The sequence below is a fragment of the Lagopus leucura genome, unplaced genomic scaffold (assembly GCF_019238085.1).
Source record: "Lagopus leucura isolate 7727_CA_CO unplaced genomic scaffold, USGS_WTPT01 Super-Scaffold_73, whole genome shotgun sequence".
In the NCBI taxonomy this organism is placed as follows: domain Eukaryota; kingdom Metazoa; phylum Chordata; class Aves; order Galliformes; family Phasianidae; genus Lagopus; species Lagopus leucura.
This window is the reverse complement of record NW_024962252.1, coordinates 2,174,632-2,246,720: the sequence shown is the minus strand read 5'-3', so window position 1 is coordinate 2,246,720 and position 72,089 is coordinate 2,174,632. Positions and strand designations below refer to the sequence as shown.

Here is a 72,089-nt window from a genome sequence, read left to right as displayed (position 1 = left end):
ATCACTGGACAATAACTTATAGGGTCATTTCATGATTACTAGTGAGTATAACACAATTCTTTTTTATGGAATGTGTTTAGGAGAAAGGTTATTTCTCAATTTTTTATTGCTCATTCAAGCCAAACATGTTTGTATTTATTGATACCACAATAAAAATAGTTGTTAAATGCAAAGAAAGCTTTTGAAGCAAGTAGAATTGTCCTACTAAAATTTGCCTTTGCGGATGGTAAGGAGCAATCTATGGCTTGTGACTTTCCTATGAAACATGATTTTTTCATTTACAAAGAATCAAGATCTACTTAGGGATCCATAATGAGAATTAATTAACTAGATGATAACAAAGCATGTTGAGCATTAATGTTCCAAAAAAAAGGACATTGCGTTTGGAAGGAAAGCAGGCTAAAGTAAAGAAGCCAACAACTTAAAGTGGGAAAGTAACATTTTGTGAATTCTCAGTTTCCACATTTTCTGCCCTTAAGTTACAAATCCCAGTGCTCTTCTACACAGAGAAGGTAGAAGTGGTGAGGGGTAGAACAGGTCAAAGCTGTGCTGTTTGGGTAATAAATGTGAAAATCTTTGGGCAAAACACTTCTTCCATTTTATTTTGATTACCTACAAAAATCTGAACATGAGAGGATGAATTCCCTTTTCCTATGATCATACACAATTTTCAGGAACTTCAGGAACTCCCTTGAGTCTGGAAAAAGTCTAATCCTGATGGTATTTCCTACGTGGTACTTCTGGAATTCAGGGGAGGAAGGAAGAATTTTGATAGCCACAACCTTTTCTGTGCTTGAGACCCTCAGTAACCTGCTGGGAGCAGAGAGGGTGTAAAGACCTGTTGCCTTCTTTGTATGGGCAACAACTGTAGTCACAGGAGGGACTGGCTATACAAACCTGTATACAAACTTGTGTGCCTTTCAAGAGGATGCTGATGTGTCTGAGCAGGACTGTGCACATGCAGCCTACTCTGGTGTACATTTTCAGAAGTTTCTAAGAATGACCTTACAGTAAGAGTGGCTTAAGGAAAGACATTGTGTTTCCAAGGTAGGTGTTGTATGAGAAGGGTATCTTTAAAATATACTTGTGCAACCAGAAAGAGAAATTTTACTGAATTTTACCAAGTTTTTATGAGTTAAAAGCACAAGATACTTCACATCAGATTAGTGACCTTAGGGAGCTGACAACAAGAGATAATCAAAGCATGCACAGCCAATATAGCTGTGGTGTGCTTCAGAAGCCCAGCTTGTTGCTCTTTTGGTACTCAGGATCCCTTAACACTGTCACACATTCCAGATGTGCATTCCAAACTGCTCCAGTTCTGAGAGTATGTTTGGCTTGACAAAACATGTGGGTTTTTGTATTCCAAGCTGAGATGTACTCGTTTGCAGTCATCAAAAATATATATTTCTGGAGGAAAGCTTGCGTGCAGCATGCCAGTACACTGATTATGAGTGTGTAAAGAAGTACTGTCAGGCTGCATATGTTTTAAATATCTAAATTCAGAAACCAAAATGCATAGGCAAATCAAATGGATTAGTGACACACTTGTAAAGCTATGACTACATGCATTCTACTAAATTAAATAGTGTCAGGGCATGGGTACATATGCTGAACGTACTCATCTGCTCTATTCAATTGCTAGAACAGTCCTTGGCGTTATTTTGACCCTGAGCCACTAACAATCTGCCAGACAATTTCTAGGTATGGTTTGTGAGTTAGTACAGGCCAGGGACCATTGCCAGTAGGCAACACAGGCAACACAGAGGTGGCTGTCCTTTTCTAGAGATTGAGAGTTTAATGTTATTGATGCAATCAGATTCTTTCAGATGGCTTGGTGGCCCTGACCCTGTTTAGTTTACTAACACAGATGTAAATTTTAGGTTTTTATACTCAGCCACTTGGACTCACATACACCAAACCAGCAGCTGTGGTGATTTAAGATGCTACTGCACCTGAGCTTTTTGTTATTGGCTCTTGCTGGAGGTTGCTGACCCCACTGTAGAGCTGCCAAAAGTCATGTGCTTCAAGTGTTTTAGACCAGTAAAGGTCAAGCCATGATATGAGGTCTGTGCATTTACTGAATACGGAGAACAGAGCAGTGTAAGAAAATTCTTTCTCCTCCCATTACATCCATACATTTACAAGGCCTTAGCTAAGGTCAGAGCTGTCACTGGAGCTGTTGCTGTCTCATTCTTTATCACAGAATGCTCTTAATTATGAGTCACCTTTTGGATAACATCCCTCAAAGCTACTATTTGGTTTCCATGGACAATGCTGCTTTGCCTTGAATCTGGTATTGCAAAACAGTTCTACACACTAAAAACTACATGGAAATGATATATGTATTTCTTCCCCAATTACAATCACACTTGCTTTTAGAGGCAAATGAGCTTTAAACAGTTTAGTGTATGCTCAGTTGTCCCATGCAGATTTGTTGTGAAAAGTCTTAAGGCTAAACACAGAACTGTTTCATGGCACATTTAGTTCTTTAGGTGCTTAAATACAAATATTAAACATCATAGAGATTAAAAATGTAAAATAATAATAAAAAAACTCTTTTAAGCTGTTCTTTAGTGACAGAAGGCATGAAGTCCTAGCAGTGTGACAGGCTGTAATGATAAACTCCCAACATGCCTAATATTAATATTTTAGAGGCATTACCAGTAGATCTTAGGTCACATAAGACTCTAAATTTATTAGCTTTCAATAGATTCCTAAGTCACTCCCTATTAATCCGATCATTTTAGCCAAACTGGATATTTATTTTGAAAAAATACGTATTTTTAAAATCCTCATTTGTTGCCATGAGAGAAGAAAGCTCAAAATGTCACAAATGTAGCTTTTCTTCCCGCCCTCTAGTGTATTGTTAGGGACTCTCCTAGAAAGCCATGCATGAATGCATGAATGCCTTTTTTGTGTGTTTTCTGTTTTGTTTTTCCTTTGAGGGCACATGCTTCACAGCCTGGTTTTGGAGAACAATCTCGGAGATAAAATTTACTGGACGTAGTCTGTTTGTCTTGCTCAATTTCCTTGCTTTCTTAGAGTGTCTGTTTTGTTGGAGAAACACAGAGCAGTAAGTGTAATTTAAAAGGCATCCTCAACACTTCTGACATCCTTAGCCTCATAGCACATGTCATTCTTGTCCTCCAAAGTATGTGGGGAAAGTGTGGTCATCTCACCCAGTGTATAAGGACAGCTGCTGTTTAGTGGTCCTGCTAATCACAAGTGTGTTCTCATAACAAATTCTACTACTTCTTATTTTAAGCCAAGTTCATGTGTTTATTTTAGGAACAAAGACTCAACTGCAAAAAGATTCGATGTTGCTCTAGCCAAAAAAATTGTGGACATCTCACTCCTCCTTTCCCAAAAGAAAAAAGATGCCTTATCTGGTTGACTGAAAAAGCAACATTCTTAGATTAATCTCAAAAAGGCATCTAATGAGTAAGAGGAATGCAATATGTCAAAACAAAATATCAGATTTATTGGCCTATCTTTTCCTGAAAACAGATTCTACATGTGTTGAAAATAAACAACAGCAGCAAATGAGGGTGTTGATGAACATAAAATGTCATCTAGAGCACTTTTCTGTGGTTTCCAATGTGAATGGGGAACATGTGAGGTTCCTTCACGTACACTGTATTAAATACATTAGAGAGCATAAAAAGTGCCAAAGTGAGGTTTAATACATATTTGTGTTCCATGATTGACCAGGAGTTCCGCAGAAAGACTTTCTTGTGGCTGGGGCAATCATAATTAAGCTTTACATTGGAGAATCTCTAGTATTAAACATGCATTAACTCAACAGCTGATCACTTCTTTGGGGTGCTTACAGTGTCCATGTCTTATCATGAAATTGATCAATTTGAGGTCAAAGACACAGCACCCTACACAAAGAAGAGGCAAATTTGTCGCTGAATTCAACCTTGAAGTCAGATGAAGCTGCTCTGAACTGTGTCCATTTCAGTTCTGAATATCTCCAAAGAAGGAGATTCCACAATCTCCTCTTGCAATGGGGACCCCTGAACTGGAAATAGCAATCCAGATGTGGTCTCACAAATTCCAAACATAGAACAATCTCTTCCCCTGACCCACTAACTACATCTGCCTGGTGTGCAGTTTTCCTTCTTGAACAAAAGACCATGTTATTGACTTGTATTTAACTTCTTGTCTATTGGCAGAATACAGACAGGTAGATATAATATATAAATATTACTAACTAGATACCCAGGGGGCAAAGAAGGCCAACAGTATCCTGGCCTGCATCAGAAATAGTGTGGCCAGCAGGACTAGAGGAGGGATTTTCCATTTGTAGATGTCATTGGTTAGACCATACCTTGAACACTGTGTTCAGTTTTGGGCCCTCACTACAAGGAATATGTTGAGTTGCTGAAGTGTGTGCAGAGAAGAGCAGTGAAGTTAGCGAAGGGACTAGAAAACAAGACACACAAGGAGGGACTGAAGTTGTTTAGTGTGGAGAAGAGGAGGCTGAGGGGAGGCCTCTTTGCTCTCCACAACTACTTGAAAAGAGGCTGCAGCAAGGAGTGTGGTGTTCTCTTTTCTCAGTGAAAGTGATAGGGCACAAAGAAATGGCCTCAACCTGTGCTAGGGGATATTTAGACTGGACATTATGGAGAATTTATTCACAAATTTCATCAGAGTTCTCAGAACTGAACTAGTTCATAACTTGAAGATAACCTGATAAATCGAATGGTAGTCAAGCATCAGAACAGGCTGCATGGGGAGGCGGTGGATTCACCATCCATGAAAGTGTTGAAGAGATGAGTGGATGTGACACAGTTCAGTGGTGGGACAAGGTAGGTCAGGTTGATGGTAGGACTCGATCTTGAACATCTTTTCCAACCTCAATGATTCAATGACTCTAAATGTGTATATTACACATTATGTATTATATACAATCAAATCTTTACCCTACGCACTAAAAAAAATGTTTTTGAAAAAGTTCTCTCGCAACCTTATCCACAGAGAAACAAATGGGCTATGTGCTAACTAAATCAGTAATCTCTATGGGAGTACTTACTTCAAAAATGGAGACTGGCTGCAACCAGATACAGAGCAGAAGTGGAGATGGTGTGAAGCAGCAGCTGAGTTAGCATCAGACTTTCCAGTATGTGCTGACTTTTTGGTATCAATCTTTGCAGGCTATGCTTTTCTACTTTGAACAAATTTTTGTTGCAATTATTTGTGTGGGGTTTTTTTTTAGTGGAAAAAAAGTAATGTAATTTTATTAAATAAATCATCTTCTCCCTTTAATATCTACTAGTATGCATGCCTTGCTAAACATTAAACCAGATGAAATGAGGCTTGGTTACATACGGTTAAGTGGCATACTTTTTGTGAATGGTAAACGAGATAACTGTTTGTTATTTTAAAAAGAAATGTTCACCATAAAAAGAAACATCTCAATTAGGCAGAAAAGTGACTTCACAAAGGTGCATTATGTGGCAGCCAAAAATTGAAACGGGTGGCAGATTATTTCCAAAGTTAAAAGTTTATGTCAAAACCACGATATAAATTAACTGCTAACAGCCGTTGAGTCCGTTCCTTGGATCATTTATCTGTGTGAGAGTGTTATATGCTTGATGCCTGGTACGTATGATGATTTTGGGGTGGACTGGAGTGTTTCTGAGATATTTAGCAATGAAATCAACTCCAAGTTTCTAAAACAATAAACATTATGATGGAAGAGAAAAGTCAATACATGCATCTTGATTTATTATTGCCATTACAATGTTCCTATCTACTTTATGGAATTGTTAGACTTATTAAATTATCTGCAAGTCATGAAATAGTTCTGTCCTGAGAACTCTGGTGAAAAACAGAGAGGTATAATTCCCATTTTACTACAGGGAAATTAACATATAAGAAAACAAGGTGACCAAATCACACAGTGAATCCAGAATTGGCCTAAGAACTGAACTCCAATCCAGAACATGACCTATTAAGACTTGATTCTGACTTTATAATGGGTAAAATGTTGTAAGGGTAATCAATCATGGAATATTTATTAAGATTTACAAAAAGCAGAAAGTTAGGAGCAGTCAATAAAAAGCTTAAGAGGGAGGACATAAAGATCAAAATGACATACACATGTCTATGGCCAAAGAGAAGTCACCAGCTGCTGAGATCATCTCCCACTGGTAAATATTGATACTAAATTTTGTTTCTAAAAAGATTTGAATAATTCATTTTGAATGTTTTGGGGAGGAACTGTGAAAGGTTGAATAAGATCAACTGTATCATTTAACAAAACTTTTCATTAGGGTGTTTAAGCTAAAAGGAGAGAAAGAATTGAGTAAAAATAACTCACTGAAACATTTTACGAACTTAGTTGTCTGATCCTTTGTTTTGTTTAAGCAAAAATTGAAGCTTTAGATGACAAACAGTGGAACACCATTGATGAAGCTGCTGAATTAATGGGAGCTGAGTGGGAAGGGTTACCTCAGCTAGCTGCTGACAGTCATCTTGGGAAGACTTGGCTGGCTCAATGTGTTGAAATGAAGGGGATGACCTAAGGATTAAGGATTAACTTCAGGCATTTAACTTGACAGTAATGCACATTGTACGTGTGTGCATGTTTGTATGGTTGTATGTGCCTATAGACAGATGTGTCTGAGAGAGAGACAAGGTGGTGTTTGTACTGCCACAATGCACTTGACTTCATAGCTTTGCATGGATGGGCTATGTGTGAGGGATGAGTGTTCCTTAGAGTTTGGCTGGTTTTCTGTTCTGCAACTTTTAAATTAAACGCTGCTGCGTAACTTTCTGTATTGTTTGTAAGTAGTCCTAAGCAAGTCATTACCATGGACAAAAACAAAGGCTTATTGAAGAAACAAATATAATAAGGACCAAGAACATTATGGTGAGGCAAATAGCCTGTTAATGTGAAATGCCTGCTTGTAGTGTCAGGGAAGACAAATGTGGTAGGTGCTTGGTGAGGTGTTTTTTTTATTGATGACTCTGGGAATATTTAAAGATAGTGATTCTGAAATAATTTAAATTAGGAGCAGAAACACAGTTAACACCTATGGAGAAAGTCAAAGTCAGTCATTCCAATTCTCCATTTTTCTTTCTTTATAACAGTGTGATGAAGGTTCAGTGGGAGTGGGAGGTGCATACACACAGAAAATGGGGATTTTCTGGCTAAATACAGAAGTCTGATTCAGTTGCCTTAGCGTAGAAGTCTGAATGCTGTTTTCAACTGGCTTTGGATCTTAACTGCCTTCCAGTCTGAAAATTTTAAGAATATTAAAAGCTTTAGAAGACAAAAAAGGAAAAAGAAAAATGAAAAAAGGAAAAAGAAAAAAGAAAAAAAGAAAAAAGAAAAAGAAAAAAGAAAAAAGAAAAAAAAAAGAAAAAAGAAAAAGGCATATCAGGTTCATTGTTATGTGCCAGGGTTGACTGTTTGTGACATTGCTGACAAAATAGCATTTTAACAGTGATTTCTGGGATTCCAGCATATAAAGCTTCTATACAATAAACCTATCAAAAGAATTATAATTGCCAGCACTTCCAGAACAATGGTAGCTGGATAGAAGGGCATCCATATATCACTTTTGAACAAAGTGATTCTGAATAAAAACAAAATCAAGCCTTACGGAAGTAATGACAAAGTGAGGAAAAGTATTTAGGTCACTCCAAAAGTAATGTCTTCTATTTATTTCCGTGGAAACTATAACAGACAGAAAGAACACAATATCATTATTTGATAGAGCAAAAAACACTGTTCTTCAGTATAATCACCATCATTAACTGTGCATTTTCACCATGGATGAACAGAAGCCTGCATGCTGCACTTATAAAAACTTGCACCAGCGGAGGTGAGTCACTGTTGTCACTGCTGAAATGTGCCACTCACTGCCTCACTGTGCTCACAGCCACTGTTTGGTCTCCAAGAATGTTCATCAAGTGTTGATGAACATCAACGGGTGCCATGGAGGAATTCACACCTTTGCTTTATCTGCACTTCCATGTCAGACACCATTCTGTCAGACTGCCTCTCTGCTGCCATCTGTCACATAGCAACACAACATATAACTGGATGTTGATGGGAAGGTTCAACCTCTGCTGCCATACCAGCATCATGTGCCTCTGACAGCGTGAGCTGACCTAACAAAATAGGAGGCATTACTTTCAGAGCCTTCGTATGTTCTGAAGACTAAGTACTTGTTTTCCATCCTTAACCAAGTCTGTGCACAAAAGAACAGTCTCTGTATATCACAGAGCAGAATATAACCTCTGTTTATAGCAAACATCTGACAAATTCTTCACAACACAAGTTAGGCCTAAGTGTCTTTTTTATCATTTGTTATGTCTCTAATTTGCTGGTGGAACTGCTTTTCTGTGTTTAATACAATGCCGGTTGTGTTTAGGCCAATGCCCAGGCTGGCAGATGAGCCATCTCCAGCAATTCTGAGAAGAATTAACAGTGTTTTTTCCAAACAGGTACCAAAATCACAATCAAAGTGTAGATGAATACAAATCATAGTGTAATTTTTGGTCGGTTTCTGCATGCTGGGGAGGCCTTTGGTCAGGCAGCTGTGCTTCTATCTAAAGTTGACACTTTAGAACAGGAGGAGGAACAACGAAGAGATGACTGGGCAAATTTAAACTGACAGAAGGCATCAGGGGGATTCAAGATGCTCTTATAGTGAATACAGGGCTGATAAAGATTATGGGGTGCAGCTGTGAGGATGGCATTAGCCATGAAAAATTTGTCATGCTATGTTACCTATACTATCCTTTTGATTTTGCAAACTTGTTCTTATGTAGGTATATTCCTAGTATTATAGGAATGACTGACTGGTTATGGACACATGTATCCAAACTCATGGCAAGCTTAAAGTGAATGCTTAAAGGAGGATAGTGCATGCTTTTGCCCATCCACACTGCAGAGTGATTCACATCAGTAAGAGAAACAGCAAGGCCTTGTTCTTGTGGAAGAGCAGGTTAAAGAAAAGGTTTCCAACATTATGGGTGAAAATGGGTTTGAAATCCTCTGGCTCACAAATTCTGCTGGGCCTGGAACCCAGAAATATAGAAGAGAAATTGAAAAAGACTTCTCCAGTAGGTGGTCCAGGTTGATAGAAGTCAGTTTCACAGGCACTGAACTGAAGGTTGAAAGAAATGATGGATTATACCAAAGAATAATATGTCAGATATTTGGCAGGTAATACCTTGGGAACTGTGTAGATTCCTAGGGCATGTGTTATGTGCAGTTCAGGACAAAGTTATTTTCTGGAGAGAAAACAATTTGAAGAGAAAGACGGTTGAAGAGCTGTTATGACATCCTACTATTAATCTAAAGATAGAAGTTCCAAACCTCTTATCAAGTTTGCTCTGATACCTTTTTCCCCTTAATACAGCTGTGATAGTGTATCAGATTGCTCAAACTAGAGATAGTGGATGGACAGACAAGAACCTGCTCACCTTGACTTTGCTAATTAAATTCCTGTTATTGAAACATGCCTTAATCATACCAGTTAACAGCATTCAAATCTTCCGGTACTCCAACAGAGTCATGGAATGATAAGACATAAAAGTTTTATCAGAAATATGCTGTTATCCATAATTATGTTGATAGATGCTGGCACAACAGTACTAGACTAGTGATAGAAAGTATTAAGCTTGGTGGTTGCACCTCAGTTTAGTATTAGAGCCTGTGAAATCAGAATGACAATGCTTTATGGCACAACTTCTATATTTCTGTATAATTATGCCTTAGAATTATGACAAAGTCTATTTCTTATATATTACTTAACAAAGGGTAAGTATGTTAAGTTCAGTAACAAAGTCTATTTCTTATATATTACTTAACAAAGGGTAAGTATGTTGTTAAGTTCAGTAACATGAAGCCATGCCGCTTTAGTCACAAAAAATGAATGATGAAATAACTCAGGCTAGAAGGCCCATTGCAGTATCTGTAATGCACCTTACCACTCCAAGGAGGGACAACCTTGAACACATGCTGGGTTGCTCAGGGCTTTGCCTGGTCAGGCCTTGTAACCTTCCAACATCTGTTTTTGTTCTGTAAGGCCTCAGTTTTCCTCAGTGCCTTGGATGGATAATGAAAAGAGGGAGTGGGTGATGCAAACAAGGATATTTCCATGTTTAAGGCACGAGACCAGAACCCAGGATACTTGGCCATGGCAGACTTTCTCTGTGATATTAGGTAAAACTGGATAACAGTACATACAGAAAGAGACTCTGGTTAACATTGTGCAGGCAGTCTGTCTTGAATTTGTTAGTACTTTATTTTCCTGACTGCATGCTTTTTCAGATATATTTGGTGTAGATTTTTATAGGGAATAATATAACTTTTTGTCCTGCATGATCCCAAAGTACTTCTCAAGTTATACTCATAACTATAGCCTACTCCTGCTGAGGCCAATAGACATTTTGCCATTGATCTGGGCCAGGATTTGGCCGTGCTGAAACAGAATGCAAGCAATTCTGTATGTCTGTATGGTCTTTAATAAATTCTGGTTTCCCACCTGAGCAATAAATCTGCCAGCAGAAGATGACTACAAAATTTGATGTCACTGAGCAACTAAATATTTCAATTTAATTTTTTTTAAGGTATTGATAGGCCATAATGACAGTTGCTCTGCAAATATCTCAATCTAATATCATAGAATAAAGCTGGAGCTGGATAATGCATAGTACGATAAGTATGGATGTGGAATGCGTGTAGAATCTATGTATACATAGCAAATGCATACATGTATTTTTAAATCATTTAATAAAAGACCAACTCCAATGAGTTGCATAATCTAAAATTCTGGAACATTTTTGCTGTCCTACATCTGCAAAAGTTTTTCATTTAGGAACACACACATTTCTTGTCAATGCAATTTCTACAATCACTTAGTTAGAGCAGGGCATATTGTTCTCTGAATTTCTTGTTAAAATGTTTCACTTAATTAAACTTTTACAACCAGTTCTGCTCTATGTCTGATACTTGCTGTAAATTATAAAGAAAAGCCCCTCTGGCATTTATGAGAATTCAGATGATGAAGACTATAGGAAAAAAAGAAACAATGTCAGTGAGCCCCAGATAGTTGTTCGTTCCCCGTTATCTCCCACACAATTCAATTTAATGAAATATATTATTTCTTATTATATAAACTAGGCTGAAAAAGAGGCCAAAATGGAACTAAAAACATTTCAAATTATTGTATCACAGAATTTTTGTAAGTGGAGTCAATTGTACTACTATTTGAACACTTGTGGTTTTGTCTATGTTTCTGTAATACTTTACGTGGAAAAAAAAAGGCTGAAATCTGCTAGAACCTGAAAGAAAAAAAAAAAAAAAAAAAAGGAAGAAAACCAAGCAGGAAAAGAAATTAAAGTTACATGTGGTTGTACATGCTTGTGGGTCATACCTGCGCACACGTGCAAACACACTCCTTTCTGTGTTAAAACATGTTAAGAGTTTTGAAGAGGTGCTTAAGGTACCATCTGTGGTATGCGGATACAAATTTGTACTACAGCTAACTTCCACCAAGATCTGATTTTTGAGATTGATGTTCTGCTTCCAGGCCCTCCCCAAAACAACTGTGGAATGACTGGAAGATGACTGTCAGATTGATGACAGGATGAAGAGTTCTAATCCAATTGGCGGCAGCACGCTTTGAGACTTGGAAATCTCTTCTAACCTCTAACCACAGTTCAGTGTGCAAACTATTGTGTTTGCTCTTGGGAAGCTTCGCTCTTGCCAAAGAGAACCAGTATTTATGCTATTTGGAATATTTATTATTCAGTTAACCCATTCTTTGTAAGTAAATCCTTCTTCAGAATTTATAACCCTCTCAAGAACTATGGATGATGAACAGAAGTAAATAGCCATGAAGACAAATCTTTAAATCTTTCCTCTCCCATAGCTTTTACAATTCTTTCTACTGTCCTTTGTTTCACAGTGCTATTTGTCATGATGGAGGGAAATGAGAATCAGGCAATGTTTGAGAAATGTGGTTGTGCTTAAACATTTGTGAAATTCAGGGAAATGAGTTGTGTAATCTGACATCAGGCTTCAGTTTCCTTGTGAATGAAGGTGAAAAGGCTCTGCAGCCGGTGTCTTCATTTAGTATGAGACTTCATAGAACACACAACAGAGTTTTATATCTCTGGTTCTTCTGGGAAGAGTGACATACACAGATTGTAACTCTTCAGGATGAAAACAGGGTAAACTGGTGCTCCATTTCTTCCTGTATGTAACCTGCCATGCCATGTGTGGAAACCAGACTCCAAAAGGTCATGGCTGCAAACAAATGGGTAAGACAACCTCTGGTTTCTCATTAATGAAACTGCAAAAATCATATTACAGAGTAGACTGATGGTATCAAACAAACATGCATACAAAATTTCTAGTCTTGTTTGTTAAAGAGTTTATTCTCAAGGAGACAATATTTTTTCAGCCTAAGCAATCCTTTTTCGAGCACTATATATAGTATTCCAACAGATGAAAACAAACCAAAACAGGCCCCATTTTCCACTCAAAAGCAGTCCCATATTGTGAATGAATTCTTCAGTATTATTTAAATGAGGTCAGCCTAGAGGATGGAGAGGAAAACATTTTGACTCTCATTCTATTCAGTGATATCAGTGAAACATTGACAGTCAAACTCATGAAAAGTAGAAGTTAGACAATGTGATGTCAAGCAAGAGATATCATGGGGAAACAGGTAAGAAAAACAAGTACTTCTGAATCATAAATTAGCCACTGAGAAAAAAAAAAATTCTTGGCCTATTTTTATGAAAACTGATACATGCATAGATTTATTTTTTCTTAATAAAACATTTCCCTTTTTTTTTTTTTTGTATGGTCTTCTCTTCTTCTCCCAAACTTATCTACGACGGTATTTCTGCGCTGGGAAATAGATGTACTTCCAAGTTATTTTTCGTCTGGCTTACAAATGTGACCTTTATTTTAAAATCCACTTTTTCTATGTATTTCATAGTTTTCGTGAATATTTACAATATGTATTGCACATTATTTGCTTGATCCAACATACACAGAAAACAATGCAAAGACTTCCACTGACCTTGACAATTGTTGGATTCAGCCCTATGGCCCAAGTAAAACTAGCTTCAATGAACGACACAAAAATGTAATAAAGAACTCATTTATTGGGTTACTAAACTTATTAAAATAACCTACTGTAGATTATTTAGTTTTCAGTTACAAATTCAGATTCAAACAGTATCTACCTGAAGTTCCAGTATGTTAATTGCTGTTACTTTTAAATACATTGTGGTACAAACGTATTATTTCTCCTCTTCTGCATGTTCATTCAGGTCTTAATGCGCTTCTGTATATTTTCCACAATCTGCTGAAGGCTCAGCTGCTCAGTGGCAAGTTGTTCATCAATGAATGTTTGCATTTCTTCCCATTTCCTGGTGCCTTGCTCAACACCATGCTGAATTAACGCACGTGTTAGTTCCACTTTATTTCTGAGTGCCTCTCTGCTTTTCTGGGGCATTTGGTTAATGTACTCCCAATCAAATGGCACATCTATTCTAAGCTCTCCTTCACGAATGGCTATGTATGGTTTTATGCTGTTAGCTGTTGCTTGCTCAAACCAACGAAGAAGCTCAAAGATGTACTTCATGAATGTAGAGTACTTTTCTACAGTTAGATCAATTAACATTTTGGCCACATTGATTAGCTTTTCTTGAGAATCACTAAGCTGCCCATTGATCTCCTGGAGTTTTGCTTTAATTTGCCTGTTAAGCTCATTGATTTTCCTTTTAGCGACTGCAGACCAATATCGGACTTTTTCTTGAGCAGCGGATGAGAGCTCCATAACCTTCTGTCTCCCTTTTCCTTCAGCATCAGTTATAAGGTCATAATATTCCTGGCTGTAGTTTTCCACCAGTTCTCTTACTTGGTCTGCGAGGCGTGTAACCAAGTCAGAAAGATCTCTAACATATTCATTGTACCAAACGACTACTGTATCTATTAGATTCTTCAGCAATCCTAGTACCTTGTCTTCTACTTCATAGTATTTCACTGACCATCCAAGTGTAGTAGGATCAAAGTATTCCTCCCGCAATGCCTTTATGTAGAGGAGCAGCTGGTGCAGTTTTTCTGAAAGCTTCTGTAATGTCTTCTGGCTAAAATTTTTCATCTGAGAAATGTACTTTTGAACATTTTCTGCCAAGGATCTAAGTTTCTCTACGTAGTCTGAAGCCATTGCATCTTTGTACAGCTGTTGCATTTGGCCTTTGATGTCCTCAAAATTTTTGGACTGCAAGCTTCTAACCATATTTCCTGCCTTCTGAAAAGTTTTTTGCACCACTTGCTTCAGTTGGTTAAGCTTTCCTGCAAAGTCAGCTTCTTGGAGAGTAACAAAGGTCTGCCTGATTTTCTCCTGCAAATGTTTCAGCATTTCTTTAATTTGATCAAGTACATTACGACCTCTGAGGATGGTTTCAGAAGCAGGAACTCTGACTTCCAATTCATTGATAGCTGCGATCAAGGCATCAAAGTACTCCTGAAGTTTTGAAAGGCATATGTCTGCAGTTTTTGCAGCCTTCTCTGTAGTCATAAGGTATAATTCTTCACCCGTATATTTTTCAGACAGTCCAGGAACCTGGAATTTTGTGGTCTTCAGGAATTCAATGACTGAGTCAATTAGGTGTTTTATTTTCTTGTGATATTCTTCCATTAGGTCAACTGTAGCATCCAAAAGCTTTGCTTTTATTCTTTCGTAGTCAATCTTTTGAGCTTGATCTGCTGCTCTTTTATATAGCTGTCTAGCTTTCACCTTCATCTCCTGATATTTGTCAGAAGCTTCATTGGCAGCTGTGCGAAGCTGAACATCCAGTTCATCTAGTTGTCTGACAGCAAACATGTAAGCTTTGTCAGCATTATTCTGCATCATATTCTTCATTATGACAGTGGCATCACTTATATCCAGTCCCATATGCTCCTTATAGTACCGATTAACACACTTATAGACTGCACTTGTCATTTTAGGTACTTTTTCTTTCAAACCCAACAGCAAGTCTTTGGCAGCATCCTCTTTCCAGTTGAATTTTATTTGAATCATGTCAGAATTCCTGAAGGATATTTCACTTTTGAATATATCAACGTCCTTCTGAGGAGCAGACTGAAAACATAAAACAAGATAAGTGTAAGGGATTTTGTAAACAAAATGAATCCAATGCTATTATAATGAACATATTTCAATATTCTTATTCTGCATCCTTTCAACTTTATTATATATTAGGACACAAATACTACATATTTTTATCTACTGTATGCTTGCTGTCATCTTGAGAGGTTATTTTGGAACAATTTATTGTACCAGACTACTCTGTGCTTCTTTATACAGGAGTATTATGGCACAATTTAATCTGTTTTTTGTTTGTTTGCTTAAATTGGACTCTAAGTAAGATTTTTCCTTCCTTTCTACTAAATGCCCACAATTTCTTAGAAAGCATGTGAATTATTTAAGAAAATGAGCCTTCCAGTAGTTCTTGAAATTATTTAAAGTTAATTCAAATTGCCTTTCATTATCATGAATACATAAGAGAATTTAATGTTGCAATCATTTAGATCTATGGTACAATTTAGAATGAAAGCTACTCAGAGAAATTGGGGATCCTCATAAAATAATCTATTTACATATGAAAAAAATCCAGTTTTCAATAGTAAGTAGTGAATTATGTGTTGATTATGATTCTTTATATAGTGTATCATCTTGGAATGCATAGTTTTAATATTGCAGTATGTCAATCGTAGTAGCACATTTTGTTAGCAAAAATCCATATTAATGGATTCAAAAAGAAGATACTCTATGGATGACCTGATGTCTTTCAATGTAATGATCACAATAGAGACCACTTCTGAGGTACGTGTAAATAGCCTAATGTGTACATGCCAAACCCCATCAGTGGCTTATAAAAAAAACTAGTTCTTTAATTTCATCATTTTCAGCAGTTATATTTTCTTGATCGCAGGAGAGGGCAAAATTAATTGTGCGAAGCTGAAATGCTCTCTTCTCATAGATGCCACTTTTAGAATTTGCAAGACTAGTATAGGCAACAAAAACTGTAATTACTGATAATACACTTTTTGTTTCGACGAAGAGTGGTTAATTTACGTCTTAGCATCAACACATACAAACTTAAAAAGGGGTTTTTTATCTGACAATACTCAGTTTTTTTTTCTTATTTCTTTTTTCTTTTTTTTTTTTGTCATATTAAGCTTACCAGAGTTCTGTAGTAAAATTTCTCCTTGAGGGTGTCAGTTTCTATTTCAACAAGAAAGCCCAAGATCCCAGCAGAAGGAGAGGATACTGAGGAGGATATCATGCTGTCAGTCATTTGATAACGCACGTGAACATCAGCAAATGTTGGGCTGATGATGTCTAGTGATGCAGTGTTCTCCACAGTTCTGCAACAACAATGAATATATAGGTATGAAGGAATACACTAAGATAGCACAGGCCCTGAGGAAGTACACAATGCAATATGCATAAATATAATACCACTATTGTATTATACATATCTACATAAATAATAAATTTGTAACAAAAGGAGGGCTTTGTTATCCATATTTCTTAGGATTTAGTCTAACACATTCAAAAGTTCATGCTATTTCAGTTTTTCCTTTTTTTTTTAGATAACATTTTGAGCTGCATTAAGAATTTTCATTAAATCATGAGAGCAAATCAAAACGTGCAGCTACATCATTATAAGCTTTATGAGTGGTCAGGTACTGGAATGGGCTGCCCAGGGAGGTGGTGCAGTCACCGACCCTGCAGGTGTTCAAGGAATTTTTGGATTTTCTGTTGAGGAGCATGGTTTAATGAGTACTATTGGTGATAGGTGGATGGTTGGACTGGATGATCTTGTAGGTCTTTTCCAACCTTGGTGTTTGTTTCTGTGATTCTGTGAAACACAACACTTGCAGACAAAAAAAGGCAGTTAGAAGGTCAGCTCTGTAATCTGCAGTACTGGTACTTGTGAATAAAAATTACTCTTTAATGGTCTGTGTTTACAGAGGCCTTCAGCGAAAAAATGTGCTGTTGGCCAGATCTAGAACTGCTCTGATTATAAAATGCTGTGTTTATAGTTCAGCAATGATATGAAATAGGACTGCTCAGAAAAAGTGTGATGGATATGCCCAGGGAGAATAGCATTCCAGCTATCTCAAGATTGAAAGTGTTACCACCAATAATGACAGAATAGTTACACAGATTCTACTAATTATAGCAAAGCACTCTTGGACATTGGTTTTCAAAGCAACATGCACATAATTGGCACTTTTGTCTATTATAAATTATATTATCAGAATAAATCTTTACCTAAATCCCTGAACAGCAAGATCTTCCACATAGTTTGCACTCAAGTCACGATGAGCAAAGCTGCCTGTGGTCTTCATTACAAACTTGTCTTCTTCATATTTGTAGTTTGAAACAACTGTGAAACAGATTTCAGATGTGTGCATTAGCAGAATTTACCAGCAAGCAACACAAAATATATGACAAGCTATCCACTAGAAGGCCAATTGTTGAGTGTTTTCATAGTATTAAAATTATGCGCTATAAAAAAAAAACAAAAACCCTGAACTTCAATAATGCCTCAAATAAAAATACATAAAAATGCTTGTTCAATCATAGTATTTAAAAATTCCACTTTACCCTATGCTTACAATGACAGAGGTATAACATTTTGCATTTATGCAGGCCATAAATAGGGATTCTAATTTCTTGAGAGTTTATAGTTTTATTCTGATGTATTTATTATTATTATTCTAGAATCCAGAACTAAAAGCAATAAGGGACATCTGAGCTTTCTGAATTGGAGTAATTTTCAAAATCAAATATAATCAGTTCATAAGGAACGGGGTAAATATTTCCTTATTTGAACTGAATAACATAAGAAGTCAGCCTACTTTCTTTCCTTTACATGTATTATTATAAGTAATGGAGGAATGTCATGATGTCTGCATTTTAAAGTAAGAAGCAGCTATATAATAAAGAGATATTTTCCATTTTCTTTTTTTAGCAGAGCATGCTATTAGTTATCCACACATTTTGTCATCAGTCTTCAGGATCTCTGACTAATCTGATAGAGATGAAAAGAGATCTGTTTAACAGATAGCAACCAATTCATAAGCAACGTCACAGAAAATAAATGTGAAAAACATTATGTACAATTTCTCCCAGAATTGAGCTTACTGAATTTTAATGTCTTACCATTCAAGTCATATTCCAGGAATTGTAATGTTGAGCTGCAGGTCGAGTCTATGGACACTTCAAAGGATTCCTTTTTATTTGTTAAATCTGTTCTCCAGGTAACATTATACAGAGGTGAGGCAACTTTCAAAGATCCAGTCAAGGCACCAAATGATGGAATGTAAATTCCAGCAGGCAATGACACCTTGAGAGGGGGGATCTCAATTTTCTGTTCAGGAATCGTAATGGTAGGCAGATCAAAATCTGCAATCTTATTAGCTACTTCATCCAGATCCACATGGAAACTGCCAAGAGAAATACTCTTTGGAAGAGTGAATTGAGACACAGTTATCTGGTATTCTGGTACTGTCACCTCAAAATATGGTATTTTGTATTCTTCTAATGTAATATAATTGGCTCCTACATCCACTCTGGGGAATCTTAGTTTTGGCAGTGTAGGTAAATTTACATCAAATGGCATTATGTTTAGTGTCTGTGGAATTTTTATGTTACGCAAGTCAATGGTGTACGCTGGGACCTGGAGAGTAGAGAATGGAACTCTGAACTCTGGAGTGCTGAGAACAGGACTTGGAGCCTTTAGGTGTAACTCTGGAATGCTGAGTGTGAAGCCATCACTCAACCTAATCACAGGCATAGGGAAAAAGTAACCATCATCGCTCTTTTTGTATATGAAGGATGCTGAAGCATTTAAGTACTGCTTTCTGTCAGCAACAGTAGTGACATCCAACTTCAAGATATCCCAGAAGCTCTTCTTAGAAATAGGACAATTAATTCTTTTCAGGAAGTCCATGTATCCTTCCAAAGATCCGGAAATATCAAACTTTGCATTTGACTTTTCATTTGATAATTGCATATCATGTCTCAGAGATAATGACTGAATTTGGCCTTCACCCTTCCAGCCAACTTTCTGGTCTGTAGGACTGATTTTCATTAAGACAACCTGATTAACTGAAGCGGTGTCCAGGAAGGAATTTGGCTGAGTGGCTTGAATCTGAAGATCTGCTGACACTGTCCAAGAAGCCAGCTCCAGGGTTGCTTTGCATTTCTGAGATCCTGTTGTTGTGAAGAGAGGTGTGTATCGTGCATAGTTTTTCCCATTGTGCTCCCAGACTGCATAAACACGACTGGTAGATGCTTCAACTGCAAGTATTTCTTTCATTTCACTGTTCCAGAGTCCATCTACTTTGGAGTTGGCCTCAAGCTTGACAGATGACCGAACTCCATTAGCATGCAGATAGGTGTTTGCTTCATGGTCTAGAGCTCCTGAAAATGAATATCCAGTGTAAAATGCTCCATCGATATTCCCCTTTGTTGATGTTTCTACTGACAGGTAAGACGTAAGAGTCTCTAAAGCAAGTTTATGAGCAACTCCTCCCTTAGAACTGATGCCATTCTTAGGAGTAGCAAAGTCATATGTTACTTTTAGCCCTGAAGAAACAGTGGGTTTAGATTTAGTATTTCCAGAAAGCTCTTGGCTGAAATTCATTTTAAAAACTGGTGTGTTTATTTTTGCATTTGTGATCATTGAAGCTTCCAGGTTCCTCTTTGTGAGACTAACACTGTGGTCATGACTTCCTCCTAGAAATTTGTTATTATTCAGGGACAGTGCTGTGGCCAGCTTCAATCCTCTTTTTCTTGTCAAACTGGTTGAGCCATCCAGCTTAAATTGTAGTGCATCAATGACAGATGAAGACGAGACACTAAGGTGCCCGGCAATATCTGACTGATTAAACAGCCCAGCATTTGCAGTCAAAGTGATCACGCTGGATTTAAATGAGAAGTCATAAGTAATGTTTCCCATGGCAGGAATTAAGATCTGGTTTGACGGGCTGTTAATTCTGAATCTAGGAAGCTTTAGAGTGCGTAGGTCCTGTGGAACATGAAGAACTGGAAGTTCCAGAGAAGGTAATACTAGTGTGTAAGATGGTACTGAAAAGCCAATAAATGGAACTGTGAATCCTGTTGTGCTTATTTCTTTTGGGAGTATGTAACCAAAGGCTGGCATCTCAGCAGTGAAAGGAGAAACCTCTATATTCACAATTGGAATAGTGTATCCTGGAATCCTGAAGGTCCGTGGCAGTTTGTTCAGTGATGTCTGTATTTTGTATTTGTCAAATTTTGTTTTGGCTTCATTATATGACTTTGTGAGAAAATCTAAAGCTGTGTTTCTTCCTCTCTCAAAATATTTGTTGAAGAAAATTATGTATTTGTTAAGTGCTTCATGCACTGTGGCTAAAGGAAGTGGGATTACATGCATATCTTTGTTTTTCTCATACTGAGCATTCAAATTTAAATCGAAAGATTGTCTTGTAGTCTTCAATAAATCCCTCAGGCCTGCCTGTTCCCACAGTGAATAATCTTTTAGCTGAGGTGTCTGAATTCCAGTGTAGGGAATGTGAAGCTGAGGAATTGTTAGAGGAATATTTAGGAAGTCTAAATTAGCATCTCCACTCATTTCGACATGAGCTTCAATTCTGTCATCATTATTGCCAGCAGACATGTTGTGGGAATACCTGTACTGATTGAACCTGCCAGTAGCTTGCCAGTTGACCTGCTGAACAGAAGAACTGAGTGAAAGACCATAATTATTCAGGAAGTCAATCTTGCCAGTCAGTTTCATCGGGAAGCTGATTTTCACATTTCCATCATTGTTGGTTAACAGGCGAATTTCAAAAGGCTGTGCCAAGAAGACAAACTCATTATTTACAGTTCCAGTAATCCGTCCATTGAGACGAGCATTGTGAGAGCCCGTTAATTCTACTTTCATTCCTCCAAGCTGTCCTGTGCCTTTTACGTTGAGAATGCTACGTCCCACACGCTGTGACTCAATTTCAGACTGAACCTGAAGCGTTGCGTAATTTAGGAAACCACATTCATATCTCATAGATTGGCTGACTTTCAGGTACCTGTCATTTATTCTGTAATCAGCAAAAAATATAAGAATAGGGCCGTCAATCCTGAAGGTGGCATGTGAATTGTGAGTGCCTTCATCAGAGAAGTTAGGAGAAGTCCACTTCCAGTTTCCTTTGCCATTGGAGGTAAATGAGATGCGTCCTGCCTCTACCTCTGTTGTCATGTTATTGACCAGATCAGCCTGGCTGGAAAAGTCAGCTTGTGGAATATTCAGTCTGTGAGAATATGCTGTTCCACTCTGCATCTGAATTTTTCTTTGCAGGTTGACCATTAAATTATTCTGAAGTTCTACTGTATTTTTTGTTGCAGAGAATTTTGCCCTAGTTTCAGCTTCACCTGACACAGAAGTCCCTAAAAATACTACTTCATTGGTATGGTCCACTTTAAGGAACTTGTGGCTGACCTTCATGGAGTTTTTAAGCTTCAGCTGTTTCATTTCAGGAGCCAAGATATGTGAATCTGCAATAACACTGAAAACTAAGAAATCTAATTTGGATGTTGCTTGAGCTGAAAGAGAGGTCACAAATTCTGGACTGTTTGCAGATGTTGTAGTATTATGAACTTCAGCTTGAGTAGACAGTGTAAAGAATGGAGAGGCAACTCTAAAAGCACCAGACAATTTGCCAAATGTAGGAGCAGTCACTGTATGTGGGATACGTGGAAGCTGGAACTCTGGTATCTTCAAGTCAGGAATCTGGAACTCATTTAGATTTAGTTTTGGAATCAATAATTCTGGGATTTCCAACTGAGGCATTTGTAATTCTGGAAAAGAAATCTCAGAAAAAGGCATATCTCTCATCTTCAGATCTTTAAAATATAAATCAATTGCTGGCAGCTGAAATTCACCAGACATGAGTTTGTCTATCATTCTCACAATCTGAAATTTAATCTCATTTAGGTCAATTGTATAAGAAGGAACTTTAAAGGTATTCAGAATGGTAAATTCTGGAGTTGTAAATTTTGCTGGGATTTTAATGTCCTTTAGTCTCTTAATATTTATCTCATAGGAGGGGATTTTCAGATCAGTCAGTGGAACAATGAAGTCCGGTGTTCGGAAAGTTGCTTCCCGAAGACTTCGAAGACTGAATTCAAAGGCAGGTATAGTGACTACAAATGTTCTTATTTCAGGGACTTTAAATCCTGTTTCAATAAACTGGTTTAAATTTTCAGCCCAATTTTTTAGATCATACTTTTCAGCCAAAGTAACAATTTTTTTAAAAGCTGTGTTCCATTGTTCAGAAATGTACATGACAACTGAATTGTAGAACTGGCTTATCTTTTGAAGATACCATTCGAATTCCTTGGAGATATCCATGTCAGAAATCCTCTCTCGCAGATCTTCCAGATGCTCATTTACTTTGGCTTTCAGATTAATAAATGTTGTTGAGTCGATGAGCTCCTTGAGCCAGTTAATTATAGCAACAAGCTTGGTGTCCCTTAGTTGTTCTATGTATTTTGAAACTACAGTACTAAAATCTCTTATATACTGTTTCAATGCTTCTGCTTTCTGTGGAAGTTCGAGGTTTCTGAGTTCCTCATTTATTTTCTGTGTCATTTCTTGGATTTTGTTATTTGTGTCATCAACAAACTGGTTATAGTCAAAAGATTTGAGTTTTTTTATAATCGTGTCAAGGAATTTGTTGAGTTTCTTTATCATCATTTCATAATCAAAGGTTTGCACTTTCTTGACAGCATCATCAATAAGAGCCACAATTTTATCAAAGTATGTCTTCACATCAAATTTTCTTAGGTAGGTCATCATTTTCTGGACAGTTTCTTTTATTCTGTACTGGTTAAGCAGTTCTATCATTCTGTCCAGTAAAAAATACACGTGCTTATCAATTTCATATTTTACAATCAGTTTATGCATATGACCTCGGAAAGCACTGATCTTCTCAGACACTTCGTACTCCTCCATCCAATTCAGAATAAAGTCTTTGATTTGTTCAAGAACTTCTTTCATTTTTTTAATTGGTAATGAACGCTTCAATTTTTCTAATACCTGTTTAACATCAATCATTTTAATCTTCCGTTTCAAATTTTCTGCAAAGCTTCTGATATCAATGTTCTGAATTTGAATCTTGAGCTGTTCTAGGTTCTCCTGTATCCTACTTGTGATCCTGTACTCATCATCTACATTTTTAATCCAAGTCATAGTGCTGCTTCCAATGTTGCTGGGGTAATATTGATTAAAAAAAATTTGTAACTTCTGAATAGTGTCAACTACAGTCATTCTTATCTTATATTTTTCATCTATAGATGTCATTTTTTCAACTATTTTGTCAAGAAGTTGCGCAATAAGTGCATTAATGTCAAACTGATCATAATTCTCTTTGATGTACTGCTCTATTTGTACCAGATAGACTTGAAACTGGAGCAGTATTTCTTGAAGATTAGCCAGGGCTTTTTCCAGAACAATTTCGAGATCATCAGATGTTATTTTATAGTCCTTTGTGAAAGCAATCAAATTAGTTTTTATGGTGCTAACTCTGCCTTTCAGATCTAATTTGTCCATGTAATCATTAAGGTTTTGTGGTAATTCATCTAAAGTTGCCTTGTATTTTTTCATATATTGATCTATGTCAATGTTTTTCAGGTAATTCTGTACAGCCTGCAGCGTGGATAGAATGGCACCTCTGATTTGTTCGAAGTAGACTGGCAAGTGTTCCAGGAATGGTAGGTTAATAACATGCATATCTTTATTTTTGTCATACTTCACTGAGCCAGAGATGCTGAATTCTTGAGGCTCTGAAATACTGTCCCTGAGGCCTAATACATCAATTATATTAACTTGTTCAGATGTGAATGGTAGTTGGATTGCTGTATCCATCACAGAGAGATCTGCTAAAGCTCTTCCACTAAGTTCCACACCAATCTTTTCTGCATCATTGTAAGCATTGATATCTTGCGAATACATGTTATTGTTTAGCTGACTTTTCAATTTCCAAGCACTCGACTGCTCCGATGGAGTAAAAAGAGTATGAAATTTGTTATCAAGCTGTGTAGTGTATCTTCTCATAGATTTGAAGCTATGACTGGTAGATCCTCTGTAATCATGGGAGAAGGTGAAAGCAAGAGGCTCTGCTTTGAACAGAATTTTGCTATAAAGGTCTCCTGTGTGTTCACCCAGAGCAATCAGCTTTCCATTACCGTTGGTGTGGACATCAACAGTGATAGTGAATGGGGCCATAGTGGAACGCAGAACATTGCTGAAACGGAGAGATTTGGAATCACAGTTTGTATTCATAGTAATGGAGGAAGCCAGTCCTGCCACATTCAGATTAACTCTGTGACTCACTGCTGCACCTTGGACATTTGCAACTGTGTCTGTTTTAAAGTTTGCAGTTAGATCAGCATATGTAATGGTGTAGGTATGCCTTACTTCATCTGTTCCATAGGCTGCTCTCATATTGCCACCCAAGTTCAGCTTCAGAAGCTCAAGGAGAAGTTCTGCTTTGTTGGAAACTTCAGTCTTGGTGTATTTAATATTATTGTTCAGCTTAACTGTAAGTGATCTGGGCTGCAGCTGAAGGTCAAAAACATGCTTGTGGAACTTGTCAAAGCTGAAGCTGTTGTCTAACTTTGAAACAAATGTCAGGGATAAGCCAGGAATATTCAAGTCATTTGTGTACTCCAGCTTAATCTCTTTGAATGACCCTTGCAAATTATTTGAAAATTTGAGTCCTTCTCTATTAATTCTGAAGTTTAAGACATGTTTATTGTCCATACTCAGAACTGTACTCTGATATTCACTTCCCAGCGTTATTTCTGTTAAACTCACTCTTCCACCTAGATTGAATTTTGCATTGTTTTTTCCATAGCGCCCAGATGATGACAGTGACATAGAGCCTCCAGAAGTATCAAGTTTGGCATTCATTTCACTTTGCATTGTCAATGGACTAAACTGCACATTTGTAGTTGCACTGCTGGCTAAACCATACTGATTAATATTGAGTGATGACTTATGTGCAGCTCGATTCCTTTGATCAGTCAGAGAGAAATCAGTGTTGAAAACAAGATCCTGGGAATTGAGAGAACCTGCGAACAAGGCATAGCATTGGATTTGCTTGTAAGTGGCTTGGTACTCAGAGCGAAGTGCTGCCATCTTCTTTGACAAAAGGAATTCGAGTTTATTGACAGCTGCAAGATGTAGATACCTTCCATTTGTTTCAGATGTTATTTTCAGCTGGCTATTTTCATACTTCAGTGAAGCTGTGTTCTTTAATAGTCCATTTTGTACATCAGAAGCTGAAGTAATGGAAAGTACACCATCAGTGTATCTACCAGATAGATGATTGGTAGCTTGAAGGTATGAAGAATCCAACCTCAGATTTGACTTCCCTTCTAAAACTCGTCTCTTTTCATTGTATGAGCTTGACATAGTGTAAATGCTTCTTGCAAACACAGAAGCCACTTCCAGTTGCCCTTCTATCTTGACATTATTAATATTCATGTTATTTGTCTTTTCAGAAACAATATCACTGGAAAATGAAAGCTGAGGACCCAGAGCACTGGATGCCATTAGAAATATGGTACAGTTTGAAACTGATGTCGGTTCGTAACTCTTTGTCCTAGACATTTTAAAATCCGAAGTTAAGAGTCTGTGCTTCAGATGATTTTCATATGCACAAGTGAATCCATTTCTACTATAAGATGCTTCTCCAGAACCTGAAATAGGAAAAAGGAGACAAAAGATAACAATGTAATATATCCCTTTTTACTTTAAGATGCCATTTTCTCCAGTGCCATTAAGCTTTCATGTGGCTGCTTAAACTGTAGTTAATGTTATAATAATTCTCTTTAAAGGCAAAAATGTTGGTTCAAAATTTTTCTAAAAAAATTCTTTCTATTTTGGTGTTCAGGGCTAAAAATTCAAACTATAAATAAATATCTACATTACTTTATTAAATATAATCACAAGATGATGCAAAGTTATGTTATTATTTAAAATTAACAAGAATAGCTGAAACTAGAGCATAGCTGACATTCCCTTTTATTTAAAGTTGCCTTTATCATACTTCATATATGATGAAGAATTTAGAAGAAATTAAGTTAGCCAGAACTTTTGAATTTTGAGAACACAAATTGCAATTTGAGAAGAAATATCTTAAAAAAACCTTATTTTAACTCTTGACTAGTCTGGATCTGGACTAACTTTATATGGTAATGTCAGTATGTGGACTTACACAAATGATAAAAAATATTTTATATACATATCTACACATAGAGAGAAGAAACTGGCAGCTACACACCTGCCTGATTTTGAAAACACTTAACTAGTCAAATATGCAACTATTTATCTGATCAAGCCTTCAGTTGTGAAGAACTGTACTTCAGTATGAAATATATTGGAAAATATACACCTTAAGATGGATTATTATAAATCCATTATGAATGGATTATTTGACTTCACCTTTAGTTCCTAAATAACAAATTCACATAACATCTTTAAAAACAAAGAGATTACAGGATCTCTTTCTTTAAATAAGCAATGTGAAAATGAAGGTGTGATACACGATACATTAAAAAAAAAAAAGGGTACATATCATCAAAATAGTTTAGGCAGTATTATAGAATCAGAACATATTCTTACCTTTCATGTTATAGGATAGTAGCTCAAAAACAGAATCAGCATTCACAGTGTAAGTAGTTCCTATTCTGGATGTTTTCTCCGTGCTGCTATTTGCCAAAGTGTACGCTGCTGTCCAGTTGTAATAGTTGCTGTGCACACTAGCGGAGACCTCTAAAGCACCAAATAAAGGCACAAGAAGAGGATAGGATTCTGGAACTGTAAATGTTGGCATTCTGTATTCCTGAGATGGTATGTTTATTCCCATAGACTCTATTACCAGACGAGGTGTTTTAACAGTCTGTGGCACTCTTATGTCATGGGATGATCTTCCACCAAATGGTAATGGAATATTAATTAGAAAACTGTTTTTATTGAAGCTGTATTTGATCCGGCCTTCACTAGAAAGTAAAAGTGATTCTGTTAAAAATTATGCAACTCCATGACATACACAGAAATTATTTCTACTAATCCCAGAATACTAGGCTTACTTAAATGGTTGTATCCTTACTTTAGATTTAAAGAGAAGTGTAATGACAATCTATCAACATTTTTACAGCACTTATCTTCGAAGCATTTTTGACAATGGTGAATTCTGTCAATGTTTTCCCCTTTATTTTATCAGAGAGATAAAATAAAATCGAGAGATCGAGCAGTCCAGAATTACACTATTTCCATAGGACCTAGGATTAGAATTCAAGCATTCCTAGGTCTTGTTCAGAGATTAACTAACCTAAGCTCACAGGTACAGAGTGCCATTCAAGTGGTCAAATATGAAATTGCTTTCAATCTTGCATTTGATTTTCTACTCTAAGAATCCGAATCTAAATCTGCCTTATGCACATTCATGAAAAGATGCAGAAGCATGAAAAGGATCCTCAAAATGAAGGAATTTGAACAAAAATTGATGACATTCAGAAAATTTCTAGTGTGCACTGCTGATGAGAATTTAGGAGAAAAAATATTTTCCTTCTTAATACTTCGCTTATGAACACAGTGAAACCAATAGAGATATAACATTTCATATTACCACTGTAAAACTACATGGAAAAGCAGTACAAAGAGAGATAACAAGCAATGCTGCTCCTCATCTGTTTTTATAATGCAATCTTAAACTTTACATTTATTTTTTCCATCAGTGTTTTCCTGGTTCATAAGCAAGCTGTACAACTATGCTTCAGTTTATCTCAGCAGTAGTTGTGGGCATACCAATTTAGATATTTCCAAGCAAAACTGTTCCTTGAATCCTTATGCATAGGAGGTGAAGCAATGTGATATGAACACTAATTGGCAAGAACAATATATTCTAGAAACTGCAATGAAATCAACTGTACATGAGCATTTTAATGTCTAGATCGTGTTGGCTGGTTTATGGTTTAATTTAGTAGTGACAGAAGAAATATTCTATTTGTCTGCCTGTCAGTCTCTCTTTTTGTTGCTCATTGCTTATCACAATTTCTCTAGCTACCTTTTCAGGAAAAGTTCCTCAGGAATGGAGATAATAGGCAGTTTAATCTTCTGAATGTTCAGTTCCTGGAGTCCACTTAGTTTGGCTTGTAGAGTCTGGGCATAGGGGACATCTTTTGATGTCTTTTGCAGCCAGGTGTTGGTTGCCTGTTGGTACAAAGTAAATGACATGTTTTAGGATTTCCTAACCTTTCACAAGTTATATAAATTATTTGAAATCCAGTGTAACTATTCATATAGCACTAGGCATTTGATAAATTGTTTGGCTTGACCAAAGTTGAAAAACTAAAACTTATTCAAATTGAATGCTTTTACAAAACTGTCCCAGTTTTGGTTCCCTTGGGGACACAAAAATTAATGAGGACTACATGCTGATACTGTAATTGTAACTGTAGACTGAAACATACCACAACAAATTGTGATACAATATGTCGCATTGTCATATCTGTAAGAGCGACTTTCCGATCCAGCAGTTCATTGGCATACTTCTCTAAAGTCTTTGAGTAGTCTGAAAAGTCAAATTGGAAGCTGGAAGACATTCTGCCCACAGCAGCAGTGGCACCTGAATTCCACTCTAGCTCAGCTTTTTCAGAATCTGAAAATAATGGATAAAAAAAAAAAAAAAGGTTAAAATTGGTAATATTTATGTTCTATTTAGGGATATAATATAAACAAAGGTAACAAGGTGTTTACATTTAAAGTCTGTACACATGAATTATGTTTTTGCCCATACCATATCTGAGAAGCACTCTTTTTGAAATTGTGTTCCCATGAGTTTCTACAGCTGAGCTCATCTGAAGGTATCCTTTGGTGGGTGAATAATTAACCAGTGCTTCAGTTCTAAGTTCAGTTTGCAGACGTGGAATAGAAACGGTGCCTCTTAGCATTGCTTCTTCCATTCCAGCATATCTGTGAAAGTGAAATGTAAATGTGAATATACAACATTTCATTCTACTCTTTTACTTATGTTTCAGGAGCAATTTCAGCATTTAAAAAGAGTGTAAAAAGCAGAATAGGTTTTATAGACACAGAACTATCAAACCTGTGAAGTTCTTTCTGAGTCAGTGACTGTCTTCAGCTCCAATTGGTTACTTTGGGAATTTAAGGAAAATTGTTAAAATACGACTGTGTGGATACACAAAATATTAATTCCTTAATATGCTCAGTATAATTCCATAATAGTGAAACTGAAGGAAATATCTACCTGTCTGGTAATATTCTATCTGAACCAAATTCTGAACTCCTTACTCAAGCTGAATTCTCTGCTAAGGATACTGAGTGTGACCATGAATAAGATAAAAACAAAACAGTTGACAAGATATATTATGCCACTGGGCTTCATTTTCCTTTACCCACATTTATTTTATATCTTGTAACTTTGTTGACTTGAGCAAAATTCTAATATTATGTTAGTGCAAATGAAAGGGAATTGAGGTCCCTGACATCTGTCCAAAACTCCCACTGATATCAGAGGCAATTCTGCATGAACAGCAAAGACAAAGACTCCCTGGGGCACCATCAAGATCACAGAATTCCATGGAAGATTGAGGTTTATTAAAGAATGTGATCAGCTCATTTCACCATGGGCTTGTGAGGCAGACAGTTTTAGAAACCCTGGCAGGCTGAACATTTTTGTTAGCTCCCCTGTAGATGTTCCCGGAAATATTCTCATCGTGAAGCGTGGGAATTTTTACAGGAAGCTCTCAGCTATTTTTGGTTTTGTTGCTTATTGAGTGCTGTTAGGACCCTTCATGGGGAGATGCAATAACTTTGTTAGAGCTGAATACACCTAGTAAAAGCTAATACCTCTCTGTACAAACTTTGCCTTGCTTATATCCTTGGAACATCACACCTGCAACAACTCTAGCAAAATGTCATCCTTGTAGTTATGTTTGCAAACATGGAAGAACCACCTCTCAAAACTTGCAATACAAATTACACAAAAACTTGTGGTAGAAAGGATCACTTGGTATATTAGGTGTATTTATGTATATGTGATAGATTACAAATAAAATATTTCAAGGATTTTCAAAGGGGAGTTGAATGACAATATTATATGTCTATCTGTATATATATGAGCTATCTACCCAAATTGGGCTATTATTTTTCCAAAAATTTATACCTTCAATAAAAACTTCAGTTATCGTATCCAAAGATATCTGAAAAAGTCTGAAAAAGTGGTCTTCTGAGTTACCTTATTTGTCCACTAAGAGTAACTTCAGAAATCTTCTTGTTATTAAAGTCTATTACAAAGGTATATGCTTTCTTCCCAGAAACAGATTCATCAGTGATTCTGAATTTAGTACCAAAGTCAACATCAACATCTGGAATGGAGACGTCACTGGTCAGAATCTTCCTGTCTCTATTGTACTTAAAGGTCAGTGTGGCTTCATGCTGCTTTACCCCTGGAAAATATAATATAGTTTTGTTATTCATGACCATGGAGCATTTTGGTTTTTTTCTAAGAAGGAGAAAAAATAGAATCAGTTGGAAATTATACCATTCTGAAAATCTAAAGAAAGCCTGAATGGGTCTCTCATTAAAAAAAAAACAAACAAACACATCTTGTGTTTTATGCAGTTCTTCTCCATTTGTATACTTTCATATCTCAGCAGAACTGTAATTTTCCTATTGTTTATGTAAAAATCATTAATTTCTCCTTTTCCATTCTTTCATTCATTGACATCCAAATTTAATTTAAATTTCATGAAGAAATTTTTAGAGATACAAAATCATGAAGAATTTGTAATGTGGTTGCAAATACGAAACAAAATCAGAGTGATTGGGTGTCAAAAGAATGTATTATTTCATAAATAGCTCTACTGTGTATTATTCATAAAAATCTTTTTTTTCAGTTCAGTGACATACAGATCAAAACAGAGCTAAACCATATTTCTTTTTCAAACTCTTACCTTCTGCTTGTACTGCAAACTTTAATGTGTCTACCAGGTCATTTCCCTCTCTCTGCAGATCATAGTTTGCACTTGCAGAGTATTCTTTCACTTCCCCTGTGGACACTATTTCAACTTCAAATCTGAAGGAGGAGTAAACAAACGTCTTGTAAATAACTGATTTTGCTATGACCACAAACAGGAGGAACCAGACAATTCTTAATAGCTCTCTTTCTGAGCTGCTCAAGCTTGTCTGCATTTCAATATTTTTAAAGGTAAGTTTTAGGCAAAAGGGTAATGCAATAATAAGCCCTAAGAGGGAAGGTTAGTTAACCCAAAATAGACAGTCAAAGCTTTCCTAACTTACCTGGTTTCTCCAGTCAAGGGATAATATGGAGCTGCCTCCATGGAACTGGCATTAGAGTACAATAATTTAGTGCAGAAATTTAGACCAGAAATGAAAGGCTTGCATGAAGTTGAGAATTCTCGGTTCTCAATCAGAGGTGGAATCTCTTCAGTTTTGGCTGGAGACACCAAATGTAGTGTGTTGCTGGAAAAGAAAAACAACTCATTTTTTCCCAGAACAGGACTTCAGATATTTGCACATAAGTTGCTCTATTAGTAACGTTACACTCTGAATAAAAATAACTGAGGTAGGGGCTTAATGAAGTGACATCTGGTGGTTAAATGATCAAGTAGTGTATTATTACTATTATTACAAGCATTATTAGCAATAATTATAATTTCATGTGTTGAGCCACATATCCTCTCCAGTTAATGTAAGCCGTTCATTTAAATTCCACTTAAAACCAGGCACTGCTAATACAGTAAGTTCATGTGAGAGAAATCAAAGCAATAGAAATGGTAAGTATCTTATTGGAAGTCACAGAAAATAGTGACAAATAAAAGAATCTGCAAGGCCTGGCTCCTAAAATATTTACTTATCTTACAAGAAAAGTTATCCCAGTTTTACAGTGCCTGAGATTTTTCTAAACTGAAAATTTCCCTGTGTCTGCCCTAATCTCTCAAATTCTATCACAGTGAAAAATTAAGAAAAGGGAAGAACACATCTCAAAAGTTCTCATTCACTTCCCATTACCTGATACTGAGGAGCTTTGTTGGTGTCTTTGGGGCAGGAATGCTGAATTTCAGCTGTCCAGCTTTCATGCTAACATGTGCTTCAATTCCAGACTCATGGAATATATTGGAATTCATTTCCACGCCACTTCTAGCAAATTCAGGCATGTTTATTCCCAGATGTGTTACAAACTCAACTGCTACTGAAGGTTTAGCAATGAGTTCTGCTTGCATCTATTTAATAAAAGCAAAATAATGTATTTCATTTTCCCAAAATACTTTTTAGAACACAATGTCCTCAATCGTGATAATCTAGAGGTAGATTTTGTATAATTTATTTTGCTATTCAAAAAGTTGATTCCCAAATCAAATCAGCTGAGGGAGCAAGTAAGTGACAGCTGTCATGCAGCAAATACAGCAAGATTATAGCATTGGGAAACCTTACACAGAAGTAGTCATTCTGCAGAAAGATATTGTACATGAAGTTACTTGCGCGTATCTTTAAATCTTAAAACCACAACCAGTTTTCCACTGTAGAGAAAATATAGCAATTCTCCAAAACAATGAATAAAGTGTTTGAAAACTTTGGATCAAAGATTTCAATTTCTCTAAGCAGAAAACAGCTTCTTTTCAAGCTTTTGGTTTCACCATTACAGCAAGAAGGGACAGGATGCAAAATTCTGGAAAAGATTCCACAAATAATGTAATGGCAGCCAAGAACAACCTTAAAGGCCTTTAAAAAAATTCACTTAAATACTGCACACATTCTCAAATTAAAAGTTTAGTGAACTGAAACTACTGAAGACTTTATATAAAATATTGTCTAAAATAGAACAAAATAATTACAAAAACTGAAAAAAAGATTCCAAATATTTCATTTAAAATTTTAACTGGAGAATGGTATTTTGTGCCACATTCACTGTAATTTTTTAAATTTTTAAATTTTAAAATATTTCTTGTAGAAAAGTTTCACTTAGCTCATTTTCCAATATCTCTTTTAATTGGAAAGCAAAATTTTCACTTTAATTTAGTTACATCAAAATTTTTTATTAACTGTTTTGTTTGAACACCAAATTCACATGCTGCAGCTTTTTGCACTATTCTCATTTGAGATCATGGAGAGGGAAATACGCAGGCAGAAGAATTGGCTGTAATGGATTATTAAAATACATTTAATTCATAAATATCATTATATCACATACTTGACTTACTTTATACAATACTTCTCATTTGATTGTAAACTTTATCCATGAATTAACTGAAGGCCTCTAATGAGTAAGTTCTTTTTTATTTCAGGAGTATTTTATAGTTTTAAAAATTCTTTTGGTGTAAACAGTTTAATCCCTAAATGAGGTTGCTGAGTAGTAAGAGAAGACAAAATAAAGAGAGCTGTTGAGACTTACACTTTTTTGATGAAGTTTCACAGCTACTTTGGCCCCAGGCGTCACTATTCCAGACAAGGCAAACTTCAGTTGCAAACCTGCTCCAGTTGGGAGTTCAAATTCGTTGTCCATAAACATATAGTGGACAAATAAGTCCTTGTCAACACCTCTTGAGATGGCTTGTGCAATCTGTGAATCAAACAAGGAAACAAATATTAACTAATCAATGCTGGATACTAGATTTTATCACCTGCTTTGATATCCACAACTGAATGTGAATTGATTTAGATAATATGTAACATTCTGGCTTCCCCAAAGTCAATAGCAAAATGTCTTTTTGACTTCATCAAAAGCAGTGTTTTACTACATATTTCTGAACTGTACTACATTCTATTTTCTTTTTAATATGATATAGTATTAATTAATATTGATATATATATCTCACAATTAAAAAATCAGTAATATACCATACTGGCTAGCACTGAGGTTTTAGGAATTGTTCCACAATATATCACAATTCTGCAATAATATCTGAACCCTCCTTTTTTTCCTTTCCTTCACCCATCTACAAGAAGCATTCTACTTAGTTATTGATAGGTATTTATGGGTTCCTTAGAGTTCTTCAGACTAAATTTAGATATTTCATTTTAAGTATTTTTATTTTACGTGACCAGAGTAGGCATCAAATGTACATTCTTCATATAATATATCAATGAAATCAGAACTTTATAAACAACTGGTAGAAAAAGAAATAGTGGTGAATAATACATGCTGAAAAATTAGAAACATACCATTTCAGGAATTCTCTGAAGAGTTTTAAAGCACTCTAGAACCATGCTTCCCAGCAGTTTGAAATCATTGAGTTTCATGTACCCAAGCTCCTCTCCCAGAATTCGCAGAAATGCTCTTCCTTCAGGAGCTTCCTTCTTGCTCAATTCTTTTATCAGTTTTTCAAGGTTAAGAATTATTGCTTTAGTGATGTCCTGAAAATTCAGTCAGAAAGTAGTTAAATAGATTTAGAGAACTCCGTAAGGTCATGTATCTAGAATAATAACACACTGAATATCAGTTAGCGTTGCCATTTTTTCTTCCTCCAGACAAAGGCCCATCCCACAAGTCATGAAGAAAGAACACTGTTAAACAGCATTAAGGACTCCCATTTTAGCATATTAGAAAAGGAGAAAGTTCATATACAATAAACATGTAAGCGCTGTAATTACTATGTAAATATAGGATTGCTGTGCTGCACAGAGAATGCTTTCAAACTATACCTGATCCTGCTTGCCATCGTGGGAGTAACCAAAGTAGTCAAAGAGAGCCTTGGAAACCTGCTCTGGCACTTTGCCATCAACCCAGTACAGGGCCTTGCTTGCTGTATCTGGGAAAAATCCCTTCTCTCCGAACAAAGCTTCCAGTGTTGGTTCAAATCCCTTTCCATCCAAGCCAAGCTGAAACGAACAGAACAATGCCATAACTAAGAGAGGTTCTCCACTTCTTTGTACCTTTACAACCAACAGACTTTCTGGGGAACAAAAAATGCATTTACAGTATATCCTACAAGTCTATGATTCTTAAGGGAAAATATGCAAGCTAAGAGAATATGAGATACTATGATTAATTTTCTCTCGTCGGCGACACATCCAACATAAAACCTACACATAGGCTGCATCTCACTTAGAATCTACTATGAGTACTTCAGTGTGCCAGTAATGACTCATTAGCGTGAAGTCCATTTGTTACAGATGGGTTCATTTTACCCTAGCTGTGGCCTTTAATAACTCCAACAGGGTCGTCCATCCAGGCAATGGCAAGTGACATCACATAACGGATGGCTTGCTCTAAAGCCCATTGAGATCAAATGAAAGTCTCCTTGTAAGCACAGTGATCTTTAGGTTTCTCTCAAAGCTTGTAAAAACAATACATTATTCATGGAAAGTTGTTATAAGCAAACAGAAGTGAGAAAGAAAACAGATGAATGCTAGCAAAGGCTTTTGATAATTGTACCTCAAAGATATCACTTGGGCCAAAACCGTACACATTCAGGGTGGTTTTCAGCATAGTTTCTTTAGGAACATATCTGTTTGGATCAAATATCACATTTCCTTCTACTTTGGCAGAGATGGGATCGAGGCCAGGTACAGAAACTCTTTTGGAAACTTGATAATTTTGTGAGAATTTTCTGAAATCTTTGGCTGTTGGAACCTCGTTTCCTTTCAGTGCTTCTTCAACGTGGCTTTTTAGACTAAGAAAAAGGACAGCAATGCAAATATGATCAGCATGAATTGCAAAAAATCTTTATCCCTAAGTGAGAGATATCTTGAGTCATTTGCAGACGTTCATACAACTGAGGTGATTGTATAGATGGCTAGCTCTCTGCACACACTGACAGTAAGTCTAAGGGCAAGAGCAGCACTGCCCTAAAAAAGCTGCAGATCTACTCAGTTGATGTTCTTCAAACAAAGAAAACAAACCAGCAAACAAACAATCAATCATAAGAAAAAAACCATACAAAACTCACACTACTAAACTAAATCGAACTAATTATTATGGAAGTTATGAAGTCGAAGTTATGGAAAAACTTCGTTCTTCTTAGGAGACCAGTAGATAACAAAATTTTACTTACTCTTCAATGCCTACTTCGTCAGAGTCTAGGATGTTGGCAATGTGTGAAGCGACAAAGCTTTTCACTTGCTCATTCTTTTCCCTTGTGAGGATTCTCATAATCTTTGTGAGATCACTTGGGGAAGGATTCTTCATCAGTAGCAGATAGGTTGTTAGACGTTTATCTGTAGGTGCATCTCCTTCCTGGAATTCTTTCATAAGTGCTGAACGATCCTACATAAACGTAACAAGGTTGTCATACTCCTTTGGGAATAGACAGCATGAGATCATTTCAAGTATGTAATTTCTTCAAGACTGCATAATTACATAGTATCTTTTTTTTTTTTCTAAAACTTGTCAAAGTCTTGTCATTGATAATATTCTGATACAGTTTCTTAGATCTTTTCACAGAAATTATGTTTTTATTAAAATAGATTTTCTTACTCTGTATCTGGCAGATTAATTTGTTTTTTCTAAAAATGATTTTCTTGCAGGGGAATCTGAAGTGTTCTGGTCTGCAGAAAACACTTAAAATTTTTGTCATTCAGTTTAGGAAAAGAAGGTGATCAAATGCCCCACTGTAGGAAAACTGAAAACATAGGTTGAAAATAAATAGTAACAATAATAAAAAATTGAATGCCTTAAATGGAAGTAAGTCTGAGGATGTGGGCTCCACACAATTTTGGGTTCCCAGGCTCCTTAAGCCTTATCTTAACAAGATCTCACCTTTTAGGTGAGATGAACTTATTGATGTTGAAATTGTCATGCCATTGTAATGTAAACATAAATCTAAGCAACACTGTGAACAACAATGATAACAATGTGCCAGTATGAAATAGCAACCTGATTTTTCTTAGTAAATTCATTTAGATTTGAATTAATTCCTTATTTAAACCCAGCTTCAAATAAGCAGAATTCCATTTAAATCACTTGCAGGAAATTTCCCATTTAAACTCAAAGTGTCCATGTAAAGCAGCTTCTCCTCAAAGAAGTAACATTCACTGAATCAGACAAATTTCTCAGACATCTGGATAAGAAGTAAACTAACTAAAGAAGTTCAATTAGAGCAGGAAGCAGCTAAAAGGAAGGTAGCAAAATTGTGAATTGACAGGAGTGTCCTATTTTATTCAATTATTTCTGTGAACAGTGAAGGTGAACTGAACACAGGTTATGCTAGTTCTTGTGCATTACCTCCTCTGTAATGGTCATCTTCCGGAATGCCTGTATGGCTGCTTTTTGAACCGAAAGTGATGCAGCTTGATTTCTGATACATGTTTTAAGAGAAGCCTTCAGGCTGGGTTTAGCTTTCTCCATTACTGCACCCATGTTTCCAATAGCCTGTCAGTGATGAAAACAAAGAAAGATGATTAATTTCTTTTATCCACCAACAGAAGCAAGGTAATATATGTGCTATGGTAAGGAAAGAAGCAAATAAAAATACCCGAAGTGTGAGATATGTGAGTTCAGCATCTCCAGAACACTCAGTGCCAAGCAGTGATACCATGAAGTCAGCAACATCTGTTATTTCCTCTGTCACAATCATCTTCTCATTATAAAACCTGAAGCAAAAAAATGCATTAGAAACAAATGGTTAAAATGGGAAATGTCTATTTATTCTCTTATTTCAGTAGAACAAATTCAAGAGAATAGCAAAAATAGTCCTCCAGGAGGACTAGTCTTATAGTTTACACATCGTAATGTTCTCTTGATGCTATTTTGTAAAATCACATGCTGCCATTACTTACTTGGTAACAGCATGACTCAAGCCATAAAAGGAAGCTCTACTTGGCTGATACTGGGCCATGTTAAGCATTTCCCGGATTCTCTTTGGAGTTGGAGAAGGCAAGAGTCCCAGGGTATACGTGACCAGGTCAACCACAAGTGGATTCACGTTCCCAGTTCTCAGTATCTGAAGGACTGCACTGTAACACTCTGGAGTCCCACACTGAATCAGGGCCTGAATCGTGATGGAACTGAAAGGAAAAGCAATGGATTTAATTAATGAATTTTTTGTTTGCAGTTATTCCTGTATGCTTCACGTTTGAAAGAAACATTTGACATGTTTGCTTATGTCTGTTAATATAAATGTCTGGTAAATGTATGGCCAGAAGTAAAACACACAATTGCTAATCAGGAAGAAGATGCTTAATTTTGCAAATTATGATAATACATGACTAGATAAAAGCAAGATGAAAAATATTAACAGTACTACAATTACACAGACATATCTATTTTTTTTCATGACTTTGAGATTTTCCATACTTCCAGTATTATAATACATTGAATCAGACTGAGGCTCTCTCTCTCTAGAGACTGAGGACATAAAGTATGCATAAACTCCCTGAAATCCAGCCAAGACAGGAATAGTAGGATTTGGGAGTGGAGGTCAATGTCAAACCAAAGGTTTGTGCCCTTATGTGGCTCTAAAAATCTCACTTTCAAAACTGTGTTCTTGGAATTTGGAATTACATTGTCCTTGAGCAAAACTAGATCAAAGATATTTGGCCATAATAACATGTTTACTGGATTGCATCAGGCATATACACTTGGCTTGGTGGTGGGGAGGAAAACCCTACACTGTTATATTCAACTCAATTTATAGTTCCGCTTCTTCATTAAAATGAGAAGATTTGATCAGGTAATGATCAAGCAGTATTAGTACTTCATAGATGTCTGGAACTTTCACATCTATTTAAATTCTTAAACTGTTTTCATTTATTCAATATTCAAGTTATTACCATCTGAGCACTTCTGATGGAAAAATATTCATAGGTCTTACTCTCTTACTTCTCTCTCTAGATTATTAATATGAAACCTATCTTTCCGAGGGACAATCTTGATATCTGTTTAAACTACATTTTGAGAGAATGTGCAGTGAATCATCAACCTTGGAATTATTTTGCTATGGCATCGACACACGCTGGAACTGCTGCAACATACCTTGAAGTTTCCATCATCTTTGGTACAAGAGAGCCAAGAGTGCTGTTGTGTAAACTTCTAAGTCCAGAAACAAATCTGTAAAAGAGTTTTGCTCTCTGCTGGTTCTGCTGGGAGGCGGTGAGTTTCTGCAGTTCCTGAAGAATTTTCAAAACAGCATCACCCTGCCTGGAAAATTTAGCATCTGTGCTTTCCAGTGCAAGCCCTTTCTCTTCCAGTTCATCTAGGAATTAAAGCAATAACACTCTTCGTTACTTGATCAAGGAGCTCTCTACACTGAATATAATTAATATCAACTGCTTATATTGCCTTATACAGTAATTATTGAAGTTTAACAACTGAACATTTTGTAAAAATAAATGGAATTTAAATGCAATTTTCCCCAAAGTAGAATAATGATACTTATTTGCATAAAGCATCTGAAAATTTTATTAAGACATTTCCTTGGCACCTTGTATACTAGCAGAGTTCACCTTTCTAACTTTTAATGAGTGAGTATATCTTAGGAAAAATCATGCTCTGAAAATGCAATAACAATTGCATAGTAAAGAAGGGCATTTCAGAACCGAACATATATTAATTGATGCAACTGAAGCTACAAAAGAAATTACGCTTAATTTAAAAAGTCTTGTTAAAGTCATGTTCAAAAAGATTAGAATTACTTTCCATTATTTAGATTATACAGAATGTTTTAATTATAAAGATTAATTTCAAAATTAAAAACACATGCATTGTGTAGAATTACAAGGAATTTTTAAACTTTTTTTTTCACATTTCTCTCCAAATCTTTTTTCTGTCTAAGTCAATGGAGATTCATTCAAAATTATCATTTGTGTTCTCAAATACATTTTCAACAAATTCACTGTTTGAAAAAAAAAAAAATAGGTTCATCTATTTGACATTTATTTAGAATTGCAGCTGTACCTCCATCAAAATTTCTGTTACTCATCCTCTGATTATCTTCAAGCTTCAGTGTCTGGTTGACTTCTGTCATCATACCATACTGATTTCTAGCAAACAAACAAAAATTCAGTGCTTTAGTTGAGTCAAAATTCTTTGAGGGATCTTCCTACACTTCTTGCATCCTTGCAAACAAAGTGCAGATTTAGGGATAAAGTCAAGGCAGAATTTGATATATTAGCATCTAAAATGAATATTTATTTTAAAATGGTAATTATAAATAGTGATCAACATACTTGTATGAGGAAGGCAGAAACAGGTGTTTTTCACTGCAGACAACATCTCTTATATGTTTTTTCTTTGCATCAATATTGTAGTGACAGGATTGAGTGCTACTAAGAAGGGTAGATAGTGGGATGTTCTGTAAAATGAAAAAAAATTGGCAGTTATTTCATTGAATAGTATAGGAAACAGTTTTAAAGTTTGCTAGTTTTCCTGAAACATTAACTCTTATAGTCTATTGGATGGTGCATAACTTGTAATCATTGTCATGCAAAAAGGAAATTGTGCCACTAGCAAACGTAAGTCTCTCTACAAGCAAAAATCCCACAGATATTTTTCCTCAGGCATCACTGTGCTGTTTGGCATAGTAGTTATTTCATGATATTCTTATATGTAATATATATATTATTATATAGAATATAGGACTAGTTCATATAAACTAGCTTGTAATTTTTAGAGTAGTTCAGGACCCTCACCACAACTGATGTTCCTTCTAATTTCACTCTTACACACAATTTGAAGTTTTCTACAGCTAGGTGTAGAAGTAGCAGAAGTTATAAAATGTGCTTTTCAGAATGATATGAATTCTTCTTTTTATTTTTTTTCCTTAGGAAAAACACTGAATAGCACAGATGCCGCGGTATCAGGAAGAAATCTGCAAATATTCATGCAAGCAATTGCATCTGATTGTAAGGGATTTGTAAGTAGCCTGAACAGCATGTCAAAACATTTATTTCAGGAGATTTAGAGCCCTCTCCTGCATATCACAGACATACCTGAGTGTTGGAGGATTATATGGTTTACATGAAGTGGGAATGTTGAGAATATCGACCCACAAAATAAAAATTTTGTATATAATCTGATAGATTATTGTGCAGTCAACAGTACCAACTCCAACTATTACAAGGTTTCCTCCAAGAATTCATGAGAGAAACATCAAAGATAGTTACATTATTTTTCTCTGCATCTGTTCTTCATTACTAACTGCCAACAAACCCACAGGCTGCTCTTACATTGGGGCTCAGAAAACCTTTTATAAGGTCAATACAAAATAAGTAGTTGCTTATCTTTTTAAGCGATGTAGAAGAATGTTATATTACAGACTTTTTAGTGGTATACTTACTAGTCCTTTAACAATGGCAACAGGGCTGACATAATCTCTGATTGGACTGAAGTTGTCACAGGCTTTCAGGTTCCTGTTAATTGAAATATCTTCTGCAACACTTCCTCTTCTGGATTTGAACTCAACCTCACTGTCACACTTTCCATAAACAGTATCCTAGAAGGAGGAAAGGAATCAGTGTCTTTAAGGATGTCATCAGACACTTTCTATTCTGGCAGAAATGCACACACTGTTATCTGAATTTCCAGGTCTTCCAAAAATTATATCAAGAATAACTCTACTAGGTGAGATTTATTCCACTTATTAAGAAAACAAAGTGAATGCTTTTCAAAACTCTTACCATGGAAATTGTTTTTATGTTTTCCTCTGTTTCCGTTGGTGCAAGGAGAGCTGAGATGATTCCTCTCTTGAGATTGAGGACATTCAGAGGTTCATCCTTCTCTGGATACAGTTTGACTTTTGTTCCATCCTGAGTGCTGAATTTTAGCTCATGTCTGCCAAAAAAATCCCCGACATTAGTATGAAATCATGTTAAAACCACCCAGGAAGGCGTGGTTTTAAACTAACAGGCTATACCTAAAGTAGCATGTTTTCTCTTGGTCTATTGTTATTTAATATTTGTTATTACTACTATTAAAAAAAATATATTATTAAAGTAGGTCTTTCCCAGCAAAATTCTAACCAAGGACATTCTGGTATCACCAGACTACATCATGTAAGGACAAGTAAATATCAGGAGCAATGGCTGGAAGTTGGAATTGCAACAATTCAGATAGTACATGAGCAAATTTTTAGACTGAGCTAATTATTAACTACTGCAGTTATCTACAGAATGATGGGAAAGACTAAAAGCCACTACTTGTGGCTTTTAAATAAAAACTCCACTGTGAAAAATATATTTTAACACTCTCCCAAGTTTTTTAAGATCTATGGGTTGGGAGACAAGAGGGAGTGTAGTGTGAGACACTGCAATAAACAAAAAGAAGTACAAATAATGCATACACTACCAGGCACTGGGCACTAATTGGGTGGAGGGAGTAATAGTAAGCTTCAAAAGTAGATAAGCAAGGAAAAGATAAGTTGCATAGGTCAGTAAAGATCATGGTAGGAAATCCGGACTTCAGTCTCAAATGCCTTTCTATTGCACAGTCTTTGTACCATATCAGCAATGGAAAATGGCTGCAGACAGTCATGTGAGAATTTGTGTACGAGAACAAATATTCCACTTACAACAATCTTTTAGGGAACTAACCAACAGTTTCATGATGTAAATGATATAAAAAATTACAAAGACAATTACAAAGGTGAAAATTCTGGTTAGAAAAAAAAGCTTCCCTGGTAGAACTGCATTGGCCCCAAACATAATGGGGAGAGAATTGATATGGAACCAGAATATAAACCTGCCATATTATCATCAGCATGTCCTAAACCTGGAAAAGTATAGTCAGGGCTGTTACGTTACCAGCCATTCAGTGCTAAAACTATAGGTATTGATGAATTAGTTACTGATAACTGATATTTCTTACTTGGACATGGCATTTGCAAAGTCTTCAGAGTTCTTTGACTTCTTCAGCATGGCTCTTCTCTCACTGTCAACACCAAATGTCTCCCTTAGGGAGCAATGCATTGTCCTCAGGATGAACTGGCACAGCTGTGGTACCTCCAGCTCAACCTGAAAATACAAACTATGTGTTTATCTGGTTTTTTTTTTTTTTTTTTTTCACTACAAATTCCCCTATCATCTAGCTCCAGTCTTGAAAACACAGTGTTCCTTGCGTTGGGCAAAGTGTCAGAATCATGCTGACAGCTGCTCTTGTGAAAGATGCCAAAGTGCTCTCAACAGCTTAAGGTAGCTTGAAGAAGAAGACATGAGAACAAGTATCGGTTTGACTAATGGCACGAAGTGTCCTATACGCATATTAAAAAAGCAACTTTAGGTGTTGAAAATTTACAGTACTAGAATAATTGTTTGAAAACTTGTGTCATTGTAATGATTACTGTTGCACGTCAGAATACTGTAAGCCAAAAATAAAAATCAATTATTTAATTGCGGGAAAAAAAAAAAACAGCTAGTGAAAGGAATGTTTTGGAGAAGCTAGAAGGGGGTTTAGGACAGACATTAGTTTAATGCCCAGTGGGGCCTTTTATCCCTACAGTATGGATCCTGGCTTGATGGTTACCACCAATTGGTTATGATGGCATCAGTGAGTTGTTTTAGTTTGACTTGTAGAATTATTTGATGTACACTCAACCTGGTAGCCAAGGAAAGCTCAGTTACCAGGTCTTCATCCTCTCCCTTAAAAATACAGGACAAAAAGCTCTGATACAGTGGTATAAAGGAATATTCTGCCTAGAATAGGGAGAGTTACTCTTCAGGACTCTCAATGAGTGCCTTTCAAAATAATAATTTTACCCAGCTGTCAAGTATGTTAGTTGATACACAGTCCAGTGACTTGTATTTACTCCTGTTTCCTTACTTTACAGGTGATCTTTGAACCGCTTCGAGAATCTGTTGTTCCCATGATCCCACTTGATGTTTCCGCTTCGTATAAGTAAACATATTTTCTAAGGCTTTTAAATCGGGCTGCATCTTCTGCAATTAGGAAAACAAAAGTGTTTTCATCACTTGGTAGGATATACATATCTAGATCCATATCAGTGTGTAACTAAAATGTATAGCACTCATGAAGGAAACATGCAAACTGTCCCACTACTTTCTTGTACATTTGCTATAGAGGAGTTCATAGACAAAGAACAGCTTGATAAGTTCTAAAGAAACTATAGCTTAGACAATTTTTTTTAGTTGGAAATTTTAAGTTTTTGGTTCCACAGCTCTATATTATGAGTGCTGACAATATGACCCCATCTGGCCATGAGATCACATTCCATTAAAGATAATGAAGAACCACCAGAAAACTTAAGATGTAGAACTGTTTTAAAAATGACTCAGTTTGTTCTATTTAAACTAATAAAATGGAAGTTTTAAAATTGCTGATACAATGATTTATTTCACCTAAGATTTCCACATAATAGTTCAAAGAAGATGCAAGAAGCTCCATATAACATGAAAAGGACTGAAAGTAAATAAACATGGAAAAGAATAGGGCACCAAATCTAGCATTCCTCATTACCATTTCACCTGAGTCTACAGAACATCTTCCTAAAACCACTGATCCACTGTAATCAATTCACATATTAAGTCAAGGAATTTCCTTAGAGCAGACTATTTTTCTTGTAATTAGATTTTAGCTATGTAAAGATCATTCAGTGCAAGACAAAACCACCAAGTTTTTGAGTGAGGATGAGGCAGGAGGAAGGATTTATGAAGGTGTTTCTCTTAATACCAAAGGAAACCACAAAACATAATGTGCTTCCTCAAAGGAATGGATTTAACCAGCATTAAACATGTGCCTGTTGTTTTCAGAGGCAATTTGTCTATAATTTTGAATCCTACAGGCAGGAATGATTGGATGTTAGGGGATGCTTCCCTGAGAGAGTGGTCAAGCGCTGGAATGGGCTGCCCAGAGAGGTGGTGGAGGTACTAACACTCAGATGTTGTACAGAGGGACATGGTTTAGTGAGAAATATTGGTGAATATAGGTGGACGGTTGGACTGGATGACCTTAGAGGTTTTTTCCAACCTTGGTGATTTTATGATTCTATGAATATTGTAACAGACACTAAAAAAAAATAAAAATTGTTCACTCTCAAATGCAGGGATATAATGTGCTTTTGATGTTTGGAATGTGGAATGCAGGCCACATAATGTCCTCAGGTACAGTTAATCCCCACTATATTTACAACTATCATTTTAAACTAACCATATGATTGGGCATGTTAGGTGACAGCGTCAAAGCAGTTTAGTTGTACCTGAAGCAGAACCTTATCATTCCCTCGGTTTGGACTGAGCATCTCACAGGGTTGTGATGTTACTGTGATGCTGAGTGAAAAGCAGTTTCCTAAATTGCTCCTATGTGGTCATTTGTGACTATCAAAACGTATTTGATCTATTTTTACAGAAGCAAAAGGTAAAGTTATCTTGCTGTAAACCCACACACCCACCATCAAATCTCTATGGCTTTACTTTCCAGCACTTGCCATGAATGTAGCATAGTCCCCCTCTGTTATAAAATATTTATTATGTCACAAGGCAATAGCAATGAGATCTTGCTATTTATGTCACAGATTCGCATACTTAGAAAAGAGAATAATATATTACTATGACACTTTGTATTTCCTCCTTGGGGTACCATTTTTATAAGCTTTAACTGAATTTAATGAAATTGCTACAAAGAAATAATGTAATTAAAAATAAGTATCATCTAGCACTCAGCATCTTGCAAACATTTGAAAAGTCAATTAAGTAATCTAATTAACCTTAAATTTACCACTATCCCTGTTACTTTCTGCTGTCCTGGACTTTACCACTGCTTAACTGTACACGCTCAGAAATTTTCGCAATGTCACTATGTACTACACTGAAGCCAAAAGGACAATTATTGATTCATTTCCTGTTTTAAACAGCAATAAATGGAAAAGGAATGTGGAAATGACAAGATGAGAAATGGAAACAACAAAGAATTTATTATATAAAAAATACACAAGAAATTGGCGATGAAGCCCAGAAAAGTCTTCGTTTGGGGCATCTGAAAAAAACTTCAGTTGCCTGGAGATGGTGCTGAAGTATCCAAGTAGAGAAAAAAAGCCTGAAGATTAAAAGGGACAACGAAGAAAACAACCCATTTGATACTTTGACCCTTCAGTGGAACATTACGTGTCTAACCAGGCAGTCAGGGCCAGGTTAGATAGGGCATAAAGTCAGCATTTCCTGAGTCTGGACTTGTTTTTAGGAATTGCTGTTCCTGCTGATAGAGTTGATGATTTATTCTACAGGTATTTAGTTAGATATCCAAGTGCAATTCTGTGGGCTAAGCAGACAATGTGATGGGAATGTAAGAAGTGAGATTCAGCCCATGTAATTGTAATGTACATAACCTCATTAATAAAGCTTAAGATTTGATAAAAACAGATTTCCAGAGTAAGAAATTTGCATGTGACAATTAAGAAATCAACAAAACAATGAACAAAGTAAAGTTTCTTAAAAGGGGACTTTAAAAAGTTTAGAAACACCACCTCATCTTCTATGATCTTATGAAACTTCTGATATTCTTAGGGCTAAGCTTTATGGATAATTAATTACCTAAAATAAATGACAATAAATACTTTGGAATATCATCAGTTTTGTTTTAGTTATTTCAGAGGAAGAAATTTACAGAATAGGAAAAACTCTGAAGATTGTATTCAGCTAATACAGCAATGTAAGACAGCAAAAGCAGATGCAAGAAATCATTTACTTGAACATCCTGGGTTTCCATTTTCAGGTGTTTCTTCCTCTGTAAATAGTAAAAAACAAGAATTAAAAGTGCACAAGCAGTTTTGTAGCCTTAGAGCAAGGCTTATGCAAACAAAAATGGAAATAGTTTTCATTGCAAGATCTTTCTAATGAATATCAAAATTGCTGTAGTTTTGCACTGACATAAATAACAAATATGCTTAACATTGATGACACAGAGTCAAGTTTAAAGAGTATTACATGAATTGTCTGACATTGTGAACGATGAGCTGAAAGTAGGATCTTCAGTTCACTACATTAAATTGCTTTGATTTAAACCTCAGGATCATCTTCTAGGTTGACCAGTATTTTTAAAGGCTCTGTGTTATTTGAAATTTTTTAGAAGTGGGCACAAAATTTATAGGCAGACAGATGAAATGCAACACACGTAATGCAGTTTGCTTACTGTAAAATTTTAGTCTATTTGGAGTACAGATAAACTGCAGAATGGATGAATGCTGTAATTTGCATTTTGTACACTGAAAAAATGACAACTTTGATAGTAACACTGTAATTTTCTATAACCAAAACTTTTCCAACAATTTGTGTGTGTGTGTGTGTGTGTGTAGAAAATATAGGTGAATATTCAGAGTTCATAATTTGGAGGAAAAGAACACTTACTGGAAGTCCATTCAATTTAAGAGGGATTATTTTCTCCAATATATCTTAGATACATCCCATATCACTCTATTTTAAATAGAATAAAGCGTACTGTAGTTAAGTTTGCTGCACTCCTGTGTTGATACATCATTCTTTGGACTTTCACATATGAATGCCAGAACTTTTCAGAATAGTCCCTGTGGACTTTCCAAGCTTCCATAATGGAAGGTTGATTGCTGTACAGTAGTACAGCAGTTATAGTAACATAGTTACATTAATAATAAGCATCCTTCAAAACTCCAGTCAGCATCAGAATGTGATGCTGAATTGTATCTGCATATAAACCCTGAATCTGCATATAAACCCTGGTGCCAGACTCACCCTCTTCCCTAAGATTCCTGAAATCTTAACACTACATAGTCATATTCTAAAAAGCCATTTCATGGGAAGCAAAGAGGTTGCTCACAATATGCAGCATCGTATTGACCCAAGCTGTCTTTTCTGATTTAGAAAGAAAACTTCACTAGCCTAGTTCTCTTATTACTACTACTGATGGCTGTCTTCCTTCAATAGAAAACTGTATTTCAAATGTAAGTGCTACCTGCCAAATACATTTTACTTTATCACTTCCAGTTTTTTCACACACACACACAAAAAGGGCTAGCAACAGCTGGAGTAAGTCTATATTGTAAGTGACAGCACTTCCATGGAGGTGAGTACGGAACAACATTACAGAAAAACAACCAGGACAAAGTAAACTGTATCAACTTCTCATAAATTGAAAAAAAAACAAAACAAAACAAAACCAAAAAAAAAAAAAAACATTGAATTTGATCAAAAAAAACAGTCAAAAGACAACATTTGCGACTTTTCCTGCATTGGGATCCTCTTGTTGCCCAGCCCAAGAAGGGGAAGAGATGATCTCTTTATCATTCTTTCCATCTCTAATTCTATAAGCCACAGTCCTGCTGATTTTCACTTTCTTCTTATTTTAACAAGTTCACAAATAAAGCAGCAAAAAATGCTGACATAAAAGATGGTACTTACGTGTGAAAACACCACTGCTGAGCAGCAGCAAGAGCAGCAAGAGCTGCACAGGGCCCATGGCGAGCCCTGGATGCTCTTGGTCCTCTTTCTTTTCCTTCCCTCCCTCTTCACCTCTTCACCACCACCTCAGAGGGAGAATGAGCCTTCTGACTTGGACCTTCATTTATATAATCTGTAGCAAGCAGCTGAGGCAAACGGTTTAGAAAGCTCAGAGCAAATTGCCAAAGGTCCAAAGGTGAGAGATCTAGATCCTCACTGTGTTCCAAACACTGCTCTGCATTGGTTGCTGGGAGTCCCTGAAAGCAGAAGACCGAGCATATACTAGAAATAAGTTACTATCCCAGTTGTTGGGTTAGGTTTTTTTTCACAGAATTTGGAAAACAACATCACAAGCTGCAGCATTTTGAAGCATTTTCAAAGACATTTCCCTTGTTTACACGGGAAGGCTTAAAATGCATAAATCAGAGCTGGAAGAAATGAGGATCCCTGCAGCATGTTTTCGGCATAGATGTTGAGAGTACTTCAGAACATCAGAGATGATTGTATGATTTAGGCATCTTCCCTTTACAGGCAGAAGAATGAAAAGCTTCTTCTTTTTTCTACATTTTTTTTTTCTTTTTTCTACATAATTTTTAATACGCTTTTCTAAAAACAAAGTTGAATTTCCTTGCAGTATTCTGGCAATCAGAATGTGTTCCTGTTGAAAGTGAGCTCTGCATAATTCTTTTCTTTTCTTGATTTTAGATTCCATTTCTTTCATTCGTTAATGTAGCGAAGATATGAGAATGAGTTGATAACATTCATTTGAATGAAGAAGATAAAACTCTGAAGAAAAACTAAATTCAGAGAAATGAAAAGATTGTTTATGAATATGCACATTGGTAAAAAGTTTGGTTTTCTGTCATGAGAAATCCCACTCATTTGAATTCTCACTCAATTCATATCTATTGAAGCTAACTGCAATAGTACAAACACTATGGAAATAGTTGAGGCCATTTTGTTCAGTAAATCTAATTTTCAGATATCTTATGAAAATGAAATGTTTTGACATTCCCAAATCAAAATACTTCCTCTTAGCTTACTGAATCAACAATTAAAGTTCAGTAATTTCTTTTCCCTTGAAATGTTACCAACACAGCAGTTATCTTCAAAGCCTCTTATTTCCTCATACCCTTTCTCTCTTGGCCTTCATGGTTAAGTTACCTTTCCCAGGATGCACTATGAGCACATAGGTCCTAGCATCAGTTCAACCAAATGGTAAGCATGAGGCATCCTATTCAATAAAGGAGACATAGTTAAAATTTTGTCTGTGAACACTAGCAACAGAGGGTTTTTGTTCACTTTCATGTCCACAGATGTCTCTGTATGTGTTGTGATACACGACAGTGATTTTACTTTGTAACATGATTTTATCATTTGATCCCTTTTCTGCATCCAAATATTAAGAGATATTCACTATTATTTCAAATCTGTTTATTTATTCACTTCAGCACTGCAAACTGACAGAGCTCTGGAGTGCCCAATATTCAGGTTTGTTAGCTGTATCTGTATTTTCCTGTGCCTCCTCACTGCCTTCAAGCATTTCTTTGGGCTCAAACTGAGGCTGACTGATTGAATTAGCAAGACACTGGATGGACATAAATAGATTACAGAAGTCATGACTCATCTCATAGCATGATAAATGTGTAGGTAACCCCATTCTACCGTGACAGGTTTATATTGCTGTATTACCTAGGCAAGGAGCAGTGGTTTTTTTCACAGCTGATAGCACAAAATGTCACACAATGCTTCTAGTCACCAAGGAATCATCATTGGAAGAAATCGGCATTCAAATGGAAGTAAACACAAAGCCACTTCTGTGAAATTATTTATTCCCAACTGTTACAGACTGGCAGTAGCTCCAATCTTCAGTATATGTTGTACACCTCCAATCTAAAAGACAGTTACCTCAATGGTCTTTCTCCAGCTGTCCTTGGATCAAGCCGTCTGCGGTGAATGCTGTGTTCACTGGTTGTTTTCCCCTAAGAGTTGTTATTTTTATGTTATTTTATGTTACTTAGAAAGAGGCAGTTTTGGTGTTGGAGGTCACCATGGTGAGGCTGTGTTGCTGAAGCGCAAGGTAATGCCAGAGACCAGCAAGTTTGTTTAGCATTCCCTTCAAAAAAAATTAATACTAAAATTAAAAATGATTAAAAATGGATAAAATTATATTTAGAAAGAAACGAATTCTTTATTTTTCATTTCATTTTTCCTAGGAGACCCTAGCAAAAGGACAGGTGCCGAAACGAGGTTAAAAAAAAATATCAGTGTCTGCTAATTAATGATCAATTGAAATTTTGAAATAGATGAAATTTTATAGTTAATTTAAGAAAATGTAGGGCATTTATTAATGCTGATGGAATAACAAAAAAGTCTGTGAATGTAAAGAACATGTGACAAACTGAACAAATCACATGGACATGGATGAATCAGGTCATACACTCATACATTCATCAGCCTCACTGTGTATATAGCTGATGGTCTTACGAATTGTAGAAGAATGACAGTGCTTTTAATATGCTGATAATGAACAGACAGATAATGACCACAGCCTTTTATTCTGCTTGATGATACTGACATTTCCTTTTTATGTCACAGATTGATCAAATGCTCTAACAGAGAGGGATGTGGTAATACACTGACTGGATACATCCGCTATCAATTTCATCCTGTGTTTATCACTGCACTGCTATAAGACAGGGGCCACTGTAGTCAACTCACGTAGATTCTTCATGAAGTTTTAAATCTTATTTTCACTCAGTGATTCTTCCAAGGCAGAAATGCAGACAGCTGATAGAAGCAATTGCACCAAGGTACTAAGTTTCTTAGTTCCAAAGAATTCTTGTGAACCTTCCTTTTCCTCCCCCTCTCCCTTCTCTTCTCTTTTTTGCATCCTTTCTCCATTTTTTCTTCCTTATTTCCTTCTTTTTCCTTTTCTCTTTTCTAACAAATATACCCACTAGATGGTGTGCACATTTCTTTATTGTTATTAATTCAGGTCAAGGCCAGCACTTCAGGTTCTTTGGGAGCTCTTTGGAAACATTGGTCTTAGTCTTCTACTGTGTTTCCCAGATCAGTGTCATCTGTTTAGGTCTTAGCATATCCTTCATCAGAGAAAAATGGTTGTATTTTCTGGCGAAACACCTATGGTGCTAACTATAACCCAATGGCACTAGGAGGAAACCGTGTCTCCCAAAGGAGGTGTTGGAGGTGCATAAACATACGCTCTGTTTGTCTAAGAACAGATGCCAGAAGCCTGCTGAGGCATCAAGAGTAGAAAAATATTTGGCATAAGTCATCTGCTCCAGAATTTCTCTCCTTGTAGGTAGTGGAAAATGTTTCCTCTTTACATATTTATTTAGTTATTTTGAGTATATTCCTGGGCAAAGGGTCTGCCTTTTTTTCTGCACTAACAAGAAAATGTACCAATTCTGTTGAAGCTTTTATTCACACTTTCCTTTCAAAGTATTAAATCTCCTTCGTTACTTCATTTTTTGTGGTACCAAGGTAAAGAAATGTATTTTTGAATTGTGGTAAGTTGGGCTCTCCAAGTTCAGTTTTGATTCTGCCAAAAGAGTCCTGCAAACCTTGACTTTATTCTCTCTCACCAGCAAAGGGACATGGTGAAGTGCTGAATGTATTTCTAAAATAGCACTTTTGCCACTTCTTTCCTTCATTTTTTCCCCCAATTTCCGCTATCTACACTCTCCATTCAGATGTTCCCTTCTAAGCTCACCACCGCATGCTTGATCACCTACCGTCTCTCTTAGCAGCAATAAAAGTGTTACTGGTACAACTTGTTCAGCGCATCTGCAAAAAAGTTAAGACACATTTACTTTCATAATGATAATCCAGGGATTTCCTGTAGCAAAATTACATGCTGCTGTTCCAGTAACCGCTCGTGAACGAGTGGCAGGTTTTTTCTTCCTTTTGTCCAGGTTCCAGTGTTGCCAGTCCCACCAAAAGATTATATTCCACCAGAGCAGCATGACATGAGTGGTTCAGTGAACCGTGGTTTTCTGAGAACTGAAGAAAGTTCAAAGTTCTCTGCAATTTCTTCCTTTAGCTCTCTCACCACTTCAACCTTCCCTTGTGTCCATCAGACCTCACGCTGTCTCCATAGACATTCCCATACATACGATGCCACCTCTGCTTACAAAATTCCACTTTTCCAAAATTAATTCACACTACCTCTGTGATTTCAATGAAACTGTTCCTCACCTCTGTAGTTGGGCACCTCTCAGAGAGTCTATTTGTTTTCCAGACATACAAGCTGGGTTCATTAACTTAGAAACATCTTTTTTCCTTTTTTTATTCTTTCTTTTCAAATATTTAGCCAACATGTGTGCTAATTTTCTAGAGAATACCATGTTCCTTAAACATACACACTATGAGAGAATACCATGTTCCTTAAACATACACACTATGGTTCAACACTTAGTCTTCTGCACTTCAGTTAAATGAAAGCTTTGAATGTAAGAATTATCAGCTACAGAACTACTGTTTTTCCCACTGTTTTTCTTTCTTTCTGGCTTCTGCTGCTCACAAAATACACCAAGGAGTAATGTTTAAATCTTTTCCAGTTGTTTTGAAAGTTCATTTTTCCACCACTCTGAGCAGTTCATTTTTCTTTTTGCTGTTCAATAATAACTCAAAGTCAAAGAGTCTGACAGATTGGCTTATCTCAGTGTCAGAACTGATCCATCAATTCAGTGATTTTAACTGAGTGGTATTGTACAACATGAATTGCTACAGAACATCTCATTTCAATCATCAGTGATTTCACTAGATCATTTCAGAGCATTTTCAAGGCACAGTTCCCCTCAGGTAGGGAAAAAATCTGTCTTCACATTATCTATAGAATCATAGAATCACAGAATGGCCTGGGTTGAGTAGGACCATAATGATCAACCCCCTCTGCTATGTGCAGGGTCACCAACCACCAGACCAGGCTGCCCAGAGCCACATCCAGCCTGGCCTTGAATGCCTCCAGGGATGGAAAATGGGAGATCAGAAGCACAAAAGAACACACTAGCACTCCCTACATAGTGTAGGAAGCCCTCACATCTAACCTTCCTCCCAAGGTTAGATAAGCTAATACTGCAGAATATGCATCCTTTGATGCTCTGTGGACTAAGCTTGCATGTGATAGCAAAGGGAACATTCAGGTTTGCCTAATGCCTCATCTGAGAAGGAGAAAGAACATCTTTTTTTGTTTTTCCTTTTTACTAAAGTGCTGATGCCATACAAGGAAGAAAAAAGAATTAGTCAGTACCATTTGCATGACATTGCCAAAAATGATAGCAAAATATATGAGGCCACAAGAGTGATAGAAGATATGGCTGTCAGGTGGGGACTGAACTTTAATCCATATACGGACTGAGTTATAAATTTCATTACTGAATGATGAACTACACCTGTTAGTCTTGAGGCTCTGAAAAGTTAGAAAGGAAGGAGACATGTCACTCAGGTTATTGGGACTGACATCAAAGGCTTTTCACTTTCTGATCACCTTCATAAATACAGTCTTAATGAGAAGTAGGTTCTGTTTCTTTCATAGGGTAAAAATGTTTTAAAAATTAGAAACATTATTGTAGTGATTGTGATTTTAAATTCTAAGATAGATCAAGGGATTTCAGAAGGGGCTTTGCATGTGTGGTGTATCACTGCAATGGTTTAAGATTAACCATACACCTGATATTTTGCTGCTTAACAGCACAGTTCTATCGGTGATAAACAAAATTCTTGGTGAAAATCTATTTTGTACCTTTTCTTTAGTAAAATCTTGCTTTTTTCATTAGCTCCACCATACAGCTAGAAAGAATGACAATGGAAATCAGCATGTTATTCCTTACTGGCTCTGCCTACACAGAGGATGTCCCAGGGTCTACAGTGACATCATATCGTAATTCCAATTTTAAGCATCAAAGGATGTGGTCAGATTCCTTCATTGGGAATAAAGTACTTTCCTTATCCAGCATCTGTATTGAGGTTTCATGGCCTGAAAATCAGTCCATGACATCTTTGACAAACTTGTCTCTTTCTGGATAATGATTGGTTATAATTGGTTGCTGTTTTACACAGCAACCTCCTGTATAAAACTCCTTCATGTTAGGGATTGGGTGAAGATGCAGTTCTTTATGTGCATGATGCTATCAGTTCTCTCTTCTGTCAACAATGTTGTGATTCTTACACTGATCACTCACATGAGACCAGCCTTTGTTTAACGAATTTGTCCTTCTATCCCTTGACTTTTCATCATGCTTCTCCTCCTATCTGGTTTCTCCATTTTTCATTCCTACAATTAAGTTTAAATTAATTTACCAGTGTTACTCTTCCATTTTAAATTCCTATTATTTTTATCTGTTTCAGCACATCATTTATTCCCCACACTATAGCAGTTACCTTTTTATTTCCTCACACTTAGCAATTTGCTAAGCCTTGCTTTGACGTTAGATCACAGAAATCTCTTTATCTTCCTGTTCACTAAGCCTCTGTAATCCACGATGCTATCCAGAATTCCTCCACAAGAACAACCTGGCAAATTCTCATCACACAATACTTCTGCTCATCAAAAAAGCCACTTCTGCTGCATTAAATCTCAGAGTAGTTTACTGCATGGCTTTCTGCATTGCCACGCTGCCCATTTCCCAAGCTCAAGATGCAACATTTGTGCAATGGCATTACACCCTGCAGATATTTAGACTGTTTTCTATTCTAGAACCATTTTGAGATTCAGTGTACAAGTTAGGACTGCAGAGTGCAGACGGTGAGTTCAAATGAGATATGTTTGACTGAAATGGTAAAGATTTGGGGGTGGGAAATAATATCCATGAAGGTGTAAACACTTCGGGATTGTAGCCAATGTACAGAGGTGAATAAAAAAGTAAATCTGTAACGTAACGGAAGTGGAGAGTGGAGAATGGTGCCCAAATGTTATAACAATATTAGAGTAACACAAGCAATGGTATGTTTTCAACAGGAACAAAAATGATAGAAGAAAACAAAGTTATTATTCAGTTTCTGTGGTTCCAGTTTAAAGAGCACATAGTGGAAACTAAGAAGGATCAGATAGGCAGGTCAGAGCCTTGGAAAATATTCCAACATGAGAGAGTCTGAGGAGACTGTCATTGTTTGCTTTGAATAAGAGATAAAAAGAGATAAGATAAAGGCACACAAAACAATTAGAAATACAAAGAAAGAGGAAAAGCACTGTGTCCTCTTCTCGTGCAAGAAAACATTTGAGGCATGCACGTGTGTGGAATCAGTTGCTAAAGCCATCGAATTTTGATTTTAGCCTATCAAGAATACTTGCATGGAGCTTGGAGATAGGATCTTACAAGAGATTTTCAACCTACTGGATGCCTACATCTATTTAATCTTGCTTAAAACCTAAAATGAATAAACAAATAAAAATAAGAATTAAACGCAATCCACAAGTAACTTTGGGGACTTCTGTTTTAAGTCTGTTCATTCATGTATCTCCTGCTTTAACATACATCCTGTACACCGTATTCTAGCTGTACTAGGATCATATCACAGTAGTGGTTTACAACAGCAAACAAGAATATTTCTTATATCTGCTGATCTTAATACTAACAAGTGAGACTGAAGCTTGCAAATAAAATAGTATGAGGATACAGAAAGATGTACTTTATGAATTAGATATCTTAACTCATCATCTACATTAGCTTGTTTGGTCTTCACCTCCTTCTATAAGCGGGCAAGAACTTCTTGTAGATACTGCAGCATTGATGTCATTACTTCAGTAGCATAAGAAAACTGAAAACCATACCACATGCCTGTGATTAAGATCTGATTAAACATGTAGCTCTCTACTTACTGTAATGGGAACTCAGATATTCAGATTATGTGCAGACACCTAAAGCATAATTTTGAAATGATCCAAATTCTCATATTAAAGGATAGAAGCTAAGAATCCTTCTGATAGATCATAGCATTTCAAGTGAATAACCTTGCATGGACGGGGAAAGCTTGTAGCTGTTTCTGTGTGCCTACTTTATATTATCCATCTTCTGAATATGAGTTGATGGGGCATGACTGTACTGAAGTTAGAAAATGAACTTCAATGATTCGATTATGTTCTCACATAACATTTGCCCTCACTGGACTTTTAGCAATAACACATTCGTTTCCCAGTGCCTTAAGTAAAATGACTTCTGATGTACCCAGGTGAAAGCGTAGAATGCAGAGTAAAGAAGGATACAGTTTGTGGGTTTGTGTTCCTTGGTGATGGATGGTAGAGTTTGAAACAGGTAGATTTAGACTGAAGCAACAAATAGTTAGCAGTCAAATAGACCGCAAATTAGCTATTTTGGTTAGGATTTTTTCCCTATTTCTTTAAAATTAGTGTCCAGAGGAAGAAGACAATGATGATTAGAAGAGAGTAAGTCCAAATAGCTAGAATGCATAGTCTTTGGAAGATCCCAGAATGAAGGCATAATTTAACTGAAAAAAAGTAAAAAGAAAAAAAAAGAATATAGGGGAAAATATATATCTAAGGAAAGGAAAGGTGTACAGGAGATTGGGATGGAACTGACAAGTTAAGAAAGTGATTGGCCTGCTCAAGTATTTATGTGCCTAAACAAAATGCCCGGAACTGCAGATAACAGGCGCCATGAAGAGAGAACAAAAGATACCCCTTATAAAAACAGGAAGGAAATAGCTCCAGGAGAAAGGGGTGATGAGAAAACTTTATTTGTTCATACAAAAAAAATGAAATGGACAAAGGAGCACTTTCTGGCTTTAAGGCAAAGGGGCATGGTACAGTTTGTTTTTTTTTTCATTAAATTAAACACTCTCACATCACCAAACCAGGTATTCACATGTAATACACGTATTGGCAATGGTTATTGACTGAAGTGATGCTTGTGAAAGTGGCTGAGGTAAAAATGGGTCATGGACTGTGCTTATTAGCTGTAAGAAAAAGTAAGGTCTAATTGCCATGGTTTTCTATGGCTTAGTAGTGTAGGTATAGCCTCAGAGAGTAGAGTCCAAGGAGACATGAAGATAACAAATGAAGAACTGCATGATTACAAGGTATGCCATATCCCAAGGACAGAAGAAAAGCAGGAAATAAAAGCTTTGAGATTCTTCTCAAAACCAGAAGAGATCAGGTCTAAATGCCTGGCAAGAGTCTTACTAAGTAATACTTCATAAGCCATCAAAGACCATTGCATTTTGTCATCATATTGTATCCAGAGAACACCAGAATGTGATATTTGCTAAAAGAAAGGCTATGAGATGTCAGTTTCAGGAATCCTAAAAAACTCTATTTATTGTTAGGTATGCTTGGAGACTAATTATTCTGCTGGCTTCATACTAAAACAGGTCTAGATTAAAACATTCAAGAAAAGGAACTTATTTCCATAGATGAATTTCAGATTTATTTTTTTTTCCAAAGGAGAAAGATAAAGATTTGTCAAGGGAAGGAAAGTAGGTAGATTGCTAATTAATATGTCTAGGAAAATGAGAAATATTCAGCTAGTGACAAGCATCTATGAAAAAAGAACTGCTCTTGGGGAAAAAATCAACCAAAGAGAATGATCTCAAGTATGTGGAGGAAGAATGTAACTTCTTTACTGAAATACCACTTTGAAACTTACATATTAAACAAGGGGAAAAAAATTGGAAGAGAGAACTGCAAGCCTAACTCAATTAATAATCATGTCAGAAAATACTAGTAAAATAAGCAGAACATTAAAGATGAATTAAAAAAAAAAAAAAAAAAGAGTTGATCAGCAAAACTGTTAGATCTTATACAGGTTACAGGAGAACTGTTGGATGTGCAGAGGGAAAGTATGACTGCTGTAAAAGAAAGAAAACAAAGAAAAGCTAGAAAGAAAGGAACTAGTAGATGCTGCTCAACTTAAGTTTTAAAGCTGAATTGACATCGACCAGTAACAAAGTTTGGGACATACACTGGTGTATCCCAAATAAATTTGAATGATGGGCGTAAATCTATTGGAAGAGTTAAGCTGGTTGGTGTTTTCATAGGCCCGAAAATAAAGCTGTCAAAGGCACATCCAGGCTAAAGACTGGAAATTATGTATCAGAATACAAGCATTTGCAGAGGAACAGTAATATCCTATGGGTCGAAAGCAAACACATTTAGAGCCTAGTTTAATACATTTATGACTAGGCTAACAAAACACAGTTCCTTGTGGTAGCAGGCAGAAATCTGGTCCTACAGACTTCAGTAGCTCTTTCCAGTTTCATGCTCCAGAAGTTTGGGCAGCTGCGCAGAAATTGACTAAGCAGAAATGAATTAAGAGAATGATGAAAATATACAGTGGTTACTTCTTGGACAAGATCAGTAGCCTAAATCTGCAGAGCTCTTACAGAAAGACCTTTCTGAATTTGGACATTTACACCTCAAGTTAAACATTATCCTGAAAGGTGAAGCCCCTCATTGCAACATCAGATGGTATTTTTCCTCAAACACTAATGGGTTTTTTAAAGGCACAAAGACAAAAACTAAAGAAACACCTTAAAATTTCAGGAATGTTTCTTATAAGAAAAGAACTGTGTCTAGTGTCAAAGGCTGACAACTTCACAGAAAAATACAGACTATTTAAATGTTATGACACTGAAATACTCAGGTGCAGTATTGCACTTTTTAATGTTTTCTTATTAAATGTGAGTATGTCAGAGAATGTATACACAGAGAGGAAGACAAAAGCAAGATTTTTGAAAGGCAACAAGAACAGCTCATCAATGTAAATTAGGTGTAAGGGATATTATTCCATAATTTCTGTAATTAATGACATACATAAATTCATCAGTATATTCAAAATTGTATGCAATCATAGTAATAAACTATGAGTTCTGCCAGAACAACTGCTGTACAATTAGGTGTGTCCTTTACTGAATGATAGAATGGTTGAAGCAGGAAGGGACCTCTGGAGGCCATTAGGACCAACCCACTCCTCTGCTCAAGCAGCCCAAGACTGTCTCTGTGCAATTTTTGAAGATCTGCAGGAAAGGAGACTCCATACAACCTCTCTGGGCCACCTGTGACAGTGCTCTGTCATGTGCACAGCACAGAAGTGCTTCCTGATGATCAAAGGAAAACTACTGTGCTCCAGTTCGTGTCACTGCCTCCCGTCCTGGTGTTTGGCAATGCTGAATAGAGAGACCCTGGCTCTGTTTTCTTTTCGCCCTCCTTTGAGGCACTGATATACACTGATGAGATCTCTTCTGTAGGCCAAATCCCAGCTGTCTTAGCCTTTCCTCATAGGAAAGGAGCACCAGGCCCTTAATCAACTTCATGGCACTTTATTGGACATGGTCCATGTCTCTCTCATACTGCACACAGTACCCAGGTGTGGCCACATCAGTGCTGAGTAGAGCACTCCCTTGATCTAAGGCAGCCAAGAATACTGATAGCCTTCTTAGAGGCGTGGGCACATTGCTGACTCATGCCCTCCACCTTCGGATAGTCTTTCCCTGTGAGTCTTTAGACTCAAATGTTGGCCTAATTAAGAAGTTGACCTTGCTGCACTTCAGATTAAAAAAAAAATAAAACAAAACAAAACACTGTATTTGAAAAATAGATATAATGAAATAAACAATCAAACATTAAATATTACCTGCATGACTGGTTGAAGTCACTGGTTTACAATGAGGCTAGTTCAGTTATTCTTCTGACCTATCTTATACAGAAGCTACTCAGCCTGATTCCAAGAACTCTGTCTACATAAAACACAAATTTTATTAAAAAACATGTAGTATTAACTAATGTAGAGGAATTAAGTTTAAAATAATTTCTCTAAACCACGAAATAAGGTCTGGAGTGGTGGGTAGGCTTTAAGGGCTGTCTTTTCCATGGATAGTTCCATGGTGTTCCACTGTAACACCACAAGAAGCCATGTGTGGATCATTCCAACTTAATTTAGCACTAAGGACAGACACATCTACACCACACCCTCCTGTCAGGTCTCACTTTGCATAATATAGGCCTTTCTCCCAAAATGTTTGGGGCTATTTATTAAAAATATGCGAACTTTAGATCTATTAATCATAGAACATTTGCCATTCTGTGACAAGAAAAGAATTACTAAGAATAGGAGGCATTTCAATAAACTGCTGACTGAGAGTAGAACACATCAAGCTCTTCTAGAATTTTAATTTACTGTGGCAATGTGGTGGCCATGTAAAGACCTTCATAAAGCAGTTACTCTGTAAACCAACTTTCCTTCTTAATAGAACATGCCAACTGTTTTCATATTTGTGAGGGGAATCCAGGAAACTGCATTTATGCTGTCATTAGCCATGACAATTCTTCCAAATAATTTCAAAATTTATTTTCATTGGTTTACAGCTACCTACTTATAGCAGGCAAGGAATGATTTCCAAGTGATGGAGGTAGACCATATATACCTTGTGTTTCTTACCACAAGCATAAATTCAAGTGCAAAACTTGTGATGTCATGGGCACAGTTAAATGAGAGAGGTTCCTAGTTACATATTTATTGTAGTTGTATATAAAGTAATAAAAGTTAATAATGAAAAAGAAAGGTCTGAGCCAAATTTTGTATATGATGGTAATTAAGATGGACTTGCTAACTATGCTAATTCTGACTGCATATTAAACCAATTAAAATGAACATCAGGGTAATTTTTTTTTTTTTCCAAAATCTAGTAGTCTCCATTATGTTTAACAAAGTCTCCATATTAACAAGTTCATTAGTTAGTTGCTATAAAATCAAGCTACTTGTTTCAGATACTAAATACAAACTTGGGAGCCTAAATTTTTAAAATCTTTTGGCATTGTTAGACTACTAACTTGTTGCCAAATCATAAACTCAGTGATACACTTATACTTTTTATATTTTATTTTCCTGTGGATTTTTAAAGGCAATAATGAGATGCTTTGTGCCCACTCATATTTGTGTTCACTCTTACATTTGAAAAACTTCTCTGTAAATTAGTTCTCAGAGTTCTTGGCCACATTATTGAAATTTATTCAAGTATCCAAAATTGTTTAAAGGTAATTCTTGGTTTACTACTACATAGCAGACTTCAGCATGACTGGGAATTCCTGTGAAACCCTGGAGAGGCGCAGGCTCAGAACAACAGTTTCTGGGATAGAACAGTAGCTGCTACCATGGAATACCATGAAAGTAATCAGTACCATCATAAATACTTGGTCTTGAAGGATACATTTATTTTAGTACAATATATTTCTGCAATTACAGACATTAAGAAAATGTACTCCATCAATCATTTCTGCCTCAGTGAAGTGCTTAAAATAATAAATTTGTAGCAACTGTTTATAACTGTAGTACCAATTTGGCTTTTTAATGATAGGTAAAGAGAAAGGCAATTTTAGCTTCGTTATGAGATGAATTATTCTCATTCAAAGTTGTGCCTAGAGATTCAATACACAATAATAAACAGGGTGAAGCTGGCCAACGAGTTTGTACAGTCATGAAAATAAAACTGACAGAAAGCAGCAAAACCCCCCTAAAGAAACTAGATGAAATGTTGGTCAGTAAGACAGCAGAAAGCTCTGCTTGCAAGCAGAATCCCTGTTACCAAGTTCAGAGTTGCTCTGCAGTCCTTAATATACAGATATATGCCAAGTTAAACTCATTGCAACTTAGGAAGGGGGTCAAAGAGCAAAGTACCTGGGATAAAAAGAAGATCAAAGCAAAGAAACTTAGCATAAACCTGTTAACCTAACAGATAAAGAAGGTATCAAAAAAGAATAAACCAAGTAATACTTTGACATAAGGGAGTTTGCCAGAACATGGTGATTGACAGAATCTATTTTACTAGATAAAATAGAGCCAGACTTGATGGAAAAAATTCAAGTGATATCACAACAGTCTCTATCACAGGTATCATGGTCTCAATCACCTCCTGCATTTTACGGCAGGACCAGTGCTTTTCATTAAAGCAGTTAAGGATGCTTTGTGATCTCAAAAAGAATGGTTAACTAAATGTCTTTTTATGGTTCATTTTGTACACATCTCTGTCACTGTACACATGCACTGCAAGTCTCTGGACACTGTTGTTCTTCTGAATTGCAACACTGTCATGAGACAAAAGCATAAGCTGTGGACATGGACAAAACAAAGCCAACAAATGTGACCGCTGCTTCCATGATGATTCTATGGTTGGGAGCCCAGCTGAATGAAGCATACAGATTTGTTTCCAGAGCTGAGGAATGAGCAAATAGTTGCATATTGAAAAACAAAGATAGGTAAACAAAAACAAACAAGCAAACAAGACAAAATTCCCTCAAGAATACAGACTTTTTTTCAGAACTAAGTGTGACTAGGAGGGCTGCACTGGGTACACAGTGAAATAACTTGGCAAGGAGACAAAGAATTCTTACTCATTCACTTCAGTAAATCCCATGGAAGATTTTCTTAGCAAGCCTCTTCTATTAGGGTAAGACTTGTAAGTTACATTACATCAAATTTTCTTTTCTTTTTTTTTTTGAATTACAAGTAATTCTTCTCTGACTTTTAACATTTTGTTTCCTCAGTGTCATGTGTCCTCACAGATTTCTGGTCAGAGTGGAAATATATCTCCCCAAAGTACCAAATATAGTCAGAGTTCAACCACAGATAACCAGTTACTACTAGCACAGGAGTCCCATTATGCACCTTATGCCCATAAAAAATGTTGAATTATTAGAAGTTTATACAGAAGAAAACAAAGATCTCCATTTTCAATTAACTCCCTTGAGATGAGCACACAGAATAGAACAAATAGAAAAAAAATGTGCAAGTGAAGAATTTCTTCTCTTTATTTACTCCTCAGGCGACATTTTAAAGACAGTCACCTGCAGGTATGGACTTAAAGTGGGATTAGTAACTTTGGGTATCCATAATCTTAAACTGGCTATGTAGATTCAGCTGACCAAACATCTCTAATACAAACACCTGTATTTTAGTTACAACCTAGGTTCCTCCAATACCTAATGGGAGAAAAACACATCTCCAGGAGATGTATTTATCTGCTCCTACAGATGAATCCAAACCTGAGGAAGTGAGTTGGGCTAAACAAGATACTTCACACTGAATATAAAGATAGCTTAGACAGCTGATTCAAATTTTAATGCTAAAAACTATATACCTATTAGATGAATGTTCCTAAATTCCAAAGAATAAAAAGATTTTATAAAATCTCTGAAGGTGTTTATTTTCTCATTTTAGGGTCTAAGAATTTTTACAGTATGTCCTCTAGGAGTCTTAAGTCTTCATGAAGTTAAACAAGATTATAAATGCCTTAATTACCTACAAATTATTGAATCCAACTTTGTGCATCTATCCTGGCCTAACTTTGACAAGTCACTTAAAATTGACTCCTGTGATTATGTGATTATGGTTATGTAAGTTGAGCTGAATTTCACCATGTAGGTGTTAAATGCTCTCATGTTTTATCACTCTGCTTGCTTATAAGAAAGGAAGATGAGATTAAAGTGCTGTTCCATAGGTATCTCAGTTATTTTTATAATGCTTTTTATCTTTATATCACAATTCAGCTCTTTTTAAACCAATATAAAACATTTTACTACTTAGGGGATTGAATAATATACAAACATGTGTAAAACCTGCCCTTTATAATCTGAAACAGGATCCTTTACCCATGCCTTAAAGAAAGCAGTGTAAGGGAAATTGCACTTGTATCAATAATAAAGAATTTGCTGGAAATAAATAATCATTTCATGTGAAAAACTTCCACCTCTTAACATAAACTGTGAATGAGAGGATGCCAGCACTTGCTTATATTTGATATCTATACTGCAGAAAAGAGCACTACTCCAAGTGTAGTGTCATGAGTAGATGTGAATTTCAAGTGGCATTCATCTGCACAGGCAATCTTACATATATGATACATCTTTAGCGTTGTACAAACTGGGAAAAATAATTTTGTTGTACTAAAATTCATATATTAATGGATTTAAATAAATAATTTTACTGAGTACTTCACCCCTTAACTTGCAAAAGCTTTCAGCATGAGGCATGCTGAAACGATCATTGGAAATGATTATACAAAAGGTGATTACTTCACAGGCTTATCAGGACTCTGGTATAAGGTCGTTGCTGCAACCTCCGGTTAGGGTCACCAGTCCTCCACAGATAGGACAGAAAAAAAAAAAAGAAAAAAAAAGAAAAAAAAAACAGAAAAAGAAACTGCTTACATAAAAGACCTTTCTCTCTCTTCTCCTCTTTGACTATTTTGAGACAGAAAGTCTCTTTTCTGTGTCCCTTACAAGCGTGAAGAACGATTTCTAGACTCCTCTGGAAAGAGACCGTTAAGAGTAGGACTCAAAGTCACAGAATCACACAGAATCACAGAATCACCCGGGTTGGAAGGGACCTCAAGGATCATGTAGTTCCAACCCCCCTGCCTAGCAGGGCCACCAAACATACACATTCAGATCAGGTTGCCCAGGACCCCGTCCAACCTGGCCTTAAACACGTCCAAGGACGGGGCATCCACAACCTCCCTGGGCAGCCCGTTCCAGGGCCTAACCACTCTCCTTGTAAAGAACTTCCCCCTAACATCCAACCTAAATCTTCCCTCCTTCAACTTGGATCCATTTCCCCTAGTCCTGCTGTTGTCAGCCCTTTTGAAGAGTTTACTCCCCTCCTGGGTGTAGGTTCCCTTCAGGTATTGATAGGCTGCAATGAGGTCACCCCGCAGCCTTCTCTTCTCCAGGCTGAACAAGCCCAACTCCCTCAGCCTGTCCTCATAGGGGAGGTGCTCCAGCCCCCTGATCATCTTAGTCGCCCTCCTCTGGACCCTTTCCAAAATCTCAATGTCTTTCTTGTACTGAGGGCTCCACACCTGGACACAGTACTCCAGATGGGGCCTAGTCAACTATTAAAGTCAACTATAAAGTCAACTATTACATAAGAGAATTTTCTCATTTTCATTGAGTTAACTATCAGTTCTCCTTTACATGCAGTAATGCAACAGTTACATTACAGACAAAATGAACACACTACTGCACACAACTAGCTACGGTGCCTACTGAAAAGATGTCTCAATGCTAAATCAAACCTCAAAACATATTCATTTCTATGTAGAAAACAGTTGACACTCATATCTAACTTAAACATACATGCAAATGCCTCCTGATTTATAGAGAGAGCTATAAAATGGAGAGGAAATTCATTAAATTCTAAATGTTTCCTCATGTTTTTAAATTACAATTTCAAAAATTCCTGATACTTTAATCTGCAGCATGGTTGCTATTTTTTGCTTTGTCTTGGAAAAAGGTGGAATAAGGACTGTAAAAAAAGAATTTATCTCTCACTTACTTACACATTAAAGAATAGCTCATAATCACTTTAGGTTATATGTAAAAGTCCTGGGTTATTAAATATATAGCATCACTGCCACTTCTACTTTATTAATTATTTCCTTTTGAATAGTGATCTGTGAACCCAGATGTCTGAAAGTGAAAAATCCTAGCTGTGGCATCTGGGTCTTCCACAGACTCCAAAAGTAAGTCTGCTATTGGTATTTAAACTGAAACAAGCTCTGTTTAAGTATTTATACTGCCTTTGGCTTGCTGTATTATTGTGCATTTATTAATAAGTTAGTGTGCTTACATTTGGACTGAGAAAACTCTGTGCATTTTGGAAGAAATCCTATCCTCATTGAAGTCAATGGAGTTTTGCCATTTACTACAAGAGCACCAGGATTTCATCCTTTTCAGTTTTTATTTTCACAGAGGCACATAGAAGCTCTTCAAAAATCTTCCTGTTCTCCAAGCCTTCATTATAGAATCACAGAATCATACTGGCTGGAAAGGATCTCTGGATATTGCCTAGTCCAATCCCCTGCTAAAGCAAGTTTCCTACAGTGGGTTGCACAGGAAAGCATCTGGGCGGGCTCTGAGTATCTCCAGAGAAGGAGACTCCACAACCTCTCTGGGCAGCCTGTTCCGGTGCTCTGTCACCCTCAGACTGAGTAAGATCTTTCTCATCTTCAGAATTCATCCATTAAAAGAATAATAATGATAAATTAAAAAAAAAAATTGCTAAGGGAAAAGGTTAAGCTAAAGGAAAAAAAAAAGATTTGGTCTGGCTTTATGTTGTCAGCATACGCATAGATCTCTGAATTGGACTGGTGCACAGAACCATAGAACTAAGACTCTTACACAGGTAAAAGTTACTGAACTATAAAGGTTTTGTTCCAAAGCTACATTCAGGATCTGTCAGGCTCACAGCTCTTCCAGATCTCTCTTGCTAAAAGCAGTCTTGTTCCATGTTACCGTGGACCTTTCCATTCGTGTGTTTGCACTTCTACTCCTTCCAACAGTACATGGAAGCTCCAAGTATTCATAGATAAAGATGTACTATTAAAGAAAAACTGAATTTGGATCTTCGAGACCAAAATTCACCACATACTTTGTGAGTTCTTAAGTCTTTATAAAAGACAAAAATTTTAGAAGTAAACTCTCCGCACATCTAAGAATAATTTATCATGGATAAATTCGAATAGGAAACAAAATGTTTAGAGAATTGAGCTCTTTTTCTTTAATTTTAAGTCATTATTTAAAAAAATAAAAAAATAAAAAAAAAGAGACTAAAAAGTGCTGGGAAGACCTCTGTGTACATTTCAGTGCCCTGGCTATTCTGCCAAAGAAATCTAGGGCAAATTTATTTTAGTTAAACATTTATTTGGTGGCCACTGTTTCTACAATGATTGTTTTTCTGTCCTCACCATTAACCATTTCTTTCTCTGAATGCAAGTAAATGTCATAATATTCATCTTCAAAGTGCAAGGAAATACTGTTTGTTAAAGATAAATTACATAAAGTACTAGATTTCACAGTTCAAAACATTGGGTTTTGCAGCCCAGTATAACTTAAGCCATGAACTATTCCCACTGCTCTGTAGTGAATTATGAAACATATCAATCCCTATTACTTCGAAGAGAAGAAATAATAATATGCAAGGTAAGCAGCTATATTTTTTTTCTCATGGTTGAATGCTTATTCACTTGAAACAGAACAAAAGTTTAGTCAAGCAGCCAAGTTACTGAGGTAGTTCTCCATGTGCTCACTCTTAGCTTGCAACAAATGAAACTTAACATCAGGTTAAGTTCCATTTCCTTATAGTACAGCTTACAAACGCTGACAAATTCATCAGCTTAGCTGACATGAAATAAGTTCTTCAATTATTTCAGAATACACTGAACCAGAGTAAATTGAGCTTATATCTGAATTGAAAGTTGAGCTCAAATACTAACTTTTAATTTTAATAAAATTTTTGTTTTCCAACTGGTTAAAGACTTCCAAAATGTAACAGCATTTGGTCCTTATGATCTATCTTCACATTTACTGCTGCTCAAAGCTGCACACTGTAACCTTTCCAGACAATTCACAGTTCAAAGATCTGTGTGTTTGAGATTATTTTAGCTCTATTTTTCTAAGCTACAGGGTACTTTGATTACAGAAATATGCCTGGCTCATGTATTTTACATTTCAACTAAATATTTCCTTTTTTTTTTTGTCTTGACAGATTAGTCTTAACCTGGTCCCACAAACTGAACACAAGCTGGGATTAAAGAGTTTAAGGTGTATCTCTGATTTCAATCTGTTTTAAATGAATCCAGTTTGTGCACACCAAGACAGCTTCACAATGAGAATCAAAGCAGTGAGGGGAATTCTACCTTAGAAACACATGCTGGATTGAAACTGAAAAGTTAATGCAGTTGTAACTTTAGATCACCTGAAGGGATTCAGTGCTTTTGATGAACTTTCTCCACTGATCGTCAGTTGGAGACCCAGTAGCTAGATAATGCACCTTAAGTTGGGTATTATGAGTACCTACCTGCATCACTGCCCTATTCTCATTGCCTGTCTCTTCCTCATAATACAGACAGCTAGAATGACAGCTTAAAGGCACGCCTTGTAGCTCTTCTTATCTCTTAGTAATAGCTTGAAGGTGTGTCCTGGATCATTTCTTAACCCCGAAACGCTGTTAGCTGTCACCACGACAGTTTAGTAGTTTCTTTGCTTCCTTGACTCTGCTCAGAGATTTGATTATTGCTTTTTTTCATGTCTTTGATTTTACTTTGTGCATTTTGGAAAGCACAAGGCAGACAGCGCTCTTTTGTTAAAGAACATGTAAGATTAAGGATCATTTAAAGCTGAGTTTAATTCAAGAAATCAGTATGTTATCACTCTTGTTATAATCTCCAAAGAAACTGAAAAAATAATGCCTTCCAGTTACCTTTGTAAGAAGCAGAGCTTAGCCTTTGCTCAGGACTTTTTCGTACGTATGAGCATGAAACACAGGGCTATGCCCACAGGTAAAATATCTGATTAAAAGCAAAAATAGTAGGTTCTTCACATTAACTTACTAAATTATCTAGTAAGAGAGGTTGCCACTGCATTTTTGTCTCTCAGCTAAGGGTTAGGAGCAAAGTCAGTTAGAACGTGCCCGGACAGAATGGTCTGGAAACCCTGACTACCATTTCCTGGACAATTGGTTTAACTCTCCAGACTGCTATACAAGTCTGATGCTTACTCCAGCTGTACTTTTGGATGAAACTGCCTGTGACTGCTGTACTTTGTGATGAAATAAATGCTGTCCATGTGTGTTAGAGGTGCTGAGAGAGCACTGATTGAACTGACCTCCCAAAGGAGCTGACATAGACATGCCTTGTTTGTAAATCATAAACAGTCTTACAGCAGAGACAGGCACTGAGAAACCAAGGTGCTGATACTTCAAGGAACATACAAGATTTTCAGCACTGAAGTAAGTTTTCACTAAAATAATAAGCACTCACAAAATCTCAGGTGCCAAAATAAGATTTATATGAAACTCTCTGATGAACTCAGTTACCTTAAAATCCCAACTGCACTGCATTTTATATGCCCAAAGGTCTTAGTTTTTACCTTGCCCTTTGAGAGCAAATGGACAAAATTCATACCCAACACACTTCTGTGCATGGTGCTATGTATTATTCCCCTATACAGTATACATGTCGAAAATAACTAGGTTAGTTAACACTGGGAATTAATAATGTATGAATATTTCTGAAATTCACACCTGGATTGCTTTGCTAAAGAAAATAATATAGTTATTTGTTAATAGCATGATTTTTTTCCTATTCTGAAATAGATTTAAACCAACTCCACTTTTGTCACTAGTATTAATGCATTAAATTGTTTTCCTAGTTAAAATGCTTGTAATGTCTGAGTAAAATTGAAGCAGTGCTATAAAACTGATTAATTAACAGTACCTAAAGACAAAGACTGTTCTTCTCTATGAAGGTAATTTTGTTATTCATATCAATTAGAGCATACGCAAGCTGTAAAGCAACAATTCCTTCTGTGTTTAAGAGTAGTTTTACATGACTAACTTCAACATATTTTTTTTGTTTTTCTGCTACTAAGTCTATGAGCTCATTGCCACGCAGCAAACATATTTATTATACTGTCCAAAGGTTGTAGCCAACAGAGATATGTTATGAGCAAAGTTCAGATATCTGGGATCCTAGTTATAAAAGCTTGGTATTTTTTGTTGCTTCTTTATAATCCAAATGGGTTTTCAGATAAAACAGCTTCTTTATAACTTCTCTGATAAGGACTGGGATAAACAGGAGGTACAAGCAGACACTGGTTTCAGGCTTGAGTTCATTCACTTACTGACACCAGTTTTAACCTACATGCACAATACTGATAAACAGTGGTAGAGTCAGCACTGTTGATAAGACTACTGCTCCCTGTACAAACACTGCACAGATTTTGCAGTTGGTAAAATTCATAAGAGTGCTTGTCAAAAGTTGTTTTTGGCTAAGAACCAACTACAGTACTTGCATCTACACAGTCCATCCTATCTGAGCTCGAGTCCATAAAGTAGACAGGAAATACAAGGAGACAGTTTTGCAGTCTCTTCAGTAGAAATGAATCTGAAGCATCTCATCATTTTTCTACAATTAACTAGAGATCATAAATACTTCTCTCACTTTATTCACCACTGGTTGATTAGACTATGAAGAGAAAAACAAACAAGCAAGCAGAAAAAGAACAATAAATTTAGTCAAGAGAGTGAAACAGCAGGTATACACTCATAGGCAGCTCTTTTAATATACACACTCCTGACTAAGAATGTAAAGAAAACAACTGACTTTTGTTTCACTGCCAGATAATGGCCTCAGAGTTACCAGCTAACAGTAGAAAAGTATACATATCTCATGATTATTATGTCCATTTTCCTGTTTTCAGAGATGTCGCTGTGATACCAAATAATTAACCCCAGGACCGTAATATACTATAGGTAACTGGTAATGAAATCCTTCTGCTTTTAAAGAACAGGTTCTCTTTCATGACTCACAGAATCACTGTATCACAAAATTGTAGGAGCTGGAAGGGACCTCTAGAGATCAACTAGTCCACCCCCTTCCTCCCCCTTTCCAAAGCAAATAAGGGCTGCTGTGTAAGACTATGATATGGCCTAACTTAATTTCAGTTATGCATCTGCCCCACTACCAGTACTCTATCATTATGCACAGACAGCTTCAGTGCATGGTTCATTTATTTTATCCCCAGGTGGGAAGGAAATGCATAAATACGAGTAACATAACCTTGTGTTCCATACCACCCCAAAGGATCTCTGGAGTATGCTTGTCCCTGGAGGTGTTCAAGAGATGTTTAGATTCATACTGAGGGACACAGTCACAGTTTAGTGGGGAAATATTGCTGGTAGGTGGAAGGTTGGAGTAGGTTATCTTGAAGGTCTTTTCCAACTTCAATGATTCTATGATTCTGTGATCAGGCAATGGATTGCTACAGGGAAACACCACAGAGAAGTGTTGTGGTGTTCTTTTTCTAGAATCAATTCCAGCAACAAGCAGTTATTTATAATTTCTACCATCAGTTAAAAATAAACGATTCCTGAAGCAATTGGGATTTTAGTAAAGATATACTGTAAATGTTGCACTGAATATTTTAATTAAAAAGAACTAACCTGAATGACTATGCTGTTGGTAACACCACACTGCAACTTAAGGTGAGAAAGTATTTTCAAGACTAAACTATGTCCTTTTATTCTGAAAAGGAAACATATTCCAAATTATTTCAGAACACAGAGGCATTACAGGCATTTTAAATCATCGAGACAGCTAAAGAGTGTTTTTGAAAGCTGCATCTTTCATATTTAGAGCATGCAAATATAAGATTTATTTTAACTTGATATGAACGTAGGCCAAACATTTTGTAAATTTGTGCCATGAACTTTACATTTATTCCATATTTTTGGAAGTTTCTACAGTGTTTGTATAGTTATGATTTTAATTGATGTTTTATTGTTTGTTTTTCATAGGTTCTCTTGCCAAAAGTGATTTTTTGACAGTTATTAGTAGATAGATCCCCTTAACTTCTTCCATATTGATTTCTGGCTGTAATAGAACTCCAGCAGCCAAAATGTACGCAAGAAAGTCTATGGCAGGAAGCTGAACACAGAATGGTTGATCCTCTTTATTGGTTAGATCACAGAATCATAGTGCGATCTAGGTTGGGTAAAGGTCTCAGAAGGCTGTCTGGTCCAAACACATCTCAAAGCAGAGTTGACTATGAAGTTAGATCAGATTGCTTGGGGCCATGCCCAGCTGACTTGAATAATCTCCAGGGACAG

General features: G+C 36.4%; 1 protein-coding gene across 1 annotated transcript; it reads right to left on the bottom strand.

Annotated features, from left to right (window-relative positions):
* Window positions 1-12,390: 12,390 nt before the first annotated feature.
* Window positions 12,391-48,526, bottom strand: APOB (apolipoprotein B). The gene is made up of 29 exons (XM_042880639.1): window positions 48,412-48,526; window positions 46,727-46,765; window positions 43,850-43,965; window positions 42,899-43,044; window positions 41,713-41,866; window positions 41,373-41,528; window positions 40,264-40,388; window positions 39,992-40,077; window positions 39,071-39,290; window positions 37,876-38,103; window positions 37,572-37,689; window positions 37,322-37,468; window positions 36,153-36,364; window positions 35,534-35,771; window positions 34,801-34,977; window positions 34,321-34,512; window positions 33,551-33,718; window positions 32,170-32,381; window positions 31,438-31,620; window positions 31,092-31,213; window positions 30,374-30,584; window positions 28,913-29,088; window positions 28,587-28,774; window positions 28,181-28,326; window positions 26,737-27,113; window positions 18,231-25,811; window positions 17,337-17,451; window positions 16,240-16,423; window positions 12,391-15,134 (listed from the first exon to the last, which is right to left on the bottom strand). The coding sequence occupies exons 1-29, from the start codon at window positions 48,467-48,469 to the stop codon at window positions 13,314-13,316; spliced, it is 13,896 nt and encodes a 4,631-aa protein (XP_042736573.1). The 5' UTR covers window positions 48,470-48,526; the 3' UTR covers window positions 12,391-13,313.
* Window positions 48,527-72,089: the final 23,563 nt, after the last annotated feature.

Excerpts from the sequence above, each read along its gene's own strand:
- APOB (XM_042880639.1), bottom strand. The coding sequence starts at position 48,469 with ATGGGCCCTGTGCAGCTCTTGCTGCTCTTGCTGCTGCTCAGCAGTGGT. Across the intron at positions 31,214-31,437 it reads CCCTTGACTGGAGAAACCAG|ATTTGAAGTTGAAATAGTGT; the intron begins GTAAGTTAGGAA and ends CTCCTCCTTCAG. Across the intron at positions 15,135-16,239 it reads AATTTTACTACAGAACTCTG|TCTGCTCCTCAGAAGGACGT; the intron begins GTAAGCTTAATA and ends TTATGTTTTCAG.